This window comes from Papio anubis, chromosome 5, assembly GCF_008728515.1.
Source record: "Papio anubis isolate 15944 chromosome 5, Panubis1.0, whole genome shotgun sequence".
NCBI classification, from domain to species: domain Eukaryota; kingdom Metazoa; phylum Chordata; class Mammalia; order Primates; family Cercopithecidae; genus Papio; species Papio anubis.
The window spans coordinates 171091228-171163316 of NC_044980.1; the positions used below are offsets into that span (position 1 = coordinate 171091228).

Here is a 72089-nt window from a genome sequence, read left to right on the forward strand (position 1 = left end):
GAGGGTGACTCAAGACAGCCTGGATGTAAAGCCACTTCACAAAGTGGAGATCAGAGGGGCCAGCAGGGGAGGCCGAAGCAGCACTCTGTGGGTATTGACAGTGGGAGGCCATTAGCATCCCTAACTGGGAATCCTGGGGAACTGGGAGCTATAGAAGAGGGCTGCTCCACAGCACCTGTGGCCCTTGGTTAAGGGCACAGCCTCTGCAAAGCCATGGCTTGGAAGGGAGGGAGCTCATGGAATAAATACTGAACTGCTCTCTCCTGCTCTCTGATCTACTGGGGCCTTCCAATGACCAAACCTCCAGGGCCCAGGGCCAGCCTCCTAAAGGGCAGAGAGCAGAGGCAGAAGGGTGAAGGGCAGATCTTGAGGGGGAATAAAAGAATTTCTGCTAACCTATCGTGTGAAGCATCACCTAACAGGTGGATAGCACTTACATCAATCCCACTACCGAATGCCTATGAATGGCTAACCTGTCAGCAAGACTAAACAAGGTACTCCTCAGGGAGACTAACTGGCCACCTGGTGGCAAACCAACTACTTCGGATTCCCTCCTTCCTGGAAGGGCCGGTGGTTTGCTCCTCACAGGGATAGCACCAGGTGTGGGCTTGTCTTTCCTGCCTGCAGAGCCTCAGCCAGCATTGCTATCCTTACAGAATGCCTAACCCACAGGTACGGGATCTCACACACTACCACACCCAACCAGGGCACCAACTTTACAGTAAAGGTCTGGGGGTGAACCCATGGACCAAGGAATCCACTGGTTGTATTGCATCCTACACTGGTCAGGAGCAACCAGCCTCACAGAATACTGGAAGTGCCTTCTGAAAGCACAGATGAAGCACCAGCGCAGAGGCCACTCCCTGAAGGATTTAGTGTCATCTCTCAGGATGTAGTGCACACGTTAAATCAGGAACCTCTGTATGATGCTGTGCTCCCAGTAAGAATACGTGGGTCCACGAACCCAGGGGTAGAAGAATGGCCCTCCCTCCCCATGACCCCATGGGGGATGTTGTGCTTGCTGTTAGAGGGTTGGAGGTCCTAGTTCTCAAAGGGGTTACATTCTTGCCAGGGCACACAGTAGGAGTTCCATTAAACTATAAGCTATGGCTGCCACCCAGGGCATTGTGAACTCTGTATATAGGGACCTGAAATCAAGAAGGCACCATTTGGCAGAGGCAGTTGACCCTAATGAGGAGGAAGAGGTAGGGCTGCTTTTATACAATGGGGGCAGGAAAGAATAGGGCGGGCACCTCATGATACACCTTTACCCCATTGCAACTGGAACAAAAATGTGTAGCAACTCTGACCTGATCATCCACAAACGCTCAGACTCTTGGAGATAAAAGGAGCATATCAAACTATTTTATAAAATTGGGATTATTTGGGTCAGATAGGGTTGACAACCCCTGAAGAAGTAATGTTAATAATGAAAAGGTTCAAATATGTTCAAACTACTGTTCAAGAAGGCATGGATATGTAATCCAGTTTACAAAAATTTTCAGCAGAAAATTGTTTAAAATTAAACCACAAGGTTTAAAGGGATAGCAAAGCGGTTTTTGTTTGTTTGTTTTGGCAATGTTATTTAAAAAAATTTTTTTAAGAAGGCAATGTCAAAAAAGGCACCAGGTTTTGATTCGATGCCTAGATTCTAGTTCTGGCTCCACTAATATCTCACCGTATAAACTGAAACAAGCTACAGACCCTCACTTTTTATTTATTTTAATTTCTTTTCTTTTTTTTTTTTTAAGAGGTGGGGGTCTCACTATATTGCCCAGGCTGCTCTTGAACTCCTGGGGTTGAGCAATCCTTCTGCCTCGGCCTCCCAAATGCTGGGATTACAGGTGTGAGCCACCATGCCTGGCCACCTTTTTGTTTTTAAAACAGAGATATTGACATGGACCAGATTTATTATCTTACTATTTAAAACAACTAAAAAGCCAAAAAAAAAAAAAACCTGTAAAAACAGCAGTTTTCGAGACACCAGACATCAGGCATCAAAGGCCAGTGATCCTTGGGAGATGGGAAACAAAGTGAACCCAAGGATTGCCCTGGGTTCCTACTCTGGAGAGGTTTTCCAGGACATAGTACAGGTAGAGCCAGCCGACGGTGAAGAGAGAAAGCTGAGTCCAGGGAGGCCAAAGCAGTTAGAATTTGCAGAGAGGACAGGAGAGGGAGAGCTGCACAGAGAATTGGACAGCTGCACAGAGAATTAGAGATCTGCAACTGGTCCCCCAGAAGCTTTCACCCGAGGACTCATCAGCATCCACGTGAGGAAACTACCAGAGGCCAGGATGGAATAACCCAAAAGGATTAGACTCTAATAATTGGCAAACACAAACCCCACAGCTCACACAAAGCCAGGCATAGTTCTTCCTACTAACCAATGTGGAAAATCTAACTCAGAGAACATTGGGTAGAGTATTCAAAAGGTTTTTGCCTCGGTAGTGGGGAAAAAACTAGCCCTAGACTAATTGCTGCCCTGGTCCTCTCTAACAAAGCTTAAAACCCAAACCTGAAGAGATCAAACTGAATGAAATACTTAATCATGTCCCACAATGAAGCATACAGAATTTTACCCAATAAGGTAAAACAAAAGGTAAAATTACCAGTCATGCAAAGCAGCAAGAAAATATGACCCATAATAGAAGAAAATGCAATCAAAACCAATCCAGAAATGACAGAGATAACAGAATTAGCAGTAAGCAAAGCTATTAAAAGCTGTAACTGTATTCCATATGTTCAAGGAACTAGAGGGAAGATTTAACATGTTAAGTAGAGACATGAAAGATATCTTTTAAAAAGACTTAAAATTCTAGAGATAAAATGGTAATGTTTGAGATGAAAAATACATTGGATGACATTAAAGGCAAATTAGACACTTTGGGGCAAAACATCAATGAACTTAAAAACATATCAATATAAGCAAAATGAAACAGTGAGAAAAAGACTGAAAAAAATGAAGAGTGTCAGTGATCTGTGCAATCACTTCAAGTGGCCTAATGTATGTATAACTGGAGTCCCTAGGGAAGAGGGCAGAAAAAAATGTTTGAATAATGGCTGAAAAAATTTTCCAAATTTGGTAAGAACTATAAACCCACACACATATCCAATAATTTCAAGAAACCCATACACAAGAAACATGAAGACAACCACACAAGCCACATTATAATCAAAATGCTTGAAATGAGTGAAAGAAAACAATGTAACCAGAAAAAGAGACATAAATACAGTAACAAGGATAACAGCAGATTTCTTTGTTGGAAATAATGCAACCCAGAAGATAGGTAAGCAACATCTTTTGTCAACCTAGAATTTTATACCCAGCAAAATTACCTTTCAAAAAACAAAGGCTAAAGAGAGACTCCTAGACATACAAAAGCTGAAAAAATTCATTTACCATCAGACCCACAATTTTAAAAATATTAATGGAAGTAATTCAGGCAGAAGGAAAACCATGCCAGATGGAAATACGAACTTATACAAGGACTGAACACCATAGAAAATACTAACTCTGTGGGTAAATATAGGCTTCTTTTCTTATTATTTAAATGTCTTTTAAAGATAATCAACGGTTTAAAGCAATAGATAGATAGATAGATAGATAGATAGATAGAGGGTTTTTAACATGGATGGTTTTTAACAAGGATGTACACTATAAACTCTAAAGCAACTGCTAAACACACACAATAGTTACAGCTAATAAGCCAGCAAAGGAGATAAAGTGGAGTTACAGAAAAATAGTCCAAAATAAGGCAGAGAAAGAGGAAAATACTAATAAAGAACAAATGGAACAGAAAATATCAAGATGGCAGATATAAACCAAACCACATCAATAATTACACTAAATGTAAGTGGTCCAAACATAACTAAAAGGCAGATTGTTAAATATGATAAAAAAAGCAAATCCAACTGTATACTGCCTATAAGAAACATTTTAAAGACACAAAAAATTAAAAGTACACACATAGAAAAAGTTATTGTGCTAATATTTGCACTCACTCATTTATATAATTCCTGTAGGGTAAAAAGCAAAATAACAGGAAAACAATTTGTAGGCTATAGAATACTGTATAAACCTATGGGGAATAGATCAAGAAATGGTGAAAATAATAGCTACTATTCACTAGCACTTTATGTAAATTTCAATTAATCCTCACAACCCTCAGGAAGTTAGGTGTTAGTTCAAAGATGAGGAGACTACAGAGATTATGTAACTTGTCTACATAATACAGGTGACAACAGAGTCTGAATCCAACGAACTCTGCTGACAAACAAACCATATTGTTCTCATGTTATGTGGTTGTGAGGACACTCTAAATATTTAAATGTTTCTAGAGTAATCTGAAAAGTGTAAATAGCAAGATCTTTTAAAAGTAAACTCCCCTATCAATGAGATACTCTAAACATCATAAAGCCTTACTTTTGTCATTCTCAAGACCGTGCTTGCTCATGTTGTCTTTAGCTAGAAGTAAACCAAGAAGCTTTTGAAAACAATTTTTTTTTGTTTTAAAAACTCTATTTATAATGGAAAAAATTTTAAGTCACCTGGGTGGCCAGGGCAGGGGGATCTTCCAAAAATCTATTAATCTTTACTACATTTTGTTACACTGACTGCTGGCCTATGACAGTCCAGCCTCAGAGGGTATTTAATTCAGGTGTTCCCTATTAAATCTATGCCTTTTTTTTTTTTTTTTTTTTTTGAGATGGAGTTTTGCTTTTGTCACCAGGCTGGGATGCAATAGGTGCAATCTCGGCTCATTGCAACCTCCACCTCCCAGGTTCAAGCGATTCTCCTGCCTCAGTCTCCCGAGTAGCTGGGATTACAAGCAACCGCTACCATACCCGGCGAATTTTTGTATTTTTAGTAGAGACGGAGTTTTGCCATGTTGGCTAAGCTGGTCTCAAACTCTTGACCTCAAGTGATGCACCCACCTTGGCCTCCCAAAGTGTGGGGATTACAGGCGTGAGCCACCGTGCCTAGCCTCCTCAGTCTTTTAATTATATATGATTTCTCCCCGTAATTGTAACCATTAAAACCAAAAAAGAAAGGAATGTTAAAAAAAAATCTGAATAGTGAACATACTTATTAAATACAAATTTCTCTGAAAGTTCTGCTTCTTCCAATTTCAGTCAAACGCTGTAATGAAAACTAGGTTGTTAATGGATCAAAAACAGAATTCTTGACAGTAATTTCTGGTGCCATCAAGAACAATGTGCAGTGGCTCACGCCTGTAATCCCAGCACTTTGGGAAACCAAAGCAGGTAAGATTGCCTGAGGTCCGGAGTTCGAGACCAGACTGGCCAACATGTTGAAACCCTGTCTCTACTAAAAATACAGAAATTAGCTGGAGGTAGTGGCTCACACCTGTAATCCCAGCTACTCGGGAGGCTGAGGCAAGAGAATCGCTTGAACCCAGGAGGCGGAGGTTGCAGTGAGCTGAGATCACACCATTGCACTCCAGCCTGGGCAACAAGAGCAAAACTCTGAAGATAAAACAAACAATTAAAAAAAAAAAAAAGTCTGGGTTTAAAACATTTATAGAAAAAGTAACTGCTACTTCCTAGTGGAACTACCAAATGCCAGGTAATCTGCTAGATGATTTTAATCACACTGTAACATGGCTATTACTTCTAAGTAACCCCAAGTAACAAAGTAAAATTACTTGGTTGAGTGTTGTCAGAGAGGATCTGGGGCTAAGGTTCTAACCATGGTGCAAAAACTCCAAGTCCTTTCAATACGCTAAACTACTACCTCAAGGAATTAGATGATAGGTAAGAAATGAAAGGCAAAAAGAGCTAAAACCTTTATATTATAGCTTCAACCTAGAGGCTATAATATAAACCTAGAGTTGAACCTTCATCCTAGGTTCAACTTTTTAAGAAAATGATATGTCACAGGTGCTGCATACTTCTCATCACCTCAGAAAGCACACCATCGGGTTATCAATCTTAGGTTGTGACTGATAATGGAGTTCAGGTATTGCCAGCCCAATCCTCCTGATAAAGTCCCCTGATTTGGTTTGGCTCCCCGTCCCCACCCAAATCTCATCTCGAAATATACTCCCCGTGTGTCAAGGGAGGGAGGTGACTGGATCATGGCAGTAGTTTCCCCCATGCTCCTCTCATGATAGTGAGTTTCACAAGATGTGATGGTTTTACAAGGGTCTCCTTCCCCTTCACTTTTGTTTCTCCTGCCGCCATGTAAGATGTGCCTGCTTTCTCTTCTGCCATGATTCTAAGTTTCCTGAGGCCTCCCCAGTCAGCAAAACTGTGAGTCAATTAAACCTCCTTCCTTTATAAATTACGAATTCTCAAGTAGTATCTTTATAGCAGTGTAAAAACGGAATAATATATCCTCCAGTGTTTACCCAATGATTCAGCATCTGATGATGATTAGGTGCCTGGATCCACTATTTGATTAAAAGTTGCAATATTGTATATTTCTCTACTGTATTTATTAGAATAAATTCTGCTTAAAAATATCATTTCATAGTCAATTTCTCTGAATCAGAACCAGAGTCCACACATGCTAGTATGTCTCAGGGCTCTTAATCATTGTATATATAGTCTCCACCTCCAACCTCATTCTACTTTTTTGGTAATAAAACTGGGTCATTTGTCTTAAAGCATTTCCCATATTCAATATTTCATCATAGTGACATTCATTCCTTTAGTCCCCTATTTTGACTGAATCCTGATTCAAACCAATCAACTATAAATGGCATTTTCTTCAGACATTCATGAAACTTTAAATATGAACCGAATATCAGATATTTTGTTAGATATGATAGTGACATGAGAAAAAACTTGTTAAAAATATTTTAGGAATTAATACCATATTATGATACCATGTCACTATTTCATAACTAAAATAAAAATAATTTATCAAACTGTTTTAATAAAAATAATTAAAACTCATATTATGAGTGACATAATATGGTATCCAGCATTTGTATTTAAATACAACAGGGATATTAAGTAGGGGGAAAGGAACAAAATTTGCAAAATGTTTTTAATTTTTGAAGCTGGGCTATATGTATATAGAAAGTCATTATTGACTTTTGCATTCTATTTTTTAAAAATTAATCCCTAAAATAGAACTGGTCAACTCCCTCAAATGACTTAAACAGAGTATATTCATATTAGGTGAATTTACTCTTTTAACTATATCCCAAAAGGCTGGATTGCCAGTTATAAAACTAACCTGACTTTTGAACGTTACATTCCCTTTACTTGAGAGACCTAACAGGCCCTGCACAGTGGCTCACACCTGTAATCTCAGCAACTTCGGGAGGCGAAGGTGAAAGGATTGCTTGGGCCCAGGAGTCTGAAGCTGCAGTGAGCTGTGATCGCACCAATGCACTCCAGCCTGGGTGACAAAGCAAGATCCCCATCTCTAAAAATAGACAAAATGAACTCCAACAAAACCAATCAACCAACCACATTCAAAAAATTATATTAAGACCTTTTAGGGATTTGAGTGGAGAGATCAAATTCTTAAAAACAGTGATCAAATGATTAAAAAAAAACCTTTAAGAATTAGAATTGTTTGCAAATATGAGCTCTACTAAGACGACGATTGTTGGCTATTATTGACAATGAATTCTTCTGACTACAATATTTGAAAATGTAGCTTTTGTTAATCAAGTACTAGATGTGTAAAATATTTCATTTGCACCAAATTTTGTGGGAATCAGAATTTTGAAACTGGAAGAGAGAGTTAAAAACCCAGGTCACCTACTCCCAAAGTGTTTCTTCATTCCAGGATGTCAAAAGACAGACTTAAATATTGGTCTCTGCCTACCATTTAAAACAGGTTTCAAATGACCATGCAATGTTTAACTCACTTAGTAAAGAAAATTTTGAATAAATGAAATACAAGTAATAAAAACCTGGGTTTTTGTTGTTGTTGTTGTTGAGACGGAGTCTGGCTCTGTCACCTAGGCTGCAGTGCAGTGGCACGATCTCGGCTCACTGCAACCTTGGTCTCCTGGGGTTCAAGAGATTCTCCTGCCTCAGCCTCCCGAGTAGTTGGGACTACAGGCGCATATCACCACACCCAGCTAATTTTTTATATTTTTAGTAGAGACGGGGTTTCACTGCGTTAGCCAGAATGGTCTCAATCTCCTGACCTTGTGTTCCGCCCACCTGGGCCTCCCAGAGTGCTGGGATTACAGGCGTGAGCCACCACGCCCGGCCAAGTTTTTGTATTTTTATAGAGACGGGGTTTCACCGTGTTAGCCAGGATGGTCTCAATCTCCTGACCTTGTGATCCGCCTCCCTCGGCCTCCCAAAGTGCTGGGATTACAGGCGTGAGCCACCGCGCCCGGCCAAATCCTGGGTTTTATTATTCCATTTCATTCCAAGTCACTTCCGAGTAGAGCTGTGAATAAGAATCAACTGATTGTTCTGACACAATGTATTATTACAGGAAAGCACAATGCTAGAATCTGGCAAACCTGAATGTCAGTCTTACCGGGAGATTTGGCCAAGTCACTTCCAGTTTCTCTAGTATGTAGTCCTTCTAGACTACTCAGAGGAGGAGTTTTCACTTTTATGATAAAACTGTTAGTAGTTTGTCCCCTTGCTGTCAGCAGGAGTCAATTTAATTCAACTACTCTGAAAATTTTCGTGAATGCATGAATAAAAAACCTCAAGAAAATGAGTAGCAGCAGCAAACTGGAAATAATCTATTTAGCTGCCCTTTATAAATGCCTCATAAAAAAACCAAGCTTGACTTCAATGGAATTTCTAGAAACAGTAAACTGTGAGGTATCAAATTATTAAGAAAAATACCTAAATTACAAAGGATTCATGTACATTGGCCATTCTAAATCTTTTTCCCTTTTAGTGTTGAAGCTCAAGGCATTGTCCAAAAAAAAAAACCTTGGAACTTTCAGAAAATGGGTTAAGAAATACAAGGAAAAAGGCAATTAAGACTAGGAACTTGAAAGCTCAAAGAAGAGGGGAAGGAAGGTTGGCAAAAGACACTCAATGATCCCAGAGGTACAGCCCTAACCTCTAAGCATTTCATCTATCCTAATTTTTTAAAGTTTCATTTTAATGCCTGAAATTCCATGAATTAGGCCTAGAAATTAGCAAATACCCTTTGGGAAGAATGTAAATTTTCAGAAGAGATGGGGTTAGCAATCGATAACTTCTTAGTAAGAAATAATGGGAATATATTTCTTTCCTCCTATATCGTGAGATCAGCTACTCTGAGAATCAGTTTCTGATGAAAAGTAAACACTAATTTGGGAACTTAAGCACTTACTGGGGGAAAGGACAGGAGGCTTAGATAGTACAATGGCACTGGAAAATGAAAAGGAACGAAAGGGAAAATAAAGGATAGCAAACACCTTAATCTATAGAGCTACATTGACTCAGGAAAAACTTTTTTTTTAAACATCAAATGCTTCTTTTAAAAAATTATCACATATAGTTCAACTATTCTGAAATACAGTCACTGTATTTGGACTACATTAGAGGCCTAAACATAATGTATGCAGTCATTCTACAATAAACTTTTTGTTTCAGCTTTCTCAAACTCCTAGTCTACTTTAGGAACACAGTCTTACTGTATTGACAAGTGTTGCCCCTAAGTAACATGGGAAACCAAACTTGGTTTCATTATTTGTCCTACAAGAAAATCCCATGCATTTTATGTTTAAAATACGTAAACAGATTAGCCAGGCACAGTGGCTCATGCCTGTAATCCCAGCACACTGGGCGGCCAAGGCAGGAGGATCACTTGAGGTCAGGAGTTTGAGACCAGCCTGGTCAACACAGTGAAACCCTGCCTCTGCTAAAAATACGAAAAATTAGCAGGGCCTGGTGGCGCATGTCTATAATCCCAGCCACTCGGGAAGCTGAGGCAAGAGAATTGCTTGAACCCAGGAGGCAGAAGGTTGCAGTGAGCCGAGATCACGCCACTGTACTCCAACTTGGGCAAAAGATCAAGACTCAGTCTAAAATAAACCAAAACATAAACAGATAAAACTCCAATATTTGTGTAATGCACTTACGAAACAGGGATACTTTTAACAAAAAATAACCTATATCTGGAAATAAGCACTTAGGAATTCTACGACAAAAAATATTCCTACCTGGCTGACTGAACCATAGCAACAGACTTTTTTTCTTTTACCCAATTAAGTAACATTTACCACATAGTGGGTTTTTCTTTTGTTTCGTTTTTTCTTTTTTTGAGATGGAGTCTGGCACTGTCACCCAGGCTGGAGTGCAGTGGCGCAATCTCGGCTCGCTGCAACCTCCGCTTCCTGGATTCAAGCAATTCTCATGCTTCAGCCTCCCGAGTAGCTGGGATTACAGGCGTGCGCCACCACACCCAGCAAATTCTTTGTATCTTTAGTAGAGACAAGGTTTCACCATGTTGGCCAGGCTGGTCTCAAACTCCTGGCCTCAGGTGATCCGCCTGCCTCGGCCTCCCAAAGTGCTGGGATTATAGTGTGAGCCCCTGTGCCCGGCTCCGTAGAGTTTTTATGTGAAAACAAGGACAGTAAAAGAACAACAACAAACCCTAAAGTCACAAAGTTTATGTTAACCAATCAATTAAATTATGGAAATTTCAGCAGCACGTTCTTCCCAAAATGCTTTCCAATCAAATCCTCCTTCTCCAGTAAGAATGATCACAGACATAAATTGCCTAATTAATAACCTTAATTCTTACAAGTTTACATATTTATGTCATTTTATAAACAGATGCTGGCCAATGTTAAGACTCCTAAGGACTTGGTATTAAAAACTGAAACCTCTCATCAGAATTTCTATTTTTATATCTGTGACTCACCAAACATACTTGGAAATGTCCATTTTCCAAGCTGACTTTCCAGTTAGATTTTAATCTTAAATAAAGTGTGTATGTGGTTTTCTTAAACAAACTGTCACAATGGACAAACTGGATGCCTTTCCATGAATGTCTACGTATCACCCTGATATCACCCAATGAAAAAGAATACAACACTTACACTTTAATAGAATTCTACCAGTAAACATTTTCTGAGTTTTGGTTTCTAGTACCTGCTTATCTAGCGTTAATAATAATCACCCGTTCAACAATTACAGAAAAAAAACTAAAGTTCTAAATTTGAAGTATATAAAGAATATTCCTTTAAGAATATAAGGTAGTCAAGATTTCCTTTTACTCAAAAAAAAATCACTTCAGAGGTGACCTCCATGTACAAAAGGCAAGATCAGTCACATTTATCACTGGACACAAAGGATATTTCAAAGGTATTTAAAAATGGTAATCTCAAAAAGAAAAATTAATTTTAATTTTTCTATTGCATTATCAAGACCACAGTTGCTTAACAAGTTAATTATGCTATTGATACAAAACATACAGTATTTACACAACTGTACAAAATAATTTAATGTTTACAAAAATATTAGAATGTTTAGCTGACTGACACAGTCTTAAGTAATCTCTTCTAGAGAAGTACATAGTAAGACCACTGATTCCCATTTCATTTCTTTTTTAATAAGTCAAAGAAAGGATGCTGCAATGCTTCATCCAAGGTAATTCTTTGAGTTGGATCATATTCTAACATTCTTCGAACCAGGTCAAACAGTTTCTCATGTTCTTCATCATGACAAAGCATAAATTCCTGGGGGAGAAATGTTTTTGTTTTAAAAAAAATTAGTAATAGTGCAAACATGTGGTTTATTTTTTTAATCTTTAATCTTTTTTCTTTTACCTTTAATGGTTTGCAGCGTCTCCTAACATATCTACCAGCAGAACTGTGTTCATCCCAATCTAGCTGGTTATGGTGAAAATACTTGCGTTTTCTACAGAAAACAAAAAATCTGGATTAGTAAAATAACAAGAGTCACATCTTTACTCTGCACCCATGAGGGGAGACATGGTAAGCAGCTCTCTCTAGGTGTATAGACTTATATTATATATATGCATACAATTTTTAAAAACCTCAGCAACAATTATGTATCAGACACCTTATATCCCCCACTCTGTGAGGTTTTAGTGTCTCAACTAAGTTGTTCCTAACTATCATACATGGAACAACGTCAGCTTAAAACTAGGGGCCCCCTGGATTCAGTCCTGTAAATTCTGTTTTCACTAGATCTAGAATGGGGCTAGAAATCTTTAAACTCCCTAGGTGGCTTCTGTGGTGAAGCTGTGTTTGGAAATACTACCTTGTCTAAGAATATACAGCCGGTTAAGGACAGAATAAATTTCACACTTAGAGTGATATGATTCCAAAACACAAGCTTTTTCATATTCTATGTATTATTTTTACATCACCTTAAGAAAACATTTATGCAAACGTAAACTTGAGTTTAAAAAAAAAAACAAAAAAAACAAACCCCAAAAGCCATTTTGTTTACTAGATCAGTGGTCCTCAACCTTTTTGGAACCAGGAACCGGTTTCATGGAAGCAGATCCGGGGAGGAGGGATGATGGTTTGGGATGAAACTTCCACCTCAGATCATCAGGCATTAGATTCTCATAAGGAACCTGCATGCAACCTAGATCCCTCGGATGCGCAGTTCACAATAGGGTTCACATTCCTATGAGAATCTAATGCCACTGCTGATCTGACAGGAGGTGCAGCTCAGGCAGTAATAATGCTCACTCACCTGCCACTCATCTCCTGTTGTACAGCCCGGTTCCTAGGGTTTGGGGACCCCTGCACTAGATCACAAGGTAAATATTTTTTATTATATTAGGTTTTAAAAACATGGCCGAGTGTGGTGACTCACGCCTGTAATTCCAGCACTTCGGGAGGCCGACGCAGGCGGATCACCTGAGGTCAGGAGTTCGAGACCAGCATGACTAACGTGGTGAAACCCCATCTCTACTAAAAATATAAAAATTAGCCAGGCATAGTGGTGGGTGCCTGTAATCCCAGCGACTCGGGAGGCTGAGGCAGGAGAATCACTTGAACACAGGAGGCGGAGGTTGCAGTGAGCTGAGATTGCACCACTGCACTCCAGCCTGGGTCAAACAGTGAGACTCTGTCTCCAAACAAAAAAAAAAAAAAAAAAAGGAGTAAGATGCAGTTACAATTTACCTCCAGTACAGGAAAAAAAAAAAAAAAAAAAGTCAAAATCTATAGTCCTTGGAATGAGCATTACAACAACGTTGAGTTTTCTGTAGTCTGAATATATGCTACTGCACGTATCCAACAAAAGGCTTTAATCTTAAAAACATACCTTGTTTTCTGAATCATGTGTTGTGGTATGGGTCCTAATATTCGTTCCATCATTGCCAGGTGCTCTTTACTATCATGAGTCTAAAAAATACAAGAAAAAGAAATTTAGCACTCTGCATTTCCCTACAAACACATTAACTTGTTCAATCTAAAATTTCAGTTTCCTTCTTTATTTGTATTTCTTATACTGTTTAAAGAGTAACTGGGCAAGATTACCAGAAAAACTGTCTCCTCATTTAATCAGCTGCTTAATGAAAATTAACAACCAGTACCCAATGAATAGTTCACTTGTTAACACTTACTACTCCCAGGCAACAGACACACAGTCCCAATAATTCTCTAAACAACGAATTTCAAAGACGTTAAGATACTACCTCAAAGTCATATAGCTCATATATGAGGGAAGTTAAGCTATCAACCCATGTCAAAGCACATATCCTTAAATTAGACAGTAGCAGAGCCCTGGGTAAAGTGTAATACGGAAGACTGTCAGACTTACAGCTGGAATGGTATGCTTCTAGAGCAGAGGGTGGCAAACTTCTATAAACGGCCGGACAGTAAATATTTCAGGCTTGGCTGGTCATGAATGGTCCCTATTGCACATTCTTCTTCTTTTTGTAAGAACAGGCACCAGGCAGGATTTCACCATGGGCCAAAGTGTGCTAACCCTTGTTCTGGAGAGCAGAGGCTTTATGCAATACTTTTAGAAGGAATCTATCAACTAGTGCACCTTGCATATTGCTTCCAAATCGTGATACATGACAGGAATAAATAATACTAGCTTCACATTTTAAAGAAATTCCTTAGTTTAAGAGTATTTTGCAGGGTGGAGTTAAAATATAACTCACCTCTCCAATAATGTGTACTTCATTTAAAACTCAAAGTGATTTATAATCACAAAATCACCTGAAGCATCCATTTTATATAAGTCAGATGGAAGCATTCACTTTGCTTAACTTTTTCTTGACCCTACAGCTCACCACTGCAAAACCAGACAACACCTCCCAGAACTGACTGATAACCGTGACTCTAAGACATCAAACTTATCTATAAACTCGGAGCACTGTTCAACAGGATCTCTACGGATGAGACAGAAACAGAAACCTGGTGAGGTGCCCCACAAACAGTGAATCCATCGCTGTGCACTGCTGCCAAGTGACTCTCAGCTCATCACAGCCGCACACCCCTGCCCCGCTCTAACTTCAAACCAGCTTCAACAGTGCTGAGCTGGGACCTCCAGCCCCTCTTCCCCAAACAAAACAACACAACACCTTCATCATACCACAACCCTACTTAAAGTTCTTCAATGGTTGCATCACCTAAAGCTTTCAAGAATTTACATTTCAGGCTGGGTGCGGGGGCTCACACCTGTGATTCCCAGCACCTTGGGAGGCCGAGGAGGGCAGATCCCTTGAGGTCAGGAGTTCGAGACCAGCCTGGTCAACACAACAAAACCCTGTCTCTACTAAAAATACAAAAAATTATTGTGATGTGGTGGTTCGTGCCTATAGTCCCAGTTACTTGGGAGGCTGAGACATGAGAATCACTTGAACCTGGGAGGCAGAGGTTGCAGTGAGCCAACATTGCGCCACTGCACTCCAGCCTGGGCGACAGAGTGAGACTCCATCTCAGGGAGAAAAAAAAAAATTAGATTTCAGATGTAGGTACAACTTAAGGACAGAATGGAAAAGAAAGTAGTTTCCTACTTTTTGTTTTACCAATTGAGGACTTTTTATTTTAAAAGCAAACTACCAACAACTATGACTATAATTACATAAAAGAGACATTTAAAAAAAAAAAAAAAGCAGGAGGGATAATCTAATCTCTAAATAATGGTCAGAATGGCAACCCCAGACAACCATTTTCATTTTGGACCAGTCTACTTTTGGAAACCACTGACTTCTAGGATCAAACCAATACCCTGCAAAGTCTTTGAAGTCCTTTATGAATTGATCCTTGCCTATTGTTCTAATTTTCCCATTTATACAGGACACTGACAACGCTATTCTACCCCGAGTAGAATATGTTCATTCACTCCTCTGTGCCTTTACAGATACTATTTCCTCTTCCTTATATGCCCGCTGCACTCCAGTTTTCTAACTCCTCCTCTTCTTCCTATGTTCTCAGTGATGCCTTCCCTAAAGAAAGTAATTATTAACCTTTCCTGGGTTCTCCCTCCCTACACTTTGTTTTTTTGTTTTTTTTATTTTTTTTTGAGACGGAGTCTCGCTCTGTCACCCAGGCTGGAATGCAGTGGCGTGATCTCCGCTCATGCAAGCTCCGCCTCCTGGGTTCATGCCATTCTCCTGCCTCAGCCTCCCGAGTAGTTGGGACTACAGGCATCCACCATGACATCTGGCTAATTTTTTGTATTTTTAGTAGAGATGGGGTTTCACCATGTTGGCCAGGATGGTCTCGATCTCCTGACCTCGTGATCCACCTGCCTCGGCCTCCCAAAGTGCTGGGATTACAGGCATGAGCCACCATGCCCGGCCCTCCCTATCTACACTTTCTACATTGTTCCATCACAGCAAATGCTACACTATACTGCAATAGTTTTCCAATGTCTTTTGCATGACTTGAGGAAGATGTTGTCTCTTCACCCTTATGTACTTATACTTAGAAATGCCTAGGACATTATAGATGCTTAATACTTTAGAGTAAAATACAATCCCTTGTTGTTCCTGAATTCTTTTATAAAAAGGAGTAAGTGACCCGTAATGGCCCACTGACAGTCAACATAATCAGAACTGAAAACTGACCACATTAACACTGCTGCAAACTTATGAAGGAGCTCCACAACGTAAAAAAGGAGACAGTATGAACCATACATGAACCATGTGTTACAAACACTAATCACATGCAAAATTAACCATGATCACTCACTCACAGTAATATTTCATTCAACTGTGGTTTTAAAGAATGACCATTTTGCAAATGTAAGTTTTAATCTCAAGAATAATGATGTATGGCAATTTTCCAATATGGAAGTCAAAACTTTAGCATGCCTTTAACAATTTGTTATGAATTATTAAATGGAATTTACTAGCCACGTACCTGAAAGACTGTGAAACCAAGGTAATATTCAATAAGAATGCAACCTATGCTCCAAACATCACAAGGCTGAGACCAACCTAAAGCTATTTTAAAACAAATAGAAACATTTTACTATGAAACAACTTTTAAATGACAGTACATTAAATCCTTCCCTATATGGGTACTCCCTTTACAGAACCCATTTGGGAGAATATGACACCAAATTCAGGGTTTATATTTTTAGTTTTACAGCAAATGCTATTCAACACACTCTCATGGTCCATATGCTCACATCAAGACACAGTATTCTAACTAGGGAGGGGTGCATGTTATGCAAAATAAAAGGGGGACTACCATTTTCCAAGTATACAACCAATTCGTGCAAATATTCCATAGTCTCTGAACTGTTTATATGATGGGAGTGCACTGCTGTTGAAACCATTATTATGCTCAGTTCATGGTTAGTCCAAGAATTTTTATATTTTATTAGCACAAATGTAGGTTTATAATTATCCTCAGAATGAAATTACTAATCCCTTATCAATTATTAGCTTGATGCATGAGTTACTTCTTCCATTAAGAGAAATAATACTGTTTTGCACAAATTATATAAAGAATGTAATGGGAATTATAAGCAGTGTCACCTATAAGCAGAAATTACAGACCCACTGGAGCTCAGAGAGGGATCTATATACAAACATCAGGGCTGTCTATACATGATTTTATATACTTTCTCCTTCAGAATTCTCAATGACAGTATTATTCAGATCAGAATAAAACATCTAGTCACCTTAAATCTATACTTAACTGGGAAGGAGAAAGAACCAACCACATTGATATTTTAATCTTTCAAAGATCAAATATTTAGTTAAAAAAACAAATGTATAAATAAAACCTACATTCAAAGACATTTCAATTACTTTCAGTATCACTGAGGTTAAAGATAAAGGAAGAAATATATTCAAGTCAATATATATTGACTGTGACTTAAGTCATTTTTGTTAACCCCCCCACCCCAGTGTCTATCATTTGAACAAATGGATAATAATGGAGCATGGGCCAGGTGCGGTGGCTCATGCCTATAATCCCAGCACTTTGGGAGGCCAAGGAGGGTGGATCACGAGGTCGGCAGTTCGATACCAGCCTGACCAACATGGTGAAACCGCATCTCTACTAAAAATACAAAAAAATTAGCTGGGCATGGTGGCAGGTGCCTGTAATCCCAGCGCCTTAGGAGGCTGAGGCAGGAGAATAGCTTGAAACTGGAAGGCAGAGGTTGCAGTAAGCCGAGATTGCTCCACTGCACTCCAGCCTAGGCAATAAAAGCAAAACTCCATCTCAAAAAAATAAATAAATAAATAAAATATATAAATGAGCCGGGCGTGGTGGTGTGCACCTACAATCCCAGCTACTCAGGAGGCCAAGGCAGGAGAATCGCTTGAACCCGGGGACGGAGGTTGCAGTGAGGTGAGATTGCACTACTGCGCTCCAGCCTAGGTGACAGAGTGAGACTCTGTCTCAAAAAAATAAATAAATAATGGAGCATGGTTTCTACCTATTGACACATATAAAGTCTGTAAATGATAGAGCTTGGACCTCATAAAAGTTTTCTTTTTAGATCAGGCACTGTGGCTCACACCTGTAATCCCAGCATTTTGGGAGGCCAAAGCAGGCAAATCACGAGGTCAGGAGTTGGAGACCAACCTGGCCAACATGGTGAAACCCCATCTCTACTAAAAATACAAAAAATTAGCTGGGCGTGGTGAAGGGGGCCTGTAAGCCCAGCAACTTGGAAGGCTGAGGCAGGAGAATCACCTGAACCCGGAAGGCAGAAGTTGCAGTGAGCCGAGATCGCGCCACAAAATCACATTTCTTTGATGCATTTAGCTAACAGAGCCTGTTTTCTTATGATCATTTAAGATTTACTTGTTCAAAAATAACCACCACCTGAAATATCTTTCACAGGCAGTATCACGTTTACCACTCAGGAAAAGTACAGCAATGTCCACACATTTTTTATGAAAACAGAAAACGTTTTCTGAATCCTGCTAAGAAGATCATACTTCCCCACACCACCAGTAAAGCTGTAAAGAACAAAAATCTCTTATTCAATTATAATATCAGAAAGACTGGTGTCTTGTCTACTGACCCAAAATGACCTCGGGAGCTCTGTAGTGCCGGGTAGACACCAAAGTACTGTGATGTTCATCATCATACGTTGCACTTCCAAAGTCAACAACTTTGATATCTGTGTTTTTCAGTGTGCGTTCATCACGTTTCTAGAGAGATACAGTTGAGTAAATATGAAATTCAACAGATATGAAATATTTTATAGCACTACTCAAAAGGCCAGCACATGAATTATCTTCTTGATTGTCAAAATAAGCTCATGAGAAAGGCAAAGAAGGATTACTTCTTTTCGGTTAAACATCAGGATATAATGAAGCTCAGGAGTGAAATTCCTCATCCAAAGATCATCAAGTTAAATTAATTTTAAAGACAACCACCAAAAGTAAAACAAGTCTTTAACTTACCATTTTAGAATTATATTTGACTACATAGTCAGACTTCACAAATAAAATATTTTCAGGCTTCAGATCTGTATGGGTTAATTTATTATGATGTAAAACTACAAGAGAACAAAAACACATTATTAGTTTCACTTACAAACTTAATTTGTACTACCAGGAAAGGAGAATTGGCAAAGGATACAGTGGTTAAGAGACGCTTCACCTTTACTTGTAAAATGTCTATTTTTTTAGTGACAACATTTGGATATATAGCTTTTATAATAAAAACAAGTTTCCTGGTGCTTAAAGATTTATCTTAATTGTTAAGGAGGTAAAAACACAAAAAATATTTAAAAATAGAGATTTATCACCGGCCATGGTAGCTCATGCCTGTAATCCCAGCACTTTAGGAGGCCGAGGGGGGCAGATCACCAGGTCAGGAGACCTAGACCATCCTGGCTAACACTGTGAAATCCTGACTCTACTAAAAATACAAAAAATTAGCCAGGCATGGTGGCGGTCGCCTGTAGTCCTAGCTACTTGGGAGGCTGAGGCAGGAGAATGGCATGAACCCAGGAGGTGGAGCTTGCAGTGAGCCGAGATCGCGCCACTGCACTCCAGCCTGGGTGACAGAGCAAGACTCCATCTCAAAATACGTACATACATACATACATACATACATACATACATAAAAATAAAGATTTATGAAGTGTACTCACAATTTATTGACTGGCAGATCTGATATGCCATCTGCCTGATGTGGTCAATTTGAAATGGCAGAAAGCTGTTTTCTTTAATGAAATCGTAAGTACTAAGCCCCAGCAGTTCAAACACAATACAAACATGACCATGATGATCAAACCATTCCAGCATCTGGACACATCGGCTAAAAGAGAGCAAAATAATAATTCAGTTTACGCAAATCTGAATATTTCATGTAATAAGATGGCTCCTAGGTTAAATTTATACTTACAAGACACTATTGGGATCAGTACTATTTAAGTGCTCTAATACTTGGATTTCTGAACGAGCTGCTTCACGGTAACGGCCTACGTTTTTTACGATTTTCACTGCTACATGCATGCCATCCCTTAAAAATAAAATTAAGATAAAAATGATAAATGTACAGGAGTGAGTTGAAGCCATGTTATGCTCTAAAGCATAATCTTAATTACCAGTTCCTCTATGCCTTTTAAAATAATCTTTCAGAACACATTATAGCAGATTCCATATAACATCATCTCAAAACATTTTGATAAAATACTTTACATGAAGTGATAATTCCCTTAATACTTATGAGTTTTAACATTTGCTCCCAGAATTTTAAATTTAATTACATTTTGTACAACAACAGTTTTAAAATATATATACAATTGTAAACCAAAAATAGAATACGCTACTGTTGAAAGTATTCATTCATTTACCAGGCTAGGCCTACTCTGTGCCAGGCAATGCATAGGTATTAGTGATTAAAAGACGTGGTGTGTCCCTACGTACTTCGAAGTCTAATGGAAAAGACAGACACATAAACAACTTAGACTTCTTCACAGAAGAGGCAGCACAGAACTGAGTCCTGAAAGATAGCTGGGAGTTTGTCAGACTGGGAGGGAAACATCCAGGTAAAAGAGACACCAACTCTAAGTAATGAAGCCCAGAAAAACCTTAGCAGATGCACTGATGCAAGTATACTGAAACAGCTGCAGGGGAGGGCACTGGGCTTCAGACTGGGGCGTCTGTTAAGAATGCTTCCTAAAAAGCATAGAGCCATGAATGTTTCAAATCTTCTACTTCTTTTTGTCTTCCTTTTTAAACCTAATCTACCTACAGATGAGCCAGCATTCAAGCCTTCTTTTTCACTATGGCCCTTCCACTTTACAAAACCATACCCATCTCTTACTAGTATAACAAGATGTATGCCCTAGGCTATAAAAAACATTTGGGGCAAACAAACACGTATTCTAATGGCTGGATACGAAACCTTTTTCCACATCCAGTGGTTTCCTATTCATTGCTTTCAACAAGGCCCCAATGAATGTGAACCGATAAGTCACTAAACAAATTTTTTGATGTTTGGCATACACCTCAAGACTTAAAAGAACTCTAGTAAGATTACTGTGACAAAGCTTCTACTCCTATCTATTTAATTATATGACCAAAAAGTTTTCTCAGTGCTTGTATCCATAAAAACGAAAAAAGAAAACAAACAATGCTAAACAGTCAGATATTTATCTATGGCTACATGTCCTCATTTTTTTAGAGGCCTCAACCACCCCAAGAAAGGAAACATTCCAGGCCAGATATGGTGCAGGGGTGTGCCACACGTGACTACAGGCTCACACCTATAATCCCAGCACTATGGGAGGCTGAGGCAGGAGGATCACTTGAGGCCAGGGGTTCCACACCAGCCTGAGCAACATAGTGAGACCCCATCGCATTAAAAAAAAAATTTTTACAGATACATTTCATTAAATACACCAAGACTTAGACTTTCAAGAAATTCTAAAAGGACATTAATGGGATGGCTAGTGAAATCTGAATATAGTCTGCAGATTAGTTGGTAAAATTTGAAAACATATGTATGTATAATGATAAAGTAAATCTTATAAAATGTTAACATTTGGAAAATCTGGGTGAAGAATACATGGGAATTCTTTGAACTATTTTATTAACTTTTCTGTAAGTCTGAAAATATTTCAAAATACTTTAAAGTTCAATTTACCTTCACATATTTGTTACAGAAAAGCAAAATGTGGGGATAATTTAGGAAAATATTTATGGAAAGTGAAATGAAAATAAATTCAATAATAAAACATTTCTAAGTATTCAAGAAGAGTTTGTTTATGGATGATGGTAGGTGCCACGCTGCTATGGTATTTAGATTCCCTCAAATGCATTTAAAGAGAGGTAAGCTTTATTTCTTAATATTAATATTTACATCCAGTTGGAAATTACATCCTTCCCAAATAATTTATGATAAAAAATTTTAAGTCATTTTAGAAATGTGTAGTTTCACTACAGTTCTAAGAGCTTCACTTACAAAAAAGTTTGCAAGCCACAAAATAGAGGTCCTAGAGGAAAACAGTAAAATGAGGCAGAAAGGGTCAAATCACAAACTTTATTCTCTAGGCCCTAGATGATAAAATTTCTTTATAGTTTAGGAAGCTAACTCTTAACATTTAAGATTAGACATGCTTTATTGCCTCTGCAATCTGAAATTGCCAAATCTTGTATACAGGGTCAAGGCCCTCAGTTCTAGAGTTCTGGGAAATTCCTTCACTTAAACATCCACTTTAATTTCAATGATTTCCCCGTTGAAATTGGTCTTTTTTTTTTTGAGACGGATTTTCACTCTTGTCGTCCAGGCTGGAGTGCAATGGCGTGATTTTGGCTCACCACAACCTCCGCCTCCCTCCCCTCCCGGGTTCAAGTGATTCTCTTGCCTCAGTCTCCCAAGTAGCTGGGATTACAGGCACGTGCCACCACACCTGGATAATTTTGTATTTTTAGTACAGACAAAGTTTCTCCATGTTGGTCAGGCTAGTCTCGAACTCCCAACCTCAGGTGATCTTCCTGCCTTGGCCTCCCGAAGTGCTGGGATTACAGGCGTGAGCCACTGTGTCTGGCAGTCAGCATTCTTAAGATCCACATTCATGGTAAATTAATCATACACAGTTCAAGAAATTTTGGTAAGTAATTTACCCCCTAAAACACGTGGCTACCATTTAAAATATATTCCATCTTGGCTGGATACGGTGGCTCAGGCTTATAATCCCAACGTTTTGGGAAACTGAGGCGGGTGGATCACTTGAGGTCAGGAGTTTGAGACCAGCCAGGCCAACATGGTGAAACCCCATCTTTACTGAAAATACAAAAACTAGCTAGGTGTGGTGGCAGGCTCCTGTAATCCCAGCTGCTCCAGAGGCTGAAGCAGGAGAATCACTTGAAGCCAGGAGACAGAAGTTGCAGTGAGCCAAGATGGCGCCACTGCACTCAAGCCTGGGCAACAAAGGCCCTATCTCAAATAAATAAATTAATTAATTAAATAAAATGTCATCTAAATTATGAATCTTTCCCCACCAAAAATATCAGAATGTTCAAAAAGGGAAAAACAAACTTACATGCCATGATCAATGCACTCTACAACTTTGCCAAAGGCTCCTTCACCCAAAGTGTCCACGATTTCATCTAAAGTGAGGAGGGAAAAAGAGGTGTAAGTACCTGAGTACAAATTGTCTAGTTATTCAAACAATGAATGCTTAAGTGTGGAATATTTTCAAATGATCTCTATCAAAGCATAACTAAGGTTTCAGCACTCAAATTATTTTAGTTTCAGCTGCTACAAAAACAATTAGATAGAGCTATCTTTCTTGCTCTAATCTCAAATTCCACTGATTATTTTGGAACTTTAGAATAGAAATATTTAAATTCTACAGAAAAGAAGAAATACAAAAGAACAAACAAACCCACAAAAAACAAAATAAAAAAGCAATGAAGAGTTCTTTAGCCCCCCGCTGACAAACTATTCTTAAAAAGATTATTCTTTCTGCAAAGTTTAAAAAGTGTTGAAAAATATTCTATACATCTTGCTCTTAGAACGTCTCCACTTTGACAGATCAGGTGACCCTCCTCATCATCCTCTATACTCCTGGATCTTTTCCTTCGGTGGCTCTTCTGGAACGGCAAGTGGGCAGCACCAAGATCGTCCAGCCAATCAATATATCAGAGTGAATTCAGGGCAGAATACGCAATTCATTCAGCGGGGAGATATTCAGGCATTCAGATAAGCACCAGGCCACGAACAGTTGGCAGGAGCAATTTCAAATTCAGTCCCCAGAAATTCACAGGGCACAGTTTATGTTACAGAAGAAAAACATGGCAAGGAACAGATTTTCAGATAAGATACTTAAAGTGGCAATAGAAAAAAACAACACAATTGTCTCTTTAAAATACTGATTTAATTGAAGTCTGAAATTTAAAGAATGCAATGTCATGATTTACTTATCTCTTGCTATAAATAGCATATGCTGTGAATTGAGATGTCTAGTTTGTCAGAAAAATGTTTTCAAATGTCAAGACTATTTGAAATTATTCTAATTTAGCAATATTTTAAAATATACATGATTAAAATAAAAGGGGAAATAAAGGCTAGTTAATTTCAATGTTCAATCTAATAAAAACTAGTTTTACTGAAGAAAACTTGGGGAGAAACTAATTCAAAGTTCACTGTTCAAGCAGGTGAAGATGTCTGAGTACAAAAAAAAAAGGGGTGGGCAGACTATTTGGATGTTTCCCATTCAGCACCCATCTTCACAACTTCAAAAGAATTCACTGCAGACAATGATGCACTGTACTATGGAACTATGCTCTATGTAGGTTAGTAACATTTAGGTATCCACCAGTGCAATGTTTCACATTTGTTTTCAAGTACCAGATAAAGGGTTTCTAAGGGGAAAAAAAAATGCTTAAGATGAAAGATGGGTGCATGATTTTTTTGTAAGAATATGTTACAAATACAAAAATATTTTTATTATTAAAATCAATAAACTCATGATCTGGTCTGCAGAATATGAGGAAATGTGGGCAAACGAGGGCTAATAAATATATAGATCAGCTACAAGAATCTGGAGGTTTCCTTTAAGGATTTGAGTAACATAAATACAATTATAATATATCCAAATAGTATTTTATATATATATAAAATTAGAAACTTATCAGCTCATTAAGAGTACACACAAATAAAACTCCACTCAAAATAAAAACAAAATCAATCATACCGAACGTGACTGATGACTTGAACAGTGTCTATTGCGCTTCCTTTTAGGACTGCTTCTCCTGCTGCGGACTGAAGATTTACTGCAGTGGATTCGATAACCGCTTTCAATGTCTCTGTGATAATGTCTAGGAACGTATCCTTCACAGTAGTCATTCCTGTATTCGTCAACGTATCTCCGGTCCCGATAATCTCGCTCATTCAAGGACCTTGCTTCTAAATAATGACTGCAAACACATTAAAAGATTTCAAATTATTCTCTTCATTCTGCAATAATGTGGTTCAAACAAAACATTTTTCTCAAAAATTCTTGGTTTAAACAGCTAACTCAATATAAGAAAAAAATTCAAACAGATGAATTAGCATTTATATTTATCTCACAAAGCTTAAGAAATAATTTTACTTCAACAAACAAGCAAATGGGCCCATTATAGAGATTGCTGACAAGCATTTCACACCGAGGAATAAAGCTTGAGTCACATCATTAATTTAGGTCCAGTGTTTACTTGATTAAGTGTTCCTTTACCTTCTGCACCTGTATCTAAGCTGTCTTAATCTCTCACAGAGGTACAATCAGAGGCAGACAAAAAAGATTCCTTTGTCTTTTAATGTAAGAGCATTTTAGATATCCCTGGCACACAGAGAATTCTTTCATGAAAGGTACATTAGAGCTATAAGGAGCCTTAAATGTATTCCAGCCCTTTCATTTTACCGACGACTAAATTAGGATCCCTAGAAGAAAAATGATTTGCCAAGGTTGTATAGCACATTAGTGACAAAAACTAAAATATTTTCTAACCGCTATTATACAAGCCAATATTATTACACACATCATCTATCATGTCTCCTCTACTCTTTGCATTTCTAGCCTTGTTATTCCTGTTTGAGATATAGACAACGTAGCTTTTGAGGACTGCCCCATGTGCCAAAGGCATCTAAAATATATCCCCCTAAAGAACGAAAGGGATCCTGCAGTTTAGAATTACAGTAGTTCTACCACCGTACTTCCCTTTGCACTTCTAATTTCCTGTCATTCCTGTTTGAGAAGTATGTAAGAAACAACAGAAGCCACCATCCTCTAGTGCCATAGTGCTTTAATCTACAGATCCCTTTGAAAATCTGCTGGAAGCCATGGACTCTCTTCCCCAAGAAACACATAAACAAAACTGGGCAAGGATTTTCATAGGTCATGGACCTCAGGATGTCAATGGATCCCAGTTAAGTAGCCTTGATCTGATGGAAAGAAAAGGACATAGATTCATTTGGCCCAGTTTCCCGTCCCCCTCTCTACCTGGGATGAGTGTCCTCTTCAACAGAGTGCGAAGCTTCAAGAGGGATGCACATGGAGCACTGAGGGAGAGAGGGGACACCTGCCCAGTCAGACAAATCGGCTAAAATAATCCTAACAAGCAATGGAGTGACGGATGTTGACTAGATTGCCCTCACCAACCCCTTTCCTTTCCCCAGAGTATGATGTCATTCTTTTTCCCAGGGGGCTCGTTTTGGCAGAAATAGAAGCATCTTTACAACTACTACCCAATAGGGCTAGTATCAAATCCAGGCTGGGGAGATACAGAAACCTGGTTCTCTCTCCCTAGCATCAGCTTTAAGTGGTATTTATTGGAGAAACAACTCCGGATATTTGGGTAAGACTGTGGGCAGTCTAGGTTAGAGATCTTATCAGTTGGCTTGGAACTGTCAGGGAGAGACCACCAACACAATAAGCTAGAAGTGACCATACTCTTAAGGGCATCCTTCCCATAAAAGTCCAAAATCCTTCTACTAGAAAAAACTAACACTAACAATCTTTAGCTGGAATACTGCATGAAGTTAGAGCTGCTAAGCCATAAACAATAATATAGAGTAACAAAACATGGAGTGAACACCATGAGGACAAACTAAAAGGATGAGAGTCTCTTCAATAGACAATGGCCAATGACCAAGGCTGAGAGATTATATAAACAAAGTCTACAGAATTACACAGGCTATGGAAAGGGTAGACAGGATGAACAGACTGATTTAATTTTTTAAAATATCCACTGAATGCCCAGTGAATATTTCACTATAGCCTTTAAAATAGCCAAGACGGATGAGGGTAAGGGCATTCGTTTTTATATATCCACAGGTCCTGTGGGAGATAAAAAAAAAAATTATATAAGGCAAAGTCCCAGCCAACAAATAATGAACAATTTGAGATTACTCACATAAAAATGAAACAAAATCCAACAATGTAGGAAATTCTAAAAAGTTACAACACATGAGTGCTTAGAGTCAGAGATGGGGAAAAAATCTGTTTAAAATGGTCAGAGAATAATTACAAAAAAGATGGAAATAGAGTTGCATCTTAAAGGGAAGCCAGGATTTGGACAAAATAGAATACAGAAGAAATTCCGGTGGAGAAGAATGGCATGTTACCATCTTAAATTCATATGGCACTTTTAGCCACAATGGCTTAGAGATGGATTTGTCTATGCATTACTCAGGAAAAAGGCAATCCCGGCAAGAGCAATTTTCACACAGGGGAATGTAGACAAATAAGTAAGCTGAGAATAGCATCATTAAAAGCCCTGCATGCTAGGCTAAAGAGTATTTCTCAAAAGACGGTCTATTTATCAGCAATATCAAATATGGAGTTCTTATTAAAAATGGTAACCCTGGGCCTCAAGTCATACTCACTGACTCTAAATCTGGTCAACATACCTCCAAGGTGATTCTTATTCACACTAAAGTTGGAGAATCACTGCTTTAAGACTTGATACTTTATGTTACAGGCTTCTACGCACAATATAAAGATAGGGTTTACAGCCACATCAGTCTTTCTAATGCAGAATGGATTAACTAAGCCTGTAGAAAGGGAGACCAATTCACAGGCTACCTCCAAAAGACAAATCATAAAGAAAAGACACTATGCAACATATATATGACAAATGGTTAAAATAATATGTCATAAAAAGCTCTTCTAAATCAATAAAATATACTTTAATAAACAGGCTAAGAATAAAAAGACGTTCAAATGATCAATACTTATGTGACAGTGGACAAATTTGTTAGAAATTTAAAAATTCAGTTTAATCAAAACATTATTCTTGGCCTTTCAAAACAGCCAAGATTGGTGAGAGCATGAAGGGGCACATTGTATAATTTGGCAAACTTTCTAGAAAAAGAAATATGAACCTGTAGCAAGAAACTTTTAAGAGTTCATATCCTTTACCTTAAAAATGCTTCTTCTTGGAGTGTATTTTCAGGAAATAATCAGCAGCAAAGATTTAGAAACAAAGATTTTTTTTTTAATTATAATTTTACAGCTAAATAATGGGGACTAATATCCTATAGAGATTACCATCTTTATACTTTTCTGCATTTTTCAGTTTTTTTGTTATTTTATAAAAACACTCAAAGTTTTTGATCTTCAAAATTAGAACATTCTGGATTATGGTGAATGTTGACCACCAAACACATCTGGTACCAATGTCAAAGAAGGTATTGGCCTGGTGGTTAACTGGACTCAGTATCATGTTTATGTAATTAACTATGAGCATGAATGAACTGTTCATCACTCGTATCACTTCCTTTCTACATATATAACGTATAATTATCCTATTATCCTATGAGTAACTAGTACTATGACGTTAAGCCTTAGGATTTTTTGTATTTATTAATAGTGGGCTACAGATAGTTTTCTTTAGTATACTGTACATTAAATATTAATTATTTCTGGTCTTTGAAATCCTGCCATAAACCCTTCCCCTTATATAACAATGTGTATGAAGCATGATTTGTCTGCACTGACTACAAATAAGCTCAGTTTGGCAGAACAAGTCTGTTAACGTGGAGAAGGAAAGAAATTACATACTGTTTTTTAAAGTAACCCCAGCTGGCTAATTTAGAAAGCAATCTGGTAAACAGTCCCAATGGAACATCTGCACAAAACAAGAAAACAGAACCAACAAAACAAACGAAAAAGGGAAATTAATGAAACAGTGAAAGAAACCTACCTAGCCTTTCTTTAATCATTTAGAACTTTAAGATTCCTTTAATTCTATATAAATGTATTACCTCCAAATTTTACACTGGTAAGAATACAATACAACAGGACACATGCTGTTGCAAGTTTTTTATTGAGGCCATTTCCCAAATTACTAGGTACTACCTATGAAAACAATAGTTCTTAAATAAAGCCAGCTTCTAAAAATCCCAAACAAACATATCCCTTGGCCTCATCTACAAATATAACCTGTTCAATACAGTATAAGTGACTAATAATACACGTTGCTTTTCTCTGTTGGAGTAACTCCTCCCCTATAAAACCCTATCTGATTTCTGAAACACTTAATGAGCACTACAACATACACGTCTCCCTCTTATATACAAATTAAAGGTACGCATTGGGCATTCGATCACTATTACTTAACTTTTTGTGTGTCATCTCCCTAGTCACGTTACTGGCAGCTGGGACTCACCATGTTATTTAATACATTTTACATTCACTTACTGATCAACTGTCTCCTACCACTCCCAGGGAGACAGACATACATAAGGATAAGAACTTTGTTTTATTCACAGCTGCAGCCTCAGCACCTATAGTCTAGTCTAAAATAAGTACTCAAATATTTTCTAAATGAGTATTTGTTGACTGAATTATAAAACAATTTGACAGATGAAAGCTATACAAGCAAATGACAAATCATTTAAAACTATTAGAGCTACAATGCTACTAGTTCAAGAGTTGATTTACCAATCAGATTCTTTAAACTGGTGACATGGTTTACAATGCCTGTTCTCTTGTGTGCTACTATGAGATCTCCTCTTCCGCTTGTGACTTCCACGGTAGCTTTCATGTCCCCAGCTTTCTCTGCTATCCCAATCAGGGCAGTGAGTTCGTTTGGAATGCCGCATCTGTTGATAGAAATGAAAAGGGAATTGCGGAGGTTATAGATGTGTGATAGGTAAAATATTATATATATTAATATTATTTATCAAAACCCAACACACAGGGTCTTAGAGGCTCCAAATTCTTTTTAGGTGGTAATGTTTCCCAAGGCACTGGTATGTCAGATGACTGCTAAGAGGCATAGAGATCTAGTATTAAACTATGGGTAATACTGATACCTTAAGACATTTTTTTTGAATTCTGATTACATCCAGGACAACTTCTCAGCTTGGTGCTTGTCTTCAACTAACACTTGCAAACTGACTTTTTAAAAATTTAAAAAAAAGAAAAAAAAAAAAAGGGCCAAATGAAAAGGTTCAGGGGTACCATTTCCAGCAGACAAGAGTATTTAGCTAAAAATTAATAACTTTTTTGTTTTATCTTGTTTTGTTACTTTCTACTTATTAGTGATTTTCCAATTAAGTCATTGACATATTTTCTTTTAAAAATGTTAACATTAAAATGTGAGCTGATTTAAGGAGAAATAATATCACAGTGTCATGCAGCTTTGGCAAATTACTGTAATACAAATAACTTTAGTGCGAGACAAAAATACTTAGGGATACTAAATATGGGAGGTGACTTTGTTTTAACTGTGAAGAGCTATTCAATGATGAAGCTTTTTTTTCTCAAATTCTCCACAGTTCTTCTCTCTAACTCTCAGAATGACTCTAAGCTTTGAGAATATTAGTTCTGTGTGGAGAGAACACAATATTCAACAGAGAAACTGAAGACATATAAAAAGGTGATTTTAGGCCGGGTGCAGTGGCTCATGCCTGTAATCCCAGAACTTTGGGAGGCCAAGTCCAGGAGTTTCAGACCAGCCTGGGCTACATATAATGAAACCCCGTCTCTACAAAAAAATTTTTTTTAATGTTTATGTGATTTTATGAACTCATTTTCTCTATCCAACAAGTTCATTTTCTTATCCAGCAGTTATTCTTAAACTTAAAATCTATTTGTAGTAAATCTGAAGTAACTCTGAAAAAGAAATCAGCCTACAAGGATGCACACTGAAGCACGGTCACAGTGAAATCAAATGATAACAGTGACATCTGACTCTATTTACAAACTCCAATGCATAACCTGGTTCCTTCCAGGCTCAGCATCTGTGCTCAAACAATATAACCCCTATCTGTCTCTCCCCATCTTAATTATTTTCCAAAGCACAATCAGGTCCAAACTCTGCTAAACAGGGTAGTTTAAATGGTAAAAAGAGAAGAATTTCACAATTCAGTAAGGAGCTGAAAAAAGCTAAAATGGAGTAAAATCCACTTAGTTAACCTCATTCAGCTTGCCCAAATGACTAATAAGCAAACGAATGCAAGTAGAAATTTAAATGATTTTAAATGGATTAAAGGCTTTGAAATGAGGCAGCTTCAATTCTTCTGGGAGGTATTCCACAAGAAAGTATGTGTCACACCATCAGAGTCTGATTGCCACCAGATAGTCAGATATTTTCATTCACTCTCTTGCTGATTCTAATTCTATACCCATCAAACATCCTTCTAATGTGGCTCTTAGCTTACTTTACAGAGGAAGAGAAGGCACTGATCAGGTCAAACAGAAATTCTAAAACTCTTGTTAGCGTCTCAATGGAAGTGAGCATTCCGGTTTGATACAAATGGAGTTACTTCCATATTGGAACGTGACATGAGTAACAGCACAAATTTACTTGAGGCAAAAGGCCAGAACACAAACTTTCTTCATTAGAGCTATCAAGAAAAATTTACGGTTGGGCGCAGTGGCGCCTCATCCCTTGAGCCCAGGAATTCGAGACTAGCCTGGGCAACAAGGTGAAAGCCTGCCTTTACAAAAAATACAAAAAATGAATCGCACATGGTGACTTGAGCCTGTAGTCCCAGCTACTGAGGAGAATCACTGAAGCCCAAGGAAGTCAAGGCTTCAGTGAGCCATGATCACGCCATTGCATTCCAGTATGGACGACAGTGAGACCCTGTCTCAAAAAAAAAAAAAAAAAAAATTAATAAATAAATAAATTTCAAGTGCAATTCTTCTGAACCGTTCCGTCAAATACCAAAGTTGTATTTTAACCACATCAGGAACTCAGCTTGGTTAAATATTTTTAAATCATAGCAAGCAAAATCACATCTGATGACCGAGGGTTATTATTATCAACCTCCATTATTATGAAGTTTTTTCAAGACTTCTGTGTCTGCCTCAGTTTTGTTTTTTCCTCTTCTACTGTAAGTCTGCCACAACCAGCTAACCTCCAGCAAACCAGAATTCTCAAATTATGAGTTAATATGCAAACATTAAAATAAGAACGAGCTCCCTTGTGAGAGTACAAAATTTTTCTCAAGTTCGCTACTTCAAATTTAATTCAGCTGTTAGTCCCAGCCTCTGACCTCCCCCACTCACCCTGCAATGTTCAAAAATATTTTATCTGGAGGCACAAAGATCACCCCACCCAGGTTCTATGTGGTAAGGTTCCTTCGCATACACAAAAAAGAAGTTATCTAGAATCATGACACTGCCTCTAATAAATAAAGGACCCTGCGTGCTAGAATAACCAGGTATCTTTCAAAAACTAATGACACAATGCGTCTCATATGTAGATCCAGCGCCACCGCCCTTAAGATCCTGTAGTTCTTGACAACTTAACGCTATGTACATGGCTTAAAAACATCGAAATAGGTTATAAGTTTAGGATTGGAGGGCTCCAAGAGGACTGCATTTAATGGGTTACAAGCCAGCAGGGGTGTGTAAAAAGCACAATCGCACAGGACAGCTATGAAGCAAGACAAAGTGGCTGGCAAGCTCAGTTTGCGGGGCGGTTTCCTAAGGCTCGCATAAGCATATCTGGGCTATTTAGGCAACCAGGGATAATAAGATGCAAAACTATCAGAAATGCAGGTTCGCTGCAACAAAGCTGTGTTCAGTATAGCACAGAGGAGTAGCCTCCGCAAATTTCCACCTCTCACAAGCACCTACTGCTCTCAACCACCTGGATTTGCGCGGACGCCCGGTACCCACCTCCCGGCTCCCGGGAACCCGGCCAGTGCCTCTGGCGCACTCAACACAGGGGCAAGTGCTTGACTCGGGAAAACCCCCCAAACGCTACAAACGGCCCAGGCCAGGAATCCAGGGAAAGACCTGATCTCCGACAACACGAACGCCGGAGACGGCTCTCGAAAAGTCTCCCGACAGGTCCTCGCGCCCGCCGGCTGGAAGAGGTCCCGACAGGGTTAACCACGAGCCGCGCTCGCCAGCCAGCAGGGCACGGCCAGCCCAGGGCCTCCGGAGCCGCGACGCGAGCGGCCAGGGCCCTCAGAGAAGGGTCAGCGGCAGAACCGCGACGCCCAGGCAACTTTCGGTGCTTCCGGCGTGCACCAGCCGAGCAGCGCCCCGCAGAACTCCTCAGCTCCACAAGCCCAGGCCCCTAACGCGGTCGTTTCTCCGACACCTGGCTCGGGGACCTAAAGACCGACAGCCGCCTGGCCCCGCACACACCACCGGCAACCCTACCTCCGCAAAAGCAAATGGCCCTTCGGGCGAGAAATGTCGCCAAACTGCCGTCTTCCTTCCTCGGCCGCTGCGACAAACACCCCACAAAATGGCGGCAGCGCCGTCGCCCTACAATCCCCCGGGTCGCCTCTAGCGCCACCTACGCCGCGCGAACGCGCCTGCGTGACATAGCCTTGCGCGCTCCCGCCGCTCCACGTAAGGGCGGGGCTCCACGTGACGTAAGAGCGGGACCCGAGCCTCTGCACTGCGGCTGCGCGGCCCAAGCATTTCTTCCCCTTTCCCCGCCCCCGCCCCGCCCCCGCCCCCGCCCCGACTCCCTCCCGACCCCGCCCCGACTCCGTCCCGAGGCCTCTGGGCGGAGAAGGTGTTTAAGGTCTCGACGGGCTTGGGTGGAACCAGGAAGGAACGCCCGTGTCCCGCCCTAAGTGTGTAACGCGTGTCTGCCCTTTGAGGTGGAGTTAGGCTGAGCGCGGCACCTCTCCGCAGAGCCGGCTGGTGCCCGGTTTCCTGCTCTCCCAGCCGAGGGCGCCGCGCCATCGCGCTTTGCCTGCCCCCTCCGGGACCTGGACTCCGGAAGCAGCCGGCACGCGACCACGGCCCCCAAACCGCCCAAGGCGGAGCCTGGCTGGTGCCTGGGCTGTTCCATGGACTGGGTGCTTGTAGTCCTGCCCACTTGGCGCTTCCAGTCTAAGGTGGATTCGGATAAAGAGGCTGTCCCAGAAAACAAGCTCACGGGGTGCCTATCTTTTCAAGGCACGTGCTCCTATTCAGAACAAAACAAAACCCAGGAGGTTTCAATGGAGACTCCTGACAAGGTTTTCCTGTCAGGATCCCTACCTCCTGAGCAGAGCAGGGAGCTGGAAGTCTCCCTAACGAAGTTTTCCCCTTTATTTTATTTTATTTTTTTTTTGTCCCCGCGGGCTGATTTTATTCAACCAAGGCAGAAAAATGTCTCTGAGCTAGTGAGGGTCCGTTAAGGGGGCTTGCTTACCTCAAATAAGGTATTCTGCAGTTCTGAGAGCCCCCAGGCAGTTCCCCGTGTAAGTATGGAGCATGAGAACTCTGAGGGTCAAAGTCGGAGCCCTATGGGAAACACTTAATGGCCAGAGGAAAAGGGGCCTGAGAAGGAATGAGCAGGAGAGGAAGAGAACCAAGAATAGGGTGTCAAAGCAAGGGAGGGCTTAAGTGAGGGAAAGGGTCTAGGTAAGGTTAGACTGCAGATCTTCGAGGGGACGGCGGGCAGGGTGGGGGGGTGGGGCGGTGGTTCTGTATTCTGACGGGGATTCGCTGGATAAAAGGGAAAGCCAGAAATCAAAATTGGGAGGGTAGGGTTGAACTCTTGTGGGTATTAGCCCAATAGCATGTGGGAGACGTGTTATCCTGTTAGGTAAAAGGAGGGAACAGAAATGCCTTTAGTGATCTAACATTATAGAAACTTATGCCATCTGGTTTGGGTAAGTAGGGTAAATTTAGATAAATCTCGGAGATTGTACAGCATTTCAGAAAGTAAGTTGACATGACGAGTTGAATTTTCATGGAGATTGCACTCCAAGAAGTGAAGTTGAAAAAGAAACTTGAAAAATTGGAAGGATAAACTCTTTATGCTACAGAATGAAACAAATATTACTTTCGTCTGGAATAGCCACCATTTTTGCATCTACAAATTTAAATCTTACTCATCCTTGAAGGGCCATTTCTTTAAGGTGCTGTCTCTGACATCAGTTCCCACCCATTTCCCTGCCCCTGACTACTCCAGTGAGATGTGAAGTCCTCAAATAGTGGAGTATCTGGAGCCACCTGGTATGCTAACAGATTTTGCCCAAAGAGTGAAATGTATTGGTTCTACAATTGATTACACATCCTATCTCCAGGGAATCTATTAGAATTTTGAGCCTACTGGTCTGGGCGATAGTACAAGGTAGAGTGGTGCTCAAATTGCAGCATATGGGAATGTAAATTCAAGCTGGCACTAGAGAATGTTCTCCTGTTTCATGGAGTATGAGAGATCCTGCCTCATGAGGTTATAAGACTGTGTGGTCAGGACAGCCCACAATTCTGCTCAAAAAAGCAACACTATGTTAAAAAGCAGCCACCTTGAAATGCCACCTACAGAGGCCTTTATATTATAGATGTCACACACACTGTTACCCAATAGTAGAGTCTGCTTTGTAATTACATTTATCTCACTTTAGTGTTTTAATTTGTATGCCACCAGAAGGTCTAGTGTTTAAAAGTGTGTAGTGATCAGAAGGAAGCTGAGAATGACTAGCACTTCTATGCTGTGTGATGCAGCACTATGGTGCCCCTAGTCACTCTCTGTGGCTTTGTGCTTAGTTTGGAGACAAGGACCTGATTTATATTGTCTTTGGCATCTCAGACCTAGAACCCAGTAAATCTTTCCAGGTCATTTACATAAGCTGCTTTGGGCTATTTTGCTCAGTTGGTTTAAGGTCAAAGTGAGTAAGTTAAAGGTAGAGATTTCATCCCAGGATCACTGCACCAGTTAGCTTACCACCCTTACATGGCAGCCTCAACCCTTCCTATTAAGTCAGTTACCTGCAAGACTTAATGAAAAGATTTATCTAAATTTCTGAGAATCTACTACCAATACCAGAAACACTGCCTAATCTGGTGGTTTCATCTCTACACAAGAACAAGTATGTCCAAAAAAACCTTAGGTTAACTCGTGTCAAAAGCAACTAGTCAAAGGCTGGGTATGGTGGCTCACGCCTGTAATCTCAGCTTGGAGGCAGAGGTGGGTGGATCACTTGAGCCCAGGAGTTTAAGACTAGCCTGGCCAACATGATGAAACCCCATCTCTACAAAAAATACAGAAAAAAAATTGGCTGGACATGGTGGTGCATGCGTGTAGTCCCAGCTACTTGGGAGGCTGAGGTGGGAGGATGGTTTGAGCCCAGGAGGCAGAGGTTGCAGTGAGCCAAGATTGTGCAACTGCACTCCAGCCTGGGTGACAGAGCCAGACCCTGTCTCAAAAGCAAAAACAAAAACAACTAGTTTAAGACATTTTGTGGCCGGGCGCTGTGGCTCACACCTGTAATCCCAACACTTCGGGAGGCCAAGGCGGGAGGATCACAAGGTTCAAGACCAGTCTGGCCAATATGGTGAAACCCCGTCTCTACTAAAAATACAAAAATTAGCTGGGTGTGGTGGTGAGCATCTGTGCTCCCAGCTACTTGGGAGGCTGAGGCAGAAGAATCACTTGAACCCAGGAGGTGGGGCAGCAGTGAGCCAAGAGAGCACCACTGCACTCCAGTCTGGATGACAGAGCGAGACTCCGTCTCAAAAAAAAAAAAAAAAAAGAAATTTTTAGCTTCAAAGAGCAACCAGAGGAATATTCTCATCACACATTCCAGGATATGTATACTACATACTTACCTTCAGAAAACACTCATATATGAAAGCCAAGTTCTAGAGTAAAAATCTAAATTATTGTGTAAATTAAAAGCTTATTATCTTATAGAGTAACCTTTACAAAAGTATAAACCTTTGCCATTATAACCTCTGTTATTAGCTGCTCGTTATTGATATTTACTAATTAGACTTGCTTTTAGCTATCAAATACTCATTCTGTGCTAACCACTTTATATACATGATCTCATTTAATCATCTGAATCCTATAAAGTGATCATTGGCTATTTGCCCTAGATCAGTTATCAAGTCCCAGAATCAGGATTCAAACCCAGACCTTGCTTGCTCCAAAGCTGTTGTGTTTAATCTGTTCTACTGACTGCTTCAACTTACACAGCAACGTACATAGCAACTTACTTCACTTAGTCATTAGAGCAAACATCTGAGTCCATCTTTCAGCAAGATCAAAGGTTTGTCTTAAAAAACCACTTTCCAAGGTAATATATCATCGAAGGCTTTTCACGATGACACAATGGGTCAGTTTATCTCCAGCACATCAAGGTCACTAAAGGTCTCAGTGCCTTATTTGCTATGTAACACTGAGTCACAAAGGGTCTCCCAGGCATCCCACACTGTCCCAGATGAGTAACATCCCAGGTGTCTCCAGTGTTTCCTGATACTATAAAGCAAGATTCAGTGGCAACAAGCGGTGCTAGAAGCATTCGTTGGTTCACAACACACTTTGCAGTGTACATGTGAGGTGGGCAGTGGAAGGGTCCAGGGAGGGATTTAGCTCAGAGGTTTTGTAGGGGAATATGATAGGCTGGACTTTCCAGCCTCCTTGTCAGTTTCTGCTACCACCAATGAAGGGGTTTCAGAGCTGAGTCACAGCTGAATGTGCCTTTGGATATACCTGCCATATGGACTGCAGTAACCTTCAGGACTTCTCATGCTATTGGTTCTGGAAACTGTAGCATATCAACAATTTACCATATGTCCTGCCATTTCATGTCCAAATGCCCTCGAAAGAGGAAGTAATAATTTAAGCAGACGCGGTAATGGATTCTTACCTGCAGTGGATTAGCCATGTCATCCCTCTCCATTGATACAGAAAATCAGGAATTGAACTGAGATTTTTTTTTTTTTTTGTCAATTTCAATTATTGGCTTGATATGGAGTCCCTGGGTTTCAGAGCAGTCCCTACAATGTCTTATTGATTTCCTGATGTCTATCACTCATTACCCTATAGGTCATTGTACCCCAACACTGATCTGATTCAAATCACATTAAAAAAAATTTCCGGGCCGGGCGCGGTGGCTCAAGCCTGTAATCCCAGCACTTTGGGAGGCCGAGACGGGCGGATCACGAGGTCAGGAGATCGAGACCATCCTGGCTAACACGGTGAAACCCCGTCTCTACTAAAAAATACAAAAAACTAGCCGGGCGAGGTGGCGGGCGCCTGTAGTCCCAGCTACTCGGGAGGCTGAGGCAGGAGAATGGTGGGAACCTGGGAGGCGGAGCTTGCAGTGAGCTGAGATCCGGCCACTGCACTCCAGCCCGGGCTACAGAGCGAGACTCCATCTCAAAAAAAAAAAAAAAAAAAAAAAAAAAAATTTCCAAGATGTATTTTCTCTAATGAATCTGTGCAGTGATTTTCCCCCAGCGTTTAAAACTTATTATAAAAGTATCCTGGTTGACTATGTTATCATTGTAGATCAGACATCAGACTAAGACTGTGGTTGTCTTGGACAATCTACAGGTCTGTGTTGGACAAGCCTGTGTATACAGAGGCATTCACAGGAGCTAAATGCCCTCTGTAGAGGCCATGTCTCATCCAGGTTAGTAAATTAGGGCTTCTCAGCCCGCACTACCAATATCCTCAACTATCAACCATCCAATGAAACATTAAAAAGAAAGTATATTTACCCAAATCCTACATATTTAAGGAACATTGTAGAATCCTACATAAAAGTATGAAAATATGTAACATGTATTTGTCTCTAAATCTTCTAGGGTTACTCTTTATTTTAATCTATGAATATCAATGTCCCATTTCATGTAATTATAGGAAGTACAGCAGCCTTCAGAGTATTCTGATGACTTCTGGAGAGGAGGTTAACTTTTCTGGTAGCCCCTGTCACGTCTTACTCTGATTTCTGTCCTGGCTTCGTCTCTCAGTTCCCCTATACTATCTCATCTGCAATTGCTGTCCTTACTTCATAAAGTTTTGTGCCAACTATGGACACAGATCCTTTGTCCTTTATTTCCCAAAGCCTATTAACACACAGCTTTAATGAGGAATAGGCTTAAAACTTTAAGGATGCAGGACCGGGCGCAGTGGCTCATGCCTATAATCCCAGCACTCTGGGAGGCCGAGGCGGGCGGATCACGAGGTCAGGAGATCGAGACCATCCTGGCTAACACGGTGAAACCCCGCCTCTACTAAAAAACACAAAAAAATAAGCGGGGCTTGGGGGCGGGCGCCTGTAGTCTCAGCTACTCGGGAGGCTGAGGCGGGAGAATGGCATGAACCCGGGAGGTGGAGCTTGCAGTGAGCCAAGATCATGCCACTGCATTCCAGCCTGGGCGACAGAGTGAGACTCTGTCTCAAAAAAAAAAAAAAAAACCTTGAGGCTGCAGGAGTCCCCCTGCGTTAGTCTGTTTTCACACTGCTATAAAGAACTTCGTGGCAACTGGGTAATTTATAAAGGAGAGAGGTTTAATTGACTCACAGTTCCACATGGCTGGGAAGGCCGCAGGAAGCTTATAATCATGGCACAAGGGGAAGCAGGCACCTTCCTCACAAGGCAATGGGGGAGAGAAGTGTGTGTGAAAGAGGAATTGTCAAATACTTATAAAAGCATCAGATCTCATGAGAACTCACTGGCTATCAGGAGAACAGCATGGGGGAAACCACCTCCCTGATCTAATCACCTCCCACCAGGTCCCTCTCTCAACACGTGGGGATTAGGGGATTACAATTTAAGATGAGATTTGGGTGAGGACACAGAGCCGACCATGTCATCCCATTCATCCTCGGTTTCACTTCACATGGTTTTAGTTACCCGCAGTCAACTGCAGTCACAAAATATTAAATGGACAATTCCAGAAATAAAACCTCATATGTTTTAAATTGCACACTGTCGGGAGTAGTTTCATGAACTCTTGCATGGCCTGGCTCCCTCCTCCCCATGTGGTGAATCCTCCCTTTGTCCAGTGTATCCACGCTGTATCCCCTACCTGACAGTCACTTGGAGCCATCTGGGTTGTCAGATCCACTGGGACAATATCACAGTGCTTGTGTTCAAGTAACCCTTATTGATAATAATTCTTGCCCCAATGCATGACAGCAGTGATGCTGGCCATTTGGGTATGCCAAAGAGAAGCTGCAAAGCGCTTCCTTAAAGTGGAAAGGTGAAAGTTCTCGACTTAAGGAAAGAAAGTAAAATCATATCCTGAGATTGCTAAGATCTACAACGAGAGCAAATCTTCTATTTGTAAAATTGTGAAGAAAAAATAAATTCATGCTAGTTTTGCTGTCATACTTCAAACTGCGTAAGTTACAGCCACAGTGCCCAATGAGTGCTTAGTGAAGATGGAAAAGGGATTACGTTTGTGGGTGGGAGACATGAACAGAAACGTATTCCAGTCAATGCCAACTGAGTTCAGTACTGTCTGTGGTTTCAGGCACCCACTGGGGGTCTTGGAACGTATCACTGAGGATAAGAGGGGACTGAGATACTGGAGGGTGGGTACAGCACAGAAGTGAAAACAGCTTAAAATTTAGCATCAGAATTAACAATTCTGAAGGTGCCAAATCATTCCCCATTAAGTAGGGTCATTTCTTACTGGCCATTCTCTCCTTAGGTCCCAACCAACCAAGTTCCTTTGAATCATTCTCAACTTTTCTTTCAAGAACTCTCTCCTTTTGGGTGGGCGCGGTGGCTCACACCTGTAATTCCAGCACTTTGGGAGGCCGAGACAGGCAGATTGCTTGAGGCCAGGAGTTCGAGACCAGCCTGGCCAACATAGAAAAACCCCGTCTTTACTAAAATTAGAAAAATTAGCCAGACACGGTGGTGCACACCTGTAATCCCAGCTACATCAGGAGGGTGAGGCACAAGAATTGCTTGAACCCAGGAGGCGGAGGTTGCAGTGAACCGAGATGGCACCACTGCACTCCAGCTGACCGACAGACTCCCTCCTTCCTTCCTTCTTTCCTTCTGTAATTTATTGGGCACTTATGTATGCCACATACTGTTCTTGATGCTAAAGATACAAAAGTATATAAGACAAAGTGCCTATCCCCATGGAGGTTAGGTTGCAGTGGAAGAGAGAAAAAAATGGAAATAAATAAAATACTTCAACATTTTCCATGTGCTATGAAAGAAACAAACCAGGGACTGAAGGAGGGCTTGCTTTAGGTGGGCTGGTCAGAAAAGGGCTCTTGGCAGCTGTAACGTTTTAGTTGAAGCTAAAGGAAAAGGGGAAGCCGGACATGTGAAGGAGGGGATAAAACCTCCTGCAAGTCTCATTGAACTCCATGAGGAAATTGTGAGGATGCTCGGGGAAGTTTTGTTTATCATAGAAAGAAAAACTTGGAAACAATGTAGAGATCCATCATTAGGGGAATGAATAAGTAGAAAATATATATGAATACTACATATCAGTTAAAAGCTATGAACTAGATTTATGTACAGCAGTATGAACAGACCTAAAAAACTTAATGTTGAGGGGAGAAAAAAACTCGGCGATTTACAAAACCATTTATGCAGATATTTAAAAACCCACAACTACCCTACATATTTTCAAGGCCACGTGTACATCTGAATAAGTGACTTGAGGAAAGATTGGAAGGACAATATATGAAACACACTGGAGATGTGCTTCTCAGAGGTCTGAACTTGGCATGGGAGACCACTGAGTTTCGGCATTCCGTTTCCTCTGCCGCTTTACCACCTGACAATTAAATCCTTGGTCTGATATTCAGCACAATGTTCCCTATGGCTGCAGCAGGCCTTCTGCCTCTACAATGTGCTTTAACTTACAATTGACTGACCTGAGCTTGTCGTTTTCCTTCTTCAAAGTTTTTTGTTTGTTTGTTTGTTGTTGTTGTTGTCTGAGATGGAGTTTCACACTGTCACCCATGCTGGAGTGCAGTGGCATGATCTCGGCTCACTGCAACCTCCGCCTCCTGGGTTCAAGCGATTCTCTTGCCTCAGCCTCCTGAGTATCTGGGACTACAGGCATGCACCACCATGCCCAGCTAATTTTTTTGCCTTTTTAGTAGAGACGGAGTTTCACCATATTGGTCAGGCTGGTCTCGAACTCCTGACTTCAAATGATCGGCCCACCATGGCTTCTCAAAGCGTTGGGATTACAGGCGTGAGCCTGGCCTCAAAGTTTTAAACATAATCAAAGGCAGACAACTCTTACACAATGCTTATAATTGCCATTGCCCCCGTGCTATTCAAGTGCCTCCAGCTACTGCATCAGCCAGTGTTTCACCTCCACCTGGAAGTCATTCCAGTTCCCCACCAGTGGGGTTTTTCTAGATCCAAGGACTACCTTCTTTTTCCTATTTTACCACCTTGTCTCCCTTAGAAGTAATGATGATGGTCATCCTTGCCTTATCACTATTTGCGAAGCGAATGCTTCTAATACCTACAGGTCACGTTTGGCAGGCTTCCAAATTAACCTGCCTGGGGAGGTCTTGTGGTTCCTGAAGACCTTCTGTCCTCAGCAAAGAATCTTCTTGTGAGCTCCTCAGACTGTTGACATACTGATTAATGCATAACCCACTGACGTTGAACAAGACACTGATTTGTTTCTGAATCCTGAAGTTCTACTGATTGTTCTGCATATAGAATATTGTAGTGCGCATGTTGTCATCTGTAGCCAATGACTATAACCTCTGTACTGTACCCTCCAGTGCAGAGGGTACGACTCCTCTGGGAAGGAGGCCCCTCTCTTCTAAACTTTCTTATAAAAGCCTTCCACCTTGTAGCACACTCTAGAATGTGCCAGCCTTTTTGGTGTGTCTTCCCAGGTCAAGCCTCACATTTGGCTTCCAATAGAACTTTATCAAATCAGCCTTAGTTTTGGTCAACACTTTCAGATGTTAGTTAAGTTTAATGTTACAACTTTTCTTCTCAATATGTTGTGGAAATATGTTCATCCCAATAAATATTTATACACAGTCAATCTTTATAATAATAGTAATTATTATTATTATTATTTTTTTTTGCGAAGGAGTCTCGCTCTGTCGCCCAGGCTGGAGTGCAGTGGTGCGTGCGATCTCAGCTCACTGCAAGCTACGCCATTCTCCTGCGTCAGTCTCCCGGGTAGCTGGGACTGCAGGTACCCGCCACCATGCCCGGCTAATTTTTTGTATTTTTATTTAGTAGAGACAGGGTTTCACTGTGTTTGCCAGGATGGTCTCGATCTCCTGACCTCATGATCCACCCACTTCAGCCTCCCAAAGTGCTGGGATTACAGGCATGAGCCACCGTGCCCGGCAGTCAATCCTTATTATTACGGATTTTGTATTTGCAAAGTTGCCTACTCACTAAAATTTATTTGCAACCCCAATTCAATACTTGAGTCACTTACATGGTCATTCACAGACATGAGCAGAGCAGCAAAAAAAAAAAAATGTTGCTCAATGCAAAGATTCCCAGCCGAGTTCAAATGAGGCAACCTCTGCCATCCTGTTTCAGCTGTCATACGCAAAACCAGCGCCCTTTCCACGGTTTACTCAGTGCCACATTTTCCCCACGTCTGTGTTCACTGTTGATGACTGTTTAAAGTGGTCCCAAGCACCGTGCTGAAGGGCTGACTAGTGTTCCCAAGTGCAAGAAGGCTGTGATGTGCCTTACGGAAGAAATACGTGTTCGATAAGCGTCATTCAAGCATGAGTTATAGTGCACTTGGCCAGGACGTGAATATTAATGAATCAACCATGTATATTAAATAAGATGTCTTTAAGCAGAAACACAGACAAAAAAGGTCACATACTGAACAGTGGATGAAAGTGTCACGAGCAGAGGCTCACAGGAACTGTATCCCCGTATCACCCTGGAGGTAGTGGTTCAGTATTCACGGACTCGGGGTTCATAGGCACTCTGTCAAGCCTAACTAATGCCATGTAATGAGATCAACTGCATACATTAAGATTAAAAAAAAGTTGCATGGGAAAATCCTTGTACTGAAAACAGTTCATGTTCTATCTGAAATAAATTGTAAGTATCTATGTGCTCTCCCTCTAATTGTATTTCCCTGACGATTTGGCTCTCCTTGACAGTTCCTAGTTTTGCAGAATTTGCTTATAAAATTCCTTGCAGTTACAATCTACGTTCCATTTACATTGTTACATAGTTTCTACAGTGGTCATATCAACTTATTCCATTCTCCTTCTATTAACTCATTAATGAGAAAATACTCTCAACATTAATATTATGAGCTATATATGTATATGCACATATATAACTATATATACATACTGCATGTATATTGAACATGCATTATCATAAAATTAATAACTGAAAACTGATCTTCCAGTTTGATCCATTGAAGCACATAATACCATCTTTCAAGGAATAACTTTCCATTCTTCAGTATTATTTTACATCTCTTGATCAAAATCTATATAAAAGAATAAAATTATTCAAACCCACTTCAAAAGACAGCAGTGGCAAGTGTCATAAAAATTATCCGTTACAATTCAGAATTTCTTTTTATTTTCTTTCCTTTTTTCTTTTTTTTTTTTTTTTTTTGGAGATGGAGTCTCACTCTGTCGCCCAGGCTGGAGTGCAATAGCGTGTTTTCGGCTCATTGCAACGTCCACCTCCTGGGTTCAAGCAATTCTCCTGCCTTAGCCTCCCGAGTAGCTGGGATTACAGACACGCGCCACTACACCTGGCTAATTTTTGCGTTTTTAGTAGAGACGGGATTTTGCCATGTTGGCCAGGCTGGTCTGAAACCCCTGACCTCAGGTGATTTGCCCACATCAGCCTCCCAAATTACTGGGATGACAGACGTGAGCTACCGCTCCTGGGCCAGAATTTCTTTTTATTTTCACAAGCAAGGTCGTCCCTTTTAAGAATTGCTTGACACTTAAAGGGATGACCTTTTCATCAGCTCTCTTTAACACAAGATTAAATGATTTGAGCTGACTAGGCTTCCACCCATTGCCGAGGGAAGCTGTGTGTGGGTTGAGGAATGTGTTCAAAGTTCAGTGAGTTAGCAAATCTGCCTCAGCTTTCACTTCCTGCTTGTATAGGGTCTCAAGGTCGGTCAGATGCAAGTATAAACTGGGGCCTGTCTTGTTCCCTAGATCTCCCTTTCAAATGTCTTGCTGATTGCTTGCCTGCCCTAAGTGTTATCATAGCCTTAGGAGATTCCATGCTCTGCTGGCCTCGGATTGCTACCAAATATTATTGTTTTCAACAAAACCAAGGGAATAGAGCTTTTCCTTGAAACTCCAAATCATATCAGCGCCTTTGGGCACCAGTAAGGCAGCCAGTCCCACCAATACTGCACCATGGAGCTGGGGCGGGGGCAGGGGGAGTGAGAACCGGAGCAGTTCTAAGACGATGTGTCACACACTTGGTTGATCTTACCAAGGTTCACTAGTTTCTCTTGAATAAATGCTTTTCAGCTTGTTGTACGCCTTTGGTTGGTTTCCAGAGTGCTGAAGTAATTTTTTTAGTAATTTGCTATTTATTTTTTAGTTGCTTCTTTTGGGAGAGAATGTGTCAAGGTCCTCTCTCTGTTCTTCTGGAAGTTCCCCATGGGTATAATTCAAAATTTTCTATTTTAATTTAATCTAATATATCAAAAATATCATTTAAACATGTAATTTATATCAGTATTGTTATTATTATCATTTTGTAGAGATGGGGCTTTGCAATTTTGCCCAGGCTGGTCTTGAACTCCTGGGCTCAGGTGATCCATCTGCCTCTACCTCCCAAAGTGCTGGGATTCCAGGCTTGAGTCACCGTGCCTGGCCTATAGCAGTATTATTAATGAACTATTTTGTTTTCTTTTTTTTTTTTTTTGTACCAAGATTTTATAACTGATATATATTTTACACTTACAGCTCATCTCAATTTGAACTAGTTACATTTTCAGTGCCTAATAGCCACGTTGGCTAGTGGCTACAAGATTGGACACACAGTTTTAATTGTTGCTAGAGTAAAGAAATGCTGCTGGTTTTCAGATATTAATCTTATGTGTTGTCACCTGGCTAAATTCTCTTGTCATGTCTAATTTCCTGTCTTTAAATTATTTGGGGCTTTCTAGGTAAAAGATTGTATCATCTGCAAATAATAATGGGCTTGTTTCACCTCTTGGTCTTTACACGTCTTATTTATTTTTCTTCTGTTCCTGTGTGCTACCCTAAGGTGACCAGTACAGCTACAAATGGAAGCAGTGATAGTGGGCAACATTGTCTTGTCAGATCTTACAAGAAATATGGTTAACATTTTGCTGTTAAGAATGCTGTCCGGGCCGGGCGCGGTGGCTCAAGCCTGTAATCCCAGCACTTTGGGAGGCCGAGACGGGCGGATCACGAGGTCAGGAGATTGAGACCATCCTGGCTAACACGGTGAAACCCCGTCTCTATTAAGAAATACAAAAAACTAGCCAGGCGAGGTGGCGGGCGCCTGTAGTCCCAGCTACTCGGGAGGCTGAGGCCGGAGAATGGCGCGAACCTGGGAGGCGGAGCTTGCAGTGAGCTGAGATCCGGCCACTGCACTCCAGCCTGGGCGACAGAGCCAGACTCCGTCTCAAAAAAAAAAAAAAAAAAAAAAAAAAAAGAATGCTGTCCGTAACAGGTGTTGATAGCAACTTTTCATTAGATTGAGATGGTGCCTTTCCATATCAAATTCATACACACACATTCTTGGTGGGCATTTTATTTGCTTTTTATTCTTCTTTTGAGATGATTACATGGTTTTTATAGTAATATAAAATTACATTTAGAGTTTCTTTAACTTTAAGCTACTTTTTTCATTGGGGGAAAAACCTTTTATATATTATACTTTTCTGGGTCATTGTCGCAATTTTTTAAAGGCTTTTTGTGTCTATGTCCATGAATGAGATTGGCCCCCACTCTTTATTCTCCTGTAATTCATTATTCACCCAGAAGCTGGAAAAGTCTTAGAAATACTGAACTCATTACTTCTCTATAGAAAGCTATCAAAAATTTCTAAGTTTATTTAAAACAAATTTAAAACTATTATTCTGGCCAACAAGGCCTTACAAAATCTAGTATATCTTATGCTATTCTCCATTTACCTTCAGCCTTTTTCAGTGCTACTCAATGTTTTACTGAATAGCTTATCTAGTTCATTAAGACAAGAAAGATAAATAAATGAATTGCAGGAAACAAACAAACAAACCCATCATTATTTCTGGATGCTATCATTGTATGTGTAGAAAATGGAAAATACGTCTGTAATCCCAGCACTCTGGGAGGCCAAGGTGGGTGGATCACCTGAGGTCAGGAGTTCAAGACCAGCCTGGCCAACGTCGTGAAACCCCGTCTCTACTAAAAATACAAAAATTAGTTGGGCGTGTTGGCGCATGCCTGTAATTCCAGCTATTCGGGAGGCGGAGACAGGAGAATTGCTTGAACCAGGGAGGCGGAGGTTACAGTAAGCTGAGATCTCACCACTGCACTCCAGCTTGGGCGACAGAGTGAGGCTCCGTCTCAAAAAAAAAAAAAAAGAAAAGAAAATGCCAAATAAGGCCCAGCATGGTGGCTTACTCCTGTAGTCCCAGCACTTTGGGAGGCTGAGGAGGGCAGATCACTTAAGCTCAGGAATTTGAGATCAGCCTGAACAACATGGTGAAACAACATCACTACAAAAAATACAAAAAAATTAGCCAGGCTTTGTGGTGCAGGCCTGTAGTCCCAGCTACTGAGGAGGCTGAGGTGCGAGAATTGCTTGAGCCCAGGAGGCAGAGGTTGCAGTGAGCCAAGATTGTGCCACTGCACTTCGGCCTGGGCAACAGAGCCAGACCCTATCTCAAAAAAAGAAAAAGAAAAAAAAAAGGAAAGAAAGAGAAAATGCACAACATAACCTGTAAATCATTAGCAAAGTTGATGGATATAAAATCAGTGTAAAAAAATCAAGTATGTTTCTGTCAACAGTATATCTTAGCAAAGATTTATCATTCCTACCATTTTACCTTATGGTAAAAATGATAAAACTTTGCTAAGATATCTTGAGGAAGACCTACATGAAGATACCAAATTCACTGGGTAAAAGACTCAGTATTAAAAATACGGCCCATTCTTTCCAAACTGATTCATTAGATCAATCACAAACAAAATCCCAATGGGGCTTTTTGTAGAAACTGAGAAGCTGATTCTAAAAAAAATATAATAAAACTACAAAGAGCCAAGACTCACCAAGTGACTTGAAGAAGAATAAGGCGGGAGCATATGCTCTAACAGATATGACAGTAAATCTATAGTGACTAAAGACAGCATGATGTCGGTACAAGGATAGATAAGTAAACCAACAGAACAGAATAGAGAGCCCAGGAACGGATCTCCGTACATTGGGTGCCTCTGGAAAAAGATTCCGGACTCTGATATTTGTGGCAAGAAGTTTTATAAGGAGCATTCTCGGTAAGAGGACCTTGAGGTAAGGAGCATTCTCGGTAAGAGGACCTTGAGGTGAGCAGATGTGCTGCTTCAGCTGGTCCTGTTAGGAAATCTCTGTCTGAAGTCACCCGTTGCTTCAGCTGGTCCTCTCAGGAAATCTGGGTCTGAAGTCACCCCTTCACAGTTGTCCCAGTTGAGTTAGGAGGTCCCGATCTTTATATTCCAACGGTGACCAGTCATTAGAGATAGGCTGACCCCAGGGAAGGCATGTAGCTTTGAGAAAGAAGCTTCCTTAGGTTGAGGGCAGTTTGTAGACAGTGACTCATCTGTAAGCTGGCAGCTGGAGCAGTGGGTGTGCTGGTCCTGAAGTGGCATATGGGTGGCACAGCACCATGTCCACTGCAGGCCACCCTTCCACTGCAGTAAGCCCATGCTGTCTAGAGCTACTCTTCCAGGTTTCTGGCTGGTCTCTTTTCCTGAAGAGGAGATAGGTTAATGGGATAAGGTTTGGCACCTTCTGCTACAGCTGGTTTCCAGGCCACAGCTGGTACCCACCGTCTCCCTCTACTTTCCAGCTTAGATTCTCTGCACCTGTGGCTAGCTCCTTTGCTGGTCTTGGCGGCTCATTTGGGAAGGTAACCCAGGCCCTCAACCCTGTGTGGTCTAAGCCCCTAGTCACCCTGTCCTTCTCAGGCCACGGCTTACTTACTTGTCCATTTACTGTTAAGACTGGGAAAGAGGCTGGGCACTGAGGCTCACGGCTGTAATCCCAGCACTTTGGGAGGCCAAGACAGGCAGATCACAAGCTCAGGAGTTCAAGACAAGCCTGGCCAACATGGTTAAACCCCATCTCTACTAAAGATACAAAAAATTAGCCGAGTGTGGTGGCGTGCACCTGTAATCCCAGCTACCTGGGTGTGGTGGCATGCACCTGTAATCCCAGCTAATCAAGAAGAATCGCTTGAATTTAGGAGGTGGAGGTTGCAGTGAGTTGAAATCGCCCCATTGCACTCCAGCCTGGGCGACAGGTCGAGACTCTGTCTCAAAAAAAAAAGACTGGGAAAGAGGGTACCAAGATCACCTGAACTGGTCGCTCAGTGTCTCACTTATCTTCGGTGTCCCCATGATGTAACAGCAGTCCGGCCTCCTCCTGATCATCAGGGTTAGTCACCTCCAGCAGAATTCTGACTCTTTTTCTTGCCTTCTAATCTCTTGGCACAAGGCACCCAAATAAATGGGCAACAGGTCAGCTGTAGCTTAAAGTTTAGTGGGACTTTTTCTGTGTCTTTCTGCATTGTCCCTCTGAGACCTAAGACCTCTCAACCCACAGAGTGTAGAATTGTGGGGAAACAAAGCACAGATTCTCGTCATGGTGTTTTTGCCCCATCACAGATCTCTCTAATACTGCAGGGTCTTCCAGACTTTGTAGCCCGAGTGACAAGGCCGTGTACGCCAGAGCTGAAACCTGCTCTCTTGCCATTTCCTGCTCTGGGTCTCAATCCTGAGTGGCTTTTCCTATGGTCATGGCTGGCCTTAGAGGATGGGCCCCACCGAGCTTCTCGGTGATGCTGGTGACCCTCTCGTCAGCACTTTCCTTATCTCCTTGGAGGATGGAGCCTCCTCTAGGCCCTCTCACAAGGCAGAGTCAGCTGATGAGTTTTCTGGCCTTGTGGAGCACATCCCCTCTAGCATATCTCCTTCTGGGTCTTATGTTCCCCTCGTCTGCCATTTTCCACAGCACTTCCAGCATTTGCACTTCATGCAGGGTGAGTGGCACTTTCCCCAGGCTTCATCTCTAGCAGCACATTAGCTTTGTCTCCCAAGGGCCTTGCCCAGGTGTTAGTCCTGTGTCACAGCAGAGTGCTCCCGTATCAATAAACTCACCCTCCCCAGGCTAATGTTGCACAGCCCTTGATGAGCACCTTTGCGATCCAGCCCATGTTTCCTCTTTCAGCTCCTGCCAGTGCTATGAAGCAGGTTCACTGTTGACTGTGCTCTAGTTACCGCACTGTCTGAATCTGGTGAGACAGAACACCCACATATAAATTACATGAAGAAGGTTTATTTCTTACTCATAGGCAGCAAGGGACAATGGAAGCCTGGAATTCGCTGGAAGCTAATCCCCAGGGCTCAGGAAAGCCGCCTGAGGTTGGATTGGAGTCTGGCTGTGTGTATGCTCCACTTGGACTGCAGCCAAATGGCCATGAAAGAAAGTACACCCTGGTGGCCAGGCGCGGTGGCTCAAGCCTGTAATCCCAGCACTTTGGGAGGCCGAGACGGGCAGATCACAAGGTCAGGAGATCGAGACCATCCTGGCTAACACGGTGAAGCCCTGTCTCTAAAAAAATACAAACGGGTGAGGTGGTGAGGCCTGTAGTCAGCTACTCGGGAGGAGCTGGAGCCAGGAGAATGCATGGAGGATTAAACCGGGAGGCCGGAGCTTACGGTGAGCTGAGATCTGGCCACTGCACTCCAGCCTGAAGTGACAGGCGAGACTCTGTCTCAAAAGATGAGTACATCCTGCAGGATGTATGCCCAGAACAACGTGACTCACTGGAATAAGACGCGAAGGACATCCTGTTTCTGGGGCAGAACTGGAACAGAGCCAAGGACCTTTCAATGATTTCTCCACCCTCCGTTGTTGTTGTGTTCCCCAGCACATTCTATGGTTTTCTTGAGAACTGCAAGTAGAAGAGGAGAGAACTGGGTTGGTCAAGGCCATCTACTGAACTGTCCTGCAAGAGTATTTGTTGCCAAGGTCCTGCAGTTCCTTTTGCCTATGGTTCTTTCCTTCCCTTAAGACGCCCAGCACTTGCCTGGCCAGATTACGGTGTACCTTGACCCTAGTTACTGGTCTTGGGATTGGGGAAGAAGGGATTGATCTTGAGAAGGGTGCATGCTTTCTTTTTTTTTTTTTTTTTTTTTTTTTTTTGAGGTCTTGCTCTGTCGCCCAGGCTGGGAGTGCAGTGGCTGGATCTCCAGCTCACTGCAAGCTCCGCCTCCTGGAGTTTACACCATTCTCCGCCTCAGCCTCCCGGTGGCTGGGACTGCAGGCCATACCTCGTCAGCTGGATTTTTTGTATTTTTAGTAGAGGCCGGGGGACACCATGTTAGCCAGGATATTCAGTCTCTATTCGTGATCCTTCCGTCTCGGCCTCTAAGGCATGCTAAATTCTGGCGTGTCCAGCCTCCGGCACTATGCTTTCTTTAAAGGAGAAGTCTCCGGATCTTCTTTACATCTTCAAGCATGGAAGCAGCACTGACTTTTAACAGGGAAGAATGGGCCACTTCTGCAGACCCAGGAGGATCACAGCAATCTGAGAATGCAAAATTTTTTAGCGCATCAACACGGATATCCCTATTTCAAGTATCAGGCTCCTGTTCGTTCCCAATTAGGATCCTGACTTTGGCATAGCAAACCTACTGGAGTTGAGCATCCAACCTTCTCTGGAATTCTACTATTCTTATGTCTAAGTCCTGTGAGTACTTGCCATATTCTCTTTCTTGACTTAGTGATTGATTTCGTATTTGCTTTATGAGTTTTCAACTCTATTGTGCTATGGTTTGAAAGTTTTTGTTTCCTTCAAAGTTTGTGTTGAAACTTAATCCCCAGTACAACAGTATGAAGAGGTGGAGCCTTTAGGAGGTGATTAGGCCATGAGGGCTGTGCTCTCATGAATAGATTAGTGCCTTATAAAAGGGCTTCAGGGGATGAGTTCACCCCTTCTACCTGTTGTGTCATGTGAAGATGCAGCTTTTCTCACTTCCAGAGAAAACAGTGTCCATGCCACCATCTTGAAAGCAGAGACCAGGCCCACACCAGACAGACCCAACCTGCCAGTACTTTGATCTTGGACTTTCCAACCTCCAGAATGGTGAGAAATAAATTTCTATTATTTGCAAATTACCAAGTCTGTGGTATTTTCTTATAGCATCACAAATGGACTAAGACACTATGGGAAAGCTATGGCCACACAGGCCAAATCTGGCCTGCTGACTGTTTTTGTAAATGAAGTCTTACTGGAGAACAGCCATACCCATTCACTTACCTATCATCTATAGCTGCTTTCCCACTACAGTGGCAGAATGGAACAGTTATGGCGTTGTATGGCCCGCCAAAGATGAGAATATTTATTATCTAACTAGTTACAGAAGAAGTTTGTTGAGCCCCGCGTTCTACCATGCATTTTAATTTTCTCCTTTGTGTATGTATTATATATCTTAATCTAAAAAAAGAAAGAAAATCTAGCAGCTATCCACTCATCCTGAGAACATATATATAATTATTATGCCTTCCTATAAACAGTTCTTTGATTATTTAAAACCAATCTAAATATTTGCCAAGGGCCTTCGTGGTGAAGGTTTTGCACACCAGCCTATAATTTAGGTTTGGGGATTAGTTGAGTGACACTTGGGAAACCTGCAGCCCACCAATCTCACCTCACTCTTTTATTCCCCTTCATGCTGCAGCAGGCAAATTCCTCGGTTCAAGGAGGCCCACCAGGTGGCTGTCTGGGGGTCATCAAAGGTGACCTGAAAAGCCCTTTTCTGCACTGGAGACATGACGATGGAATAGGGACAACATCTCTTAACATCAGGAAGGTTACCAGAGGTGACTTGCTGGGAGAAAAGGTGAGAGCAGGGAAGAGCACATGTTTACTATTCGGGGGCATAGTACATTTGGAACAGCGACCCTGGGGGTCAGTTATAAGGCACACAGATGAGCAGAAGGATCCCTAGAGAGCTTTACTCCCAGACAGGAGGAGATGGAGATGTGTGTGTACATGAACTTGTTCACTGAGAGCAGCTGTGATGATGTACCTAAAATCGGAAATGTGGGTAGGAGTGACAGTGTGCCAGAGCCTAAGACAGGGGTGGTTGGTGGGTCCTTTGGGGAGCAACAAGGGGGTAGTGGCTGCAGCCCCTCCCCAGAGTGTGTGTGTGTGTGTGTGTGTGTGTGTGTGTGTGTGTGTGATGGTGAATGAAGGGGAAGGGATCGTGGTAATGCATGATATTGCAAGGGTGATGGGAGCATTGGCTTGCTTCTTCATCCTTACAGCTGGGGTTGACGCATATTTTCCCACCTGCCTCTTTGTTAAAATCTTTGCCTTTTTAAGTAGCTGAGAAGGAGGGCGGGGGTAGTGTCATGTTGTGAGCTGAGTCACAGGAAACTTAGGCTGTCAGACACATATGGGGAAAGGGTGGCAATCTGAGAGGTAGGAAGAGGATATTTCAGGGGGAGAGTGGAGGAAGCTCAGTGAAAGGGAGCTTAGTAGCTCCTGCTCTACCAAGCATTTTCTAGCTGGATGGTGATCACGTAGGTCTTTCTGATCTCCTCAACCAGGTTGCAGCTGCCGTAGTGTTCTGATAGCCAATAGCTCACTTCCCGTCCTTTCTGTTCTCCTTCCTATAGGGTAGAGAGTAGTTCGTGGGGAATGTGGTTGGAAGAGCTGGGAAACGTCTGCTACTGTGGGGCACAGGCTTCCAATTAGAACATGTGGCTGGATCTAGTGCAGGGTGGGCCCTGCTCCATCACCACCCTTGATATGAAGTGGCATTGTGCGCCTTCGTCTTATTTTCCCTAAATAAGAAGTGCTTTTTACTTAAGAAATTCAGCCAAGAATTCTGTTGCCTCTGGTCCTCGTCTCCATGTCCTTACATGCCCCACGGCTTGAAGGCGAGGAACTCTCTCTTCAGGGCCTGCGTTGTTCTCGTAACTTCTGTCCTGCTATGCCAATCCTCAAGCCTAGGGAAAAGTGACTGGAGAGACTTAAGAAAAGAAACTAAATAGGGCTGGGCGCGATGGCTCATGCCTATAATCCCAGCGCTTTGGGAGGCCGAGGTGGGCGCATCGCCTAACGTCGGGAGTTCGAGAGCAGTGTGACCAAAATGGAGAAACCCCGTCTCTATTGAAAATACAAAATTAGTCAGGTGTGGTAGCGTATGCCTGTAATCCCAGCTACTCGGGAGGCTGAGGCAGGAGAATCACTTGAACCCTGGAGGCAGAGGTTGCAGTGAGCTGGGATTATGCCACTGCACTCCAGCTTGGGCAACAAGAGTGAAACTCTATCTCAAAAAAAAAAGAAAAAAAAAGAAACTAAATCAACATAAGCAGCTTTGATTATTTAATAAAGGTACCTATTCTCACTTTATTTCAATGTAAAATGAATCTAGGAAAAGTATTACTAGTTATTCAGGAGCTACAGAGGAGTGTTGTGATGGTAATCTAATATTCTTAAATTTTAGAATATGTCATCTTCTGCTTTCTGTTATTGTTTGTGTGTGTGTGTATGTGTGTGCATGTGCGCTTATGTTGTGTGCATGCATACCGTAGGGGTTCAGGAAAACACCAGTGTTATCCTGTGGATGTAAGTATGTTTAATCACCTTTGTTAGTTGAGGAAGAGTATGGTGGATGACATTATTGTTCACCAAATATTCACTCCTTCTCTGACAACATCCGTGGGAAGAGGATAATGCCCTGCTCTATTGGTATAGGCCTCAGCCATGTCACTTGGCCAGTTAAATGTAGGTAGGAGTGACGATGGGCCGCTGCCTAAGCCTTAATGTGTTCTGCGTGTTTCCCTTGCCCCTCTTACACTCCTGCCTTTCACCTCAACCAGAATATGCCTTGGATACATACTGGTCCAGGGAGGAGGAGAGACTCATGAAGGCAGCGTAGACCCAAACCCCAGCTTGGACTCAAACCAAGCTGGGCCTCTCCGAGATCAGCCAAACGCAGCCAGACTGCAGATGCGTGAGTGAGAAGTAAAGGCTTGCTGTGGGCAACTGAGTTTGGGGGTGTTATACACACTCTTGTAAAATTAGCTAACTGGTATGGAGACTTCTAACGTCCTAATGTCTAATCTCCCCTTCTTCCTTAGCAGTAGTTCTCCTACCCAATAGTTAGCTGCTGCTAGTCACTTAGCCTAAAGATTGTATGTTTCTGACTCTTGCAGATTGGTAAGGCCTTGTAACTAGTTCCAGGGAATAACAAGTAGAAATGTTCCTAAATGGAGAGGGTGTACATTTCTGTTCTTTGCCCTCCTCCCATGGGTATAGCACAGGTGCGATGGCTACATCAGGGATCCATAACGTGCTGCCTAGTGGCTGGCAAGATGTTTTTAAAGTTTCATTAGAATATAGTCATGATGGCTGGGCACAGTGGCTCACATCTGTAATCCCAGCACTTTGGGAGGCCAAAGTGGAAGGATTACTTGGGCCCAGGAGTTTGAGACCAGCCTGGGCAACTCTACCTATATTGAAAATTTGTACAAAGTAAAAAAGATAAAAATATATAGTCATGCATATTCATTTGTACATGGTCTGTTGCTTTTGTATTACAAAAGTGGAATTGGTTAGTTATGATAGAGACTTTGTGGCCAGCAAAGCCTAAAATATTTAGTCTCTGGCTCTTTAAGCATGAATTTACTCACCCCTGGCCTAGAATATGAATTGCCTCCTTATACCATAAAGAACCTGAGAAAACAATATGCTGTAATACAATGCTTTTTCCCTGGGAATTTCTTTCAATATTTACTAGTGTCCATCTACCTTTTAATGTTTTTCAGAGATGGGATCTCACTCTGTCTCCCAGGGTGGAGTGTATTGGCATGATCACAGCTCATTACAGTCTCAAATTCCTGGGCTCAAGCAATCCTCCTGCCTCAGCCTCCTCAGTAGCTGGGACTAAGGTATGTGCCACCATGCCAGGCTAATTTTTTAAAAAAAGTTTTCGTAGAGACAGGGTCTCACTATGTTGACCAAGCTGATCTTGAACTTCTGTCCTCAAGCAACCCTCTCGCTCCAGTCTCCCAGGTACCTGGGATTCTAGGCTCAAGCCATCTACTTATTTCTTATTTAATTAATTAATTTATTTGTTTATTGAGATGGAGTTTTTGCTCTTGTCACCCAGCTGGAGTGCAATGGTCTCAGCTCACTGCACCCTCTGCCTCCTGGGTTCAAGCAATTCTTCTGCCTCAGCCTCCCCAGTAACTGGGATTACAGGCACCCGCCACCACGCCCAGCTAATTTTTGTATTTTTAGTAGAGACGAGGTTTCACCATGTTGGTCAGGCTGCTCTCGAACTGCTGACCTCAAGTGATCCTCCTGCCTTGGCTTCCCAAAGTGCTGGGATTTCAGGCATGAGCCACCGCGCCTGGCCCATCTACTTATTTTTAACTGATACTTGAAAGAAGGAATCATTATCACTAATTATAGTATACAATATTTTCTGGGCATCTTAGTCATAGACACTTTATTGATATGGGATTGAACCTTTCATTGGGTTTCTATTAAGGATCATGTGAAGGGGAATGGGGACTGAGACCTGGGAAGTATATATATTCAAGAGTCTTCCATGTGGGTGCTGGTGAGAGGCACAGGGGTGAACAGGGTTAGCAGGGACACAGTAGAGCAAGAACAGGCTGAGGACGAAGCCCTGGGAGCAACAGAACTTGTCGGGTGGGAATAAGAGCCTGTGAAGGAGGCCAGACAGTCAGGAAGGGGATGCCAGAGAGGAGCAGAGCTTGGGAGCTGTATAAGGGAGGGAACTGAATTGCAGCAAGAGTGGTGTGAAAAGCTAAAGAAAGAACATGTTGGCTAGGAAATAAGAAGAGAGTGATTTAAAAAATTAGGAAGTCCATTAGCCCAGTATGGGTGCGCATGCCTGTAGTCCCAGCTATTCAGGAGGCTGAAATGGAAGGATCACTTGAGCCCAGGAGGTCGAGGCTGCAGTGAGCTGTTACTGTGCCACTGCACTCCAGTCTGGGCAACAGAGTGAGATGCCATCTCTACTTAAAAAAAAAAAGTTTTTAGAAAGTCCCTAGTTATCAGGGAAATGCAAATTTAAACCACAATGAGCTACAATTTTCCCTCCCCCACTAGAACGGTTAGAATGAAAATTAGATAATATCAAGCACTGGCAAAATGTAGTGAAATTAGGCCGGGCGCAGTGGCTCACGCCTGTAATCCCAGCACTTTGGGAGGCCCAGGCGAGCGGATCACGAGGTCAGGAGATCGAGACCATCCTGGATAACACGGTAAAACCCCGTCTCTACTAAAAATATAAAAAAAAACTAGCCGGGCGTGGTGGCGGCGCCTGTAGTCCCAGCTACTCGGGAGGCTGAGGCAGGAGAATGGCGGGAACCCGGGAGGCGGAGCTTGCAGTGAGCCGAGATCGCGCCTCTCACTCCAGCCTGGGCGACAGAGAGAGACTCCGTCTGAAAAAAGAAAAGGAGCGAAATCAGACCCTCCACACATGGATGAGAAGAATGTAAAGTGGTGCAGCCACTTTAGAAAAGTCTAGCAGTTGCGGCCGGGCGCGGTGGCTCACGCCTGTAATCCCAGCACTTTGGGAGGCCAAGACGGGCGGGTCACGAGGTCAGGAGATCGAGACCATCCTGGCTAACACGGTAAAACCCCGTCTCTACTAAAAAATACAAAAAACTAGCCGGGCGAGGTGGCGGCGCCTGTAGTCCCAGCTACTCGGGAGGCTGAGGCAGGAGAATGGCGGGAACCTGGGAGGCGGAGCTTGCAGTGAGCTGAGATCCGGCCACTGCACTCCAGCCTGGGCGACAGAGCGAGACCCCGTCTCAAAAAATTTAAAAAAAAATTAAAAAAAAAAAAAAAGTCTAGCAGTTGCTCAAATGATTAAACTGTTACCATATGACCCAGCAATTCCACTCCTGGGTATATACCCAAGAGAATGGAAAACATGTGTTCAGAAAAAACGTATACATGAATGTTCATAACAGCACTATTCATTACAGTCCAAAAGTGTAACAATCCAAATGTCCATCAGTGGAAGAATGGATAAACAAACTGTGGTCTTTCCACACAGTGGAATATTATTCAGCCATGAAAAGGAATGAAGTGCTGACACATGCCACAGCATGGATGGACTCTGAAAACATTATGCTGAGTGACTGAAGGCAGTCACAAAAGGCCATACAGCGTATGATTCCATTCAAATCCAAGGAAGTGGATTAGCGGTTGTTTAGGGCCAGGGGAAGAGGATGGGAGTATGGGGAGTGAAAGCTAAAGGGTGTGGGGTTCCTTTTTGTGGTGATAGAAACATGCTAGAGACCATCGAATTGTGAACTTCACATTGGTGAAGTGTATGGTATATGAAACATAAGGCTCAGTGAAGCTGTTTAAAAAATTAGGAAGTCACCGGTAGCTTTGAGGAAGCATTTTTAATCAAGTACAGAGTGATGAGGCCAGGAGCCTGGGTATGGTATGTTGAGGGTGATTGGGAGTTGCAAGGTGATGAAGGGGAAGCAATGCTGAGAGGTTATTTCAGGTTTGAGAAGATGTGAGGCTGCTTGGAGAGCAAGAGGAGGTAACCTGTCAGTGGAGAGGAAGAGGGGTCGTCAGGGAGACAGTGACAGTTGATGGAGACAGGGCCAGAGAACGTTCTCAGGGGAGGCACAGGTGGCAAGTGGAGCTTTTGAAGAGGAGAGACACCAGTTTTCCCCTAAAACATGAGGGAAAGAGAGAAGAATCCTGAGAGCTCATTGAAAACAGGAACCACATCAGATTTGATTTTGTAATCTCCACATCTAGCTCAATTAATGGGAAATATACATTTATTCATTCACTAAACATTTAATGAGGGCAGACTATGCCAGGCACTACTTTCCTGGCTAATGATCCCACAGCGGGCCTCACAGACAAAGCCCAGACTTTCATGGAACCTCCATTCTAGTTCAAGGGGGTGAAACAGCACGCAGGCTGTGGAAGAGACGTTAGCATTCACCAAATGTCCATGAGTGCCTCTATTTCCCAGCTCTCCTTGCAGTGAGGCTGAAACCACATGACTAGTTCTGGCCAATGGCCTGTGGGTGCATCACTTTCAGGTTGGGGCAATAAAGAGCTAGTGTGTGGCCTCCTTTTCTCCTCTTCTGCTATGGTGACCTTGGAAACCACATGTCCATGAAGCAATATGGATCCTTTCTGTGTGCAACGTGTTCTCACCTCTTGATTTGCTTTGATTCTCCTCTCTATCTCCTCTTTCATTTCCTTCTCTCTGTCTTTCTTTTAAGTGCTGATCACAACAGGCTAAATGCTTTCATGAGTCACTAATAAGCTCTTTGAAAGACATTGTTCTAGATCAATACTTAATCTGCACATGAATCATAAGGGATCCTGTTAATACAGGTTCTGGCTCAGTAGGTATGGGTTGGGGCCTGAGAGTCTGCATTCTAAAAAGCTCCAAAGGCAGAGGGTGCAGTGGCTCACACTCATCATCTGAGCACTTTGGGCCCAGGAGTCTGAGACTGGCCTCAGCAACATACTGAGACTCTGTTTCTACAAAAAACTTTTAAAAAGCAAAAAAATTAAAAAATGGAAAGCTCCTAGGTGGTGGTGCTGCTGCTGCTCCGGGTTCAAGGGTCACAATTTTAGTAGCAAGGTCCTAGAGGGCATCCCTGTGCCCCTGGTAATGACATTTTTGACAAAAGTGTATCTCACTGGAGTAATACACACATGCAGATGTAACAGACTTGCACATATGTATACTCATGTACATGTGTCCACCACACACGTGTGCCATTTACTTGCATTCGGTGAGTGGATGAACAGATTTGTGACCATCCACTCTTCCCCAGGTACCCTTATTGGTATCGGTCAGCTTAAAGATGAGATATGTTCAAACATCTTGTTAATCGGTGTTTTGACTGTGTGCCATTTAGTTGCATTTGGTGAGTGGGTGAACACACAGTCATCCTTGAGAACAGTCATGGGGGTGGATGGAGGGGAGATAGTGGGGGAGGAAATAAATCAAAACTCCAACAAGAGTCAAAGGGAGCGTCCGGTGCCTGGCAGAGTCCTCACTCCACTTGCTGGGCTTCATCCAAGCCCTTTGTACACATGGGAAACTTCTGGGGACGTCAGTCGTAATTCCTGCTTTCTACAACCATCCCTTTTGATTTGTACGTCATCAATAAAGTTCATCTTCTGTGTCTGTTGACATCATGCTATACGTCCCATTCCGTCCCAGTCTCATAAATCTTCTGCCCTTTTCGGCAGCCCCACTAGTCTTATTTATTATTATTGTTGGCAAAGTTGTTTGCTAACAGTGATGAATCTCTGGGAACAGAGTATATGAAAATAAGAGCTTTACAGAGAGAATAGCATTAATGCTGATGTTAATGAATCATCAGCATGAATACCATTGAAGTAAGAGGTAATTGTAAGGGCCTCTGTATTGTCATGATGGCATTTTAGTGTTTTCATGGGAAGTTTTTCATATACAAAGCAATGCACATTAATTTGAGGCTACTATAACAGTAATGTTTGCAAGCAAACAAAACAAACTTTTTTTCAAAAATGTGCCATTAGGGAATACAATAAGTCCTTGAACATCTCTAATTTAGAGTCATAAAAGCCTTACAAATTCCATCTATTCTTCTTTTGGTAAGGTACTTAGCTGCATGAGTTCTGGTAGAATGCATAATCGTTTTAGACACTTGTTACAAATGGCTTTTTGAGATCGAGTCTCGCCGCCTGGAGTGTGTGGGCGCGATCTCGCTCACTGTAAGTCTGGCCCCGTTTCTGCCACCTCCGCCTCAGCCTCCCGAGAAGCTAGACTACAGGCCGCCACCCCCACCTCAAAGCAGTTTTTTCTGTGATTTTTAGTATGGGGTTTCACCGTGTTAGGCCAGACCCTGATCTCCTGACTGTGATCCGCCCGTCTCGGCCTCCCAAAGTGCTGGGATTACAGGCTTGAGCCACCGCGCCTGGCCGTTACAAATTATTAAACTCATTTTATGAAAGTGGGTGCAAGACATGAGTGAATGAATGGGTTACAGAACAATGGAACTAAATCACACACATAAATCACACTTTTAACCAGCAGTGGTTCACACCTGTAATCCTAGCACTTTGGGAGGCTGAGGTGGGTGGCTCACACCTGTAATCCCACCACTTTGGGAGACTGAGGTGGGTGGATCACTTGAGGTCAGGAGTTCAAGACCAGCCTGGCCAACATGGTGAAACTCTGTCTCTACTACAAACACAAAAAATTAGCTGGGCGTGGTGTCATGCATCTGTAATCCTAGCTACTCAGGAGGCTGAGGCAAAAGAATAGCTTGAACCCGGAAGGCGGAGGTTGCAGTGAGCCAAGATTGTGCCACTGCACTCCAGCCTGGGCAACAGAGTAAGACTCCATCTTAGAAAAAATAAATAAATAAAAGTAAATCACACTTCACTCAGCTTCTCAGCCATGCAGGGTACACTTGCTTACTGTGTCTTTCCCAAGAGCCACATAATTATGAAAAGAATAAGACTTTCCCTTTTATTATTGTACAGACAGTACAAAAAGTATTTGTTCCTTTAAGACCACTTCATTGAGGTATGATTGACATATAAAGAACTGTGCATATTTAATGTATCCAGCTGGATGAATTTAGGAATAAGTATAGCCTGTGAAACCATCACCACCACCAAGGCCATATACATGCCCATCACTTTCCCAAGCTTCCTCCTACCCCCTTTATTATTATTACTATTATTTTGTGGTAAGAGCACTTAACAGAAGATCTGCCCTCTTAGCAAATTTTAAGTATCCAAGACAGTATTGTTAGCTATAGGCACTATGCTGTAGGAGATCTCTAGAATTTATTTATCTTGCATAACTAAAATTTTGTACCTTTGTGCATCACTTTACATTTCCCCTCCTCCAGCCCTTGGCAACCACCATCCTGCTCGCTACTTCCATGAGTTCAACCATTTTAGATTCCTCATCACACTGAAAGCAGGCAGTATTCGTCTTTCTGTATGTGGCCTATTTCAGTTAGCATGATGTCCTCCAGACTTAGCCAAATTGTCACAAGTGGCAGAATGTCCTTCTGTGTTTTATGACTGAGCCCCATTCCATTGCACGTACATACCACGTTTCTTCATCCATTCCTCCGTCGATGGACACGTCGCTTGTTTCCATATCCTGGCTATTGTGAACAACGCTGCAGTGAGCACAGGAGGGCAGATGTCTCTTCGAGATCCTGATTTCCGTTCCTTTGGACAAATACCCAAAAGTAGGATTGCTGGATCATATGATAGTTCTATTTTTAATTGTTTGAGTAACCTCCACACCATTTTCCATAATAGCTGTACCAATTTACGTCACACCAATATTCACAGCAATAGTGTATCAGCGTTTCTGTTTTCCCACATATTCCCCAACACTTATCTTTTTTTTTTTGAGACGGAGTCTCCCTCTGTCGCCCAGGCTGGAGTGCAGTGGTGCGATCTCGGCTCACTGCAAGCTCCGCCTCCCGGGTTCACGCCATTCTCCTGCCTCAGTCTCCTGAGTAGCTGGGACTACAGGAGCCTGCCACCTCGCCCAGCTAATTTTTTTTTTTTTTTTAGTAGAGACGGGGTTTCACCGTGTTAGCCAGGATCATCTCAATCTCCTGACCTCCTGATCCGCCCGCCTCAGCCTCCCAAAGTTCTGGGATTACATGTGTGAGCCACCACACCCGGTCTTTTTTTTTTTGAGACAGAGTTTTGCTCTTGTTGCCCAGGCTGGAGTGCAGTGGTGCGATCTCGGCTCGCCGCAATCTCCACCTCCTGGATTCAAGCGATTATCCTGCCTCAGCCTCCCGAGTAGCTGGGATTACAGGCGTGCACCACCACGCCCAGCTAATTTTGTATTTTCAGTAGAGACGGGGTTTCTCCATTGTTGGTCAGGCTGGTCTCAAACTCCTGACCTCAGGTGATCCATCCGCCTCAGCCTCCCAAAGTGCCGGTGAGCCACCGTGCCTGGCTGTTTTGTTTTTAATATAATAGCCATCCTCACAATGAGGTGATCTCTCATTATTATTATTATTTTTGAGACGGAGTCTTGCTCTTGTCACCCAGGCTGGAGTGCAATGACCCAATCTCGGCTCACTGCAACCTCCACCTCCCAGATTCCAGCGATTCTCCTGCCTCAGCCTCCCAAGTAGCTGGGGTTACAGGCATGTGCCACCACGCCTGGCTTATCTTTGTGTTTTCAGTAGAGATGGGCTTTCACCATGTTGGTCAGGCTGGTCTTGAACTCCTGACCTCAAATGATCTGCCTGCCTCGACCTCTCAAAGTGCTGGGATTACAGACGTGAGCCACCACACCCAGCCAGTACCCCTTTTTAACTTGGGTTCTTTGGCGGCTTCTTGCTATTGAGCTGTTTGAGTTCCTTGTACGTTGCGGATGTGAACCTTCCATCAGGAATGTGGGTTGCAGGTAGTTTCTCCCGTTCTGTAGGTTGTCTTTTCAATGGTTTCCTTTGCTCTGCAGACTTTTTAGTTTGATATAATCCCACTTGTCTATTTTTATTTTTGTTGTCTGTGCTTTTGTTGTCATGTCCAAACAATCATCACCAAGACCAACGTCAAGCAGCTTTTCCTCTATGTTTTCTTCTAGAAGTTTCACAGTTTTAGGTCTTAGGTTTAAATCCTTCATATATGTTTAGTTGATTTTTGTGTGTGATGTAAGAAAGGAGTTCAGTCTCGTTCTTTTGCCTGTGGATATCTGATTTTCCACATCATTTATTGAAGAGACCATCCTTCCCCTGTTTTGTTTTCTTGGTACCTTGTTGAAGGTAAGTTGACCGTGTGTATGGGGAATTGGGTTATTCCTGGCTCCTCCACTCGGCTCCGTTGGTCTAGGTGTCCGTTTTTAGGCTAGTACCATACTGTTTTGATTACTACAGCTAAAGTAATAGCTTTCTTCACTGAAAGGAGGCTTAACAGTATTATTCATGAACTATAAAATTTTAGTTTACTAGGGTAGAATCCTTCAAAAATGGCATATGGGAAAGTATAAACTGATAGATTTCTCACTAACAGAAATTCTGAGCCCAATTTAGGACCACGAACACATTAATTTCTGTTTATACTAAACAAAGTGTTATGTAGAGGATCTCTTCAATCTAATACTGTGTCTTATGCTAAAATATAGCTTTTTTAAAAAAAACTACTTAGTTTAGAAACCATTTCAATTTATACATTTCCTGTACTTCTGTTCTTCCAAAAGATAAACACATACAAACACCTCATGGTTTCTTTTGAAAGTCCTTCCATGAGAAAGGTGAGCAGGAAGAAACGGACGACAGCTACAAGCCTGTCACACTCTTGTTGGTTTAACAATCTGGGAACTGTTGGTCGGGCGCAGTGGCTCACACCTGTAATCCCAGCACTTTGGGAGGCTGAGGTGGGTGGATCATCTGAGGTCAGGAGCTCAACACCAGCCTGGCCAACATGGTGAAACCCTATCCCTACTAAAAATACAAAAATTAGCTGAGTATGGTGGTGCGCACTTGCAGTCCCAGTTACTTGGTAGGCTGAGGCAGGAGACTTGCTTGAACCCAGGAGGCAGAGGTTGCAGTGAGCTGAGATAGCACCCCTGCACTCCAGCCTGGGCAACAGAGTGAGACTTTGTCTCAAAAAAAAAAAAAAAAAAAAAGCAATCTGGGAACTGTAAACCATGCCCTTCCAACAGAGGCAATTTTTGTTGGCTATTTTGGTGCCTAATCACTTGTGTGTCTGCCGGGAAACATTCGATGAGAGCGGCATGTGGGCGTGGTGTGTGCACCCTCCGTTCTGAGGAAGGCCTGCTCCCTCCTGCACTAACTCAGGGTGCTTTCGCCCACTTTAGACCAGTGTGAGGTACGGCTTTGTGTTCCAATAACGACACGTTCCAAACTGATCTGGCAGCCAGAACTGTTGGCCAGTGGTCAGCTTGTTTAAGTGATATAAGGAAACCAGTAAAACAGAATCCTGACGATTCATACAAAAATTAAAACAGGTCTTAAATCTAAAAAGTACGTATTACCACCTTGTGGCCATATACCCCTACACTACGGCAAAAATGGAAATCCTGCAGCAGCCAGAGGTGTGAGAGAAGGGAGATAGCCCTCCGTCCCAGAATAGTAAACAAACGAGCCGCAGGGCCACGGAGCACTGAGGAGTGCTGTGCTCCTCAAACACGGCCCCACTGAGACATGCCTCCCTCAGCAGACTTTCCTGCAGACGGGCGTACTGACAGATGGATGTTCAGACACATAGACATTCAGAGAGACACCCGGATGTTCAGACAAGTGCATCCTGGCCAGGCGCAGTGGCTCACACCTGTAATCCCAGCAATTTGGGAGGCTGAGGCAGGCAGATCACCTGAGGCCAGGAGTTGGAGACCAGCCTGACTAACATGGTGAAACCTGTCTCTACTAAAAATACAAACATTAGCTGGGTGTGGTGCTGGGCACCTATAATCCCAGCTACTCGGGAGGCTGAGGCAGGAGAATCGCTTGAACCCAGGAGGCGGAGGTTGCAGTGAGTTGGGATCGTGCCATTGCACTCCAGCCTGGGTGACAGAGTAAGACTCCATCTCAAAAAAAATAAAAAATAAAAAACAGACAGGTGCATTCCGACAGATGGACAGGCATTCTGACAGACAGGTGTTCAGACACATGAATCAGAAATATGCATATTCAGACACTCAGATGATTAGACACATGGACAGATGTTCCATTCAGACAGATGTTCTAACAGATGGACAGAAGTTTAGACAGACAGATGTTCCAGCAGATTGGCATTGTGACACACAAGAAGTTCCAACAGAAGATGTTCATACAGATGTTTGGATGGACTGACATTTAGACAGATGGACAGAGGTTTATACAGACGGACATTCCAACAGACGGACGTTAAAACAGATGGACAGACATTCAAACTGTCAAATGAGCATTCTGACAGACAGGTGTTATGACACACAGCTGGTCAGAGATGAACTTTCCAACTTACAAATATTCCAACAGATTCATGTTCAGAAAGATGCAAATGGGTGTTGCCAAAGAAGAGACTTTCAGACGGACAGATGTTCCTACAGATGTGTGTTTTCACACACAGAAATTCAGACACACAGATGATTGGCTAGATCTTCATACTGATGGACACATTGGCCAATAGATACTTAAACAGATAGATATTTGGACAGATGGACATTCAGACACGAGGTCGTTTGGGCAGGCCAACAGATATTTAGACAGATTGCTTTCAGACAGATGGGCAGACATTCAGACAGATGGACAGACATTCAGACAAATGGACATTTGGACAGACAGACCTTTGGACAGGTGGATTCACACACACAGACGTTGTGGCAGATGGGCATACTGACTGATGGACATTCAGACACGTGAACAGATGTTCTGGCAGGTGGGTGTTTTGGCAGACAGGCATTCTGGGAAGACATTCAAATGGACAGATGGTGGATGGATGGACAGGAGGAAACATTCAGAGAGGTGGATGCTCAAACAGATGTTTGCTCAGTCACAAAGATGTTCAGACACACATACGTTCTCACAGGTGGATGTTCTGACAAACAGAAATTCAGACGTTATTGGAGGATGGAGGGGGTGTTCAGAATGATGGGCATCAGACAGACAGAGTGTCAGAGGGCTGGACATTCAGATACATGGCCAGATGCACAGACAGACAGATATTTGGACAGATGTCCCGATGCCCGGACAGACAGATGGCTTTTCAGACAGAACAACATTCAGACAAATGAACAGACAGACATTCAGACTGATGGACTTGTGGACATAGGGACAGACATTCACATAGATGGTTGTTTAGGCAGAGAGCCTGAGTATCTGATAGACAGACTGGATCCATCTGAAGGTCCTCAGGTGGGCAGATATTCAGACAAACAGGTGTTTTGGGGGAAGGGCGTGCCAGTGTACAGCAGTTCTGACAGACGGACGTTCAAGTGCTTGCTCCTGTAGACTGAGGTTCAGACAGATGATATGCATTCTGACAGACAGACATGGTGACAGGACAGTGGGGAACATGGACATTTGGGCAGACAGAGGCCATTCCAGCAGATAGGCGTGTCTACAGAAGATATCCTGCGTGTCAGATGCTCGTACGTGGGAACGTCTGACAAGCCGACTTTCTATATGTTCCAGTGTCTGTCTCTCTGTATGTCTATCTGTATGCAACTCTGTCCATCCGCCTAAACACCTGTCTGTCTGAACATCCGTCTGTCCGTCTGGGCATCCATGTGTCTGAATGTGCATGTGTTGGAATTTCTGTGTGTTGGAATTCCCATCTGTCATAGCATCCATCTGTCTGAATGTGTTTGTATGAGTATCCATCCACGTGTCTGACCATCCTTAAGTCTGAACATCTTCATGCTGGCACACCCATCTGTTGGAGTATCAGTTTATGAAAATGTCTGTTCACCTCTCCGCACATTTGTCTATCTGAATGTATGTTCTTCTGTCCTAATGTCCCCCTGCCTGTCTTCATGAATGTCAGTGGACCCAAACATCTGTCTGTCTGAATGTCCATCTGTTCACTACAGTTTATAAAACTCTTGTGAAAATGTCCCTGTAGGTTGTCACAGAATCAGGAGGACTTCAAGTGAAACAGGAGAATCAAGAGCAGGTTTGGATGTGGGAATAGGAAGAGAATTTGGGGTACTGTTCACCTGGGAGCCGAAGGTGGGATCATGACTAGCAATGCTGAGAAAATGCCCCGCACCCAACCCCAGAGCCTGGCATATCAAAGACCAACTCCCCCTATTGTTTCATTTTTATGAGGCCAAGCCTATGCCTGACTGTCAGCTCCTCCAGTGGGCAGCCCGGCGAGGGAGGGAAGCTCTAGGGAGTCCGTGTCATCCTCTTGGTCCTCTGTGCACAGAGGGAAGATGCGGCTGGTGCCTAATTAATGTGATCTTCGGGACAGGTGATTTGAGGTTGTCAGATTAACACAAACTGAGACTGATGAATTTCAGGTGGAAAAGGATCTGCTCGGCAGAAGACTCGGGAAGGCACTGGATCCAGAATTCAGCCAGGACAGGGAGAGAGCTGGACCTGATTGGTGAATCACAGGGAAGCCTTTGATTTTGTTGGTTTGTTGTTTGTTTGTTTTTGAGACAGAGTCTTGCTCTATCACCCAGGCTGGAGTGCAGTGGCACGATCTCGGCTTACTGCAACCTCCACCTCCCGGGTTCAAGCAATCCTCCCGCCTCAGCCTCCTGAGTAGCTGGGATTACAGGCGTGTCCCACCACGCCCAGCTAATTTTTGTATTTTTAGTAGAGATGGAGTTTCACCATGTTGGTCAGGATGATCTTGAACTCCTGACCTCGTGATCCACCTGCCTTGGCCTCCCAAAGTGCCAGGATTACAGGCGGGAGCCACTGCGCCCATCTGCAGGCAGCCTTTGTGACGACGGTCACGGTGGAGATGATGAAGGGTGTACAACGATGGCGGCCGCCAGCTGCTCGTGTTTAATACCTGCCAAAGCTTCTGCTGGGCCTTCCACATGCACCACCACATACATTACTCATGCTGATGTTATACGGTCAGTATTATGATCCCCATTTCAGATAATAAAACTGAACTTTAGAACCAAAATGTCCCTTGTGTGAGTTCACTTGTACGTTAAATGTCAAAATTGGAAATAAAAGCCATTTCCGACTACAGAATTCATCCATTCACCCGTTCATTACTTACATCATAATTATTACGTACTAGCAGGTCAGGCGTTGTGCTCAGTGCTAGGGAAAATACAGTGAGGGAAAAAAGGCATAATTCCTGCTTGCGTGGACTTTTTTTTTTTTTTTTTGAGATGGAGTCTCGCTGTGTGGCCCGGGCTGGAGTGCAGTGGCCGGATCTCAGCTCACTGCAAGCTCCGCCTCCCGGGTTCACGCCATTCTCCTGCCTCAGCCTCCCGAGTAGCTGGGACTACAGGCGCCGCCACCACGCCCGGCTAGTTTTTTGTTTTTAGTAGAGACGGGGTTTCACCGTGTTAGCCAGGATGGTCTCGATCTCCTGACCTCGTGATCCGCCCGTCTCGGCCTCCCAAAGTGCTGGGATTACAGGCTTGAGCCACCGCGCCCGGCCTACTTGCGTGGACTTTTTTCTCCCGGGGGCATGTAGGCAAACATGAATAAAATACCTATCTAGTCAAAACCTGGTGCTAAGGGTGAGAAAGAGAATAGGATGGTGGGTGCTGAGGATTTGGCCCAGGGCACCTGAGCAGGCCCTTTAGGAGGCTTCTGGGAAGAAGCCGCATTGAAAATGGGGAGAGCGTGGGTTATGGGATGAAGGATGGGTTGGGGTGGAGCATTCCAGACAGAGGGAAGGACACGCTGCTGTCTGAGCAACTGGAGGAAGACCCCGAGGCTGGGACAGAGAGGGAGAAGAGAAAAAGCATAGGGTGAGGCTGGACAGGCCGGTTCATTTTCGATCTCCTGGGCATCTTAGGGCCCGGGACCTTTCTTCTAACAGCAAAGGGTAGCCATTGGCTGGACTTCGTTTTTTAGAGCCCCAGCCTTCTTATCTGTGAATTGGGACACCTGAGGCCTCCTTCACAGGCTTCCCATGAGTATTTGGTAAGAGACTTAACCTAAAAGCTCAGCACACTGGCTGTATTAGATTGATTTCTGTAACTTTACATAGAGACCGAGACGTTTAAAGAAGAGAAATCCAAAATAATCAAATCATATTTCTGTAAATAAAGATAAAAAGAAATAGATGTCTTTGGTCTGAAGGGACGAGTTACAGGCAGACTAGGATTCAAGGGCACAAGCCCACAGAAGTGGGTTGTAGGCCCAGAGGAGGAGACAGGGAACAGCAGGCATTAGGAAGAGCTGAGCAGACACTCGGTGTAAGTTGGGCTGCTTTAGCTACGGTCCAAACGCTATTTCTTTTTCCTTTTTTTTTTTTTTTTTTTTTTGAGACAGAGTCTCACTCTGTTGCTCAGGCTGGAGTGCAGTGGCACAATCTTGGCTCACTGCAACCTCCACCTCCTGGGTGGGTGGAGAATTAAGCAATTCTCCTGCCTCAGCCTCCCAAGTAGCTGGGATTACAGGCACCTGCCACCACACCCAGGTAATTTTTGTATTATTAATAGAGATGGGGTTTCCCCAAGTTGGCCAGGCTGGTCTCAAACTTCTGACCTCAGATGATCTGCCTGCCTCGGCCCCCCACAGTGCTGGGATTACAGGTGTGAGCCCCCGTGCCCAGACTCCAGATACTATTTCTGAACTCATCCCTGTTGTCCTTTCCAGGTTTGGGGAGGTATGAGAAGTGTCCAGCACCGCAGGCCAAGGGATTGCCACCTCCCCATGGCCACCGCCTTCCTGGACTTAGAACCCTTGGGAAGATCTAGCCTGTGCAGCTCTGTCCTTCTCTCTCCTCATAGTCCTGATTCAGAGGATCTTCGTGAAGCATTGAGACACTCCCATTGTCAAAGCCCACAGCTGGTCTCTCAGCTATTAGATCGGTGCCATTACTTTTAATGGCAAGACTGCAACAACTTGCACCAACCTAAATACATTCTCCTCACCTCATTCCCTTTGTGTCTTCTGCTCCCTGCTCTTCACTGACGGTCCTGTTACCTGAAAGGGGTCCCAATCCAGACCCGAAGAGAGGGTTCTTAGATCTCACACAAGAAAGAATTTGAAGTGAATCCACACAGTAAAGTGAAAGCAAGGTTATTAAGAAAGTAAAGGAATTAGGCCAGGAGCGGTGGCTCACGCCTGGAATCCCAGCACTCTGGGAGGCCGAGGTGGGTGGATCACGAGGTCAGGAGATCGAGACCATCCTGGCTAACATGGTGAAACCCTGTCTCTACTAAAAATACAAAAAATTAGCCAGGTGTGGTGGTGGGTGCCTATAGTCCCAGCTACTCGGGAGGCTGAGGCAAGAGAATGGCGTGAACTCGGGAGGGGGAGCTTGCAGTGAGCCAAGATCATGCCACTGCACTCCAGCCTGGGCGACAGAGCAAGACTCCGTCTCAAAAAAAAAAGAAAGTAAAGGAAGTAAAAGAATGGCTACTCTAACAGGCAGAGCAGCCCCGAGGGCTGTTGGTTGCCTATTTTTTTTTTTTTGAGACGGAGTCTCGCTCTGTCGTCCAGGCTGGAGTGCAGTGGCCGGATCTCAGCTCACTGCAAGCTCCGCCTCCCGGGTTTACACCATTCTCCTGCCTCAGCCTCCCGAGCAGCTGGGACCACAGGTGCCCGCCACCGCGCCCGGTTAATTTTTTGTATTTTTTAGTAGAGACGGAGTTTCACCGGGTTAGCCAGGATGGTCTCGATCTCCTGACCTCGTGATCCACCCATCTCGACCTCCCAAAGTGCTGGGATTACAGGCTTGAGCCACCGCGCCTGGCCTGGTTGCCTATTTTTATGGTTATTTCTGGATTATATGCTAAACACGGGGTGCATTATTCATGCCTCCCCTTTTTAGAGGATATAGGGTATACGGTAACTTCCTGATGTTGCCATGGCATTTGTAGACCATCATGACGCTGGTGGGAGTGTAGCAGTGAGGACGCCCAGAGGTCACTCTTGTCGCCATCTTGGTTTTGGTGGGTTTTAGTGGCTTCTTTACTGCAGCCTGTTTTATCAACAAGGTCTTTCTGACCTGTATCTTGTGCCGACCTCCTATCTCACCCTGTGACTTAGAACGCCTAACCGTCTGGGAATGCAGCCCAGTAGGCCTCAGCCTTATTTTACCCAGCCCCTATTCAACATGGAGTTGCTCTGGCTCAGACGCCTCTGACAGTCCTATCACAGCGACCTGCCTCTCCAGACCATCCACCCTTGGAATCGTATTCCCGGGAGCTGTTTCCACTATGCCAGAAGATGATCCGGTGGTTCTGGCCTGTAAAACCGTAAGGCCAGGGAGGAGCATCAGACAGCTCATAGCACCTAGAGCTTCTAACTCCTGCATTTTCACCTGCTCCCTGGTCCATGTGAGGCTCTGTGGGGGTGGCTAGTGAACTCTCCTCTCTTCCCAGATGCAGGTCCTTATCTGAGCCTGGACACGTCAGCCTGGAGTGCAGTGAGTGGCCAGTCACTGCCTCCCACTGTGTCCCGGGCTGCTTCCCAGTTGTGGTCAGCTTTTCTGTCACTTTTGCAGCTGGAAACCTCTCTGATACCTTCTATGAGGCCAGATTCCTCATGTTCTACATGCCCGTGGTCCCACAGTGTCCAGGCATCCTTTCTGCTCACCAACCTGTGCACCAGGGGCAAGGCCATGGGGGTCAGGGAGGTCTCCACATTGGCCTCCAGCCTGGGGTTGCTGGGATGCGTATTTGATCCCAAATGCTACATAACCCTGCTGAGACCAGACCAAAATTTGGTTATAGATAAGGAAGGTTTGAGGAACAGCATATT

The 72089-nt window shown here is 42.7% G+C and overlaps 1 protein-coding gene across 12 annotated transcripts; it reads right to left on the reverse strand.

Moving 5' to 3' along the window:
• Positions 1-11143: 11143 nt before the first annotated feature.
• Positions 11144-36809, reverse strand: CLK4 (CDC like kinase 4). Of its 12 annotated transcripts, none has more exons than XM_017960190.2 (15): positions 32932-33100; positions 29248-29408; positions 28366-28432; positions 25804-26640; positions 24517-24739; positions 23323-23413; positions 22861-22927; positions 19716-19832; positions 19462-19628; positions 18767-18861; positions 18382-18511; positions 16254-16336; positions 13198-13277; positions 11721-11811; positions 11144-11630 (listed from the first exon to the last, which is right to left on the reverse strand). In XM_017960190.2, exons 4-15 carry the CDS (start codon positions 25854-25856, stop codon positions 11490-11492), a joined length of 1338 nt encoding a protein of 445 aa, XP_017815679.1. In that variant the 5' UTR covers positions 25857-26640; positions 28366-28432; positions 29248-29408; positions 32932-33100; the 3' UTR covers positions 11144-11489. The 12 variants fall into 12 exon arrangements, with proteins under 12 accessions (XP_017815679.1, XP_009207937.1, XP_021795733.1 ...); XM_009209673.4 differs by having other exon boundaries at positions 25804-25862; positions 32932-33071; XM_021940041.2 differs by lacking the exons at positions 25804-26640; positions 32932-33100 and adding an exon at positions 36718-36809.
• Positions 36810-72089: the final 35280 nt, after the last annotated feature.

Coding starts and splice junctions, on each gene's coding strand:
- CLK4 (XM_021940041.2), bottom strand. CDS start 29,350: ATGAAAGCTACCGTGGAAGTCACAAGCGGAAGAGGAGATCTCATAGTA. Junction 24,740..28,365: donor TGGGGTTACTTTAAAAAACA/GTATGTAATTTC, acceptor ATGTGTTTGCAG/TCATTATTTAGAAGCAAGGT. Junction 16,337..18,381: donor AGCTCCCGAGGTCATTTTGG/GTCAGTAGACAA, acceptor GTTTTAAAATAG/CTTTAGGTTGGTCTCAGCCT.